This window comes from Vipera ursinii, assembly GCF_947247035.1.
Source record: "Vipera ursinii genome assembly, chromosome: Z".
NCBI classification, from domain to species: domain Eukaryota; kingdom Metazoa; phylum Chordata; class Lepidosauria; order Squamata; family Viperidae; genus Vipera; species Vipera ursinii.
Genome location: NC_139517.1, coordinates 74835989 through 74908077, shown reverse-complemented (window position 1 = coordinate 74908077; position 72089 = coordinate 74835989).

Here is a 72089-nt window from a genome sequence, read left to right as displayed (position 1 = left end):
CCAGGGTTCCCGTACCAGCCTAATAGGCCTTGACTGGTTCGAGGCCTTAGGAATAGCCTTAACCAGAGTCAACGCGACCCAGGCTGCAAGCCTTGAGGCCGTCTGCAATCAATTTGCAGACATCTTCGATGGCTCTCTTGGAACGTACACAGGGGCCCCTGTATCCCTAAAACTAAACCCCGAAGCACTACCTATAAGAATTAAGGCTAGGAGAGTCCCATTCGCACTCAAAAGTAAAATTGAGAGCAAACTGGATCGCCTAGTAAGCCTAGGGGTCCTAGAACCTGTGGAGGGCGGCACTTGGGAAACCCCTATCGTAAGCCCTGTCAAGCCCAATGGCCAAATAAGAATTTGTGCCGACTATAAGGCCACCCTGAACCGAGTGTTGAATTCGCACGCTTACCCAGTCCCAGCGGTGAAAGATGTCCTCACAGCCATACAATCCGGCACCATCTTCGCTAAACTGGATTTGGCACAAGCATATTTGCAACTACCTGTCACCCAAGAGACTGCAGACGCGCAGACGATAGTTACCAACCGCGGGGCTTTTAAAGTTAAATGCCTACAGTTCAGTATTTCGGCAGCCCCGGGAATCTTCCAAGAAATTATGGAAAAAACCCTTAAGAGAATCCCCAGGGTCTGCCCTTACTTCAATGACATATTAATTGCAGGCGAATCAGAAGCTGATTTGGCTGACAGACTGCAGGAAGTCCTAATTAGATTCAGGGTAGCCGGACTCAAATTGAAAAAAGAAAAATGCTCTATAGGGGTTCCTTCCACAGAATTCCTGGGATACAAGATAGACTCCCAAGGAATTCACCCTACAGACTCCAAAATCAAAGCTATTAAAGCCGCCCCCCACCCCCAAAAACAAACAGGAATTACAAGCCTTTTTAGGGTTGCTTAATTTTTATCATACCTTTTTACCGCATAAGGCTACCATAGCAGAACCCCTTCATAGACTTCTGGACAAGGGAAGCCCCTGGTCCTGGTCCCCCCAGCATGACACCAGTTTCCTAAAACCTAAAAGCCTACTCACGAACAAAGCCACTGTAACACTGTAGCGCTTCTGGGAAGAGCTTCCCCTGTGCATCGCTTGTGATGCTTCTCCTTATGGAATCGGGGCAGTTCTAAGTCACTTGACAGAGAACGGGGGGCAAAGGCCAATCGCATTTTACTCTAGAACTCTGTCCAAACCAGAGCACAATTACGCGCAAATAGACAGAGAAGCGTTAGCGATTGTGGCCGGCGTGAAAAAGTTTCACGACTACCTATATGGACGGAAATTTACAATCTATATGGACCACAAACCGCTATTAGGTATTTTTACGTCGGACAAGCTGACACCCCAAATTCTGTCACCTCGAACACTTCGATGGTCTACCTGTTTATCTGCTTATTCCTTCAATTTGATTCACAAGCCAGGTGAAGAAATGGGACATGCCGATGGGCTAAGTAGACTTCCCCTCCCCAACACAGACCCTGACCCTGCCCCAGCTGGCAACATCCTATCAATTCTAGAATTACCTGAATGTCCTCTATCCGCTAAGGAAATAGCCACCGCCACTGCCACAGACAAAATCACTAGCAGAATACTCACCTGGGTCACCTCTGGCTGGCAAACCAAATCCCCCGACCCTGAATTCCAGCCATACTTCTCAAGGAGACTAGAACTGTTGTCCCATAGGGGTTGCGTTCTATGGGGAAATAGAGTCATTGTCCCTGACATACACAGACCCAAGGTGCTACACACTCTGCACGAGGGACACCCGGGAACGGTAAAAATGAAGGCATTAGCCAGAAGCTATGTCTGGTGGCCTGGTATGGACAAGGATATAGAGACACATGTGGCAGGATGCTACCCCTGTCAAGTGACCAGACCAGCACACCCGCACACCCCAGTACATAAGTGGGAAGCAACCAACAATCCATGGTCCCAAGTACACTTAGTTTTCGCGGGACCCTTCCAAGGGCAGGTATTCCTAATTGCTGTAGATAGCCATTCCAAGTGGCTGGAGGTCGTGCCAGTCACTAGCATGACCACAACAGCAACAATCCAAGTACTTAGAGGACTTTTCACCACACACGGCCTTCCAGACGTATTAGTTTCAGATAACGGACCCCAGTTTACTTCCTGTGAATTTCAGACTTTCACAATGGAGAACTCTATTAGACACGTCACTTCGACTCCCTTCCACCCCTCGACGAATGGCTTAGCTGAGGTTATGGTTAAGACAACGAAAGATGCACTACAAAAAATCATCTCTGGAAATTGGCACCGCAGGTTGGCCCAATTTCTGCTGGCCCAGCACACCACCCCCTGCACAACAACAGGCAAGTCACCAGCAGAACTGCGTTGGGGAAGATGCCTGACTACAAGACTGGATAGACTGCACCCTGACAGGACATCGGCTGAACCAGAACAGCCCTTGCCTCAAAGAACCCTTCAGAAGGGGCAGCTCATCTGGGCAAGGAACTACGGGGAGGGGTACAAATGGACTCCAGGGGTTGTAATAGAACAAATGGGACCATTGTCATATACGGTGGACACTGACAACAATAACCGCTTGTGCCGCCACATCGACCAATTACGGCAGCGCTGTGCGCAAAACTTAGGGGGAAGGGACAGTAGGTCAATGTTAGGACCTAACATCACCCCCAGAACAAACGACAACCCCATAGCAGCACCCCCAAACACAACCAACAATGAACCCCCAGAACTGGACCCCACGCAAGTATCCGCACATCCAGATTCAAGGGGGACAGAAGCAAGTGCAGCAACACACACACACCCATCATTCCGAGAGAGCCAAGAAACCCCCAGCCTACTTAAAAGACTACGAATGGGGGCTCAAGAAATGACACAGGAAATGGGGTGATTAACCCGCCAGTTCAAAGGGGGGGGTAAGGGGTGTTATGTATTAATGTGTTATGGTTTGGAACGGTTCTATAGTTATGAGGTAAACCGGCCTGTATATATGGCAGCTTTGACAGCTGTCAAAGCTGCCGAGGCTCTTGCGCAGCCGCAGCAGTTTGACAGCTGTCAACTGTCAAACTGCGGAGACTGAGCAAGCGCGGCCAATGTAGCAGCTCCGGCTGTCTAAGCCAGCCGCTGCGGATTGGACCTCGCTAATCCGCGGGAAACTGGCAAGTTTCTGATTGGTTACCAGCGTGCCAGCTGGAGTATAAATGTCGGCGCAGAAAGCCTGTCAGCGCCTGGTTCCACACTACAATAAACAGGTCGTTACTTGAGCCAGCTGTCTCACCTATTCCTTGCTGAAGATAAAGCAGACTTTGTTTGCATCAAGGTGTTGTTTGATTATCTTTTCCAGAATCTTCCCAGGTATTGAGGTCAGGCTGATAGATCTGTAGTTTCCTGGATCTATTTTTTTCCCCTTTTTTGAAGATGGGAACTACATCAGCTCTCTTCCAGTCCTCTGGTAGTTCCCCAATGCTCCAGGATCTTTGAAAAATATAGTTCAGTGGTTCTGATATCACGTCTGCCAGTTCCTTGAGAACCTTGCGGTGTAATCCATCCGGTCCTGGTGATTTGAACTCGTCTAGGCTGGACAGAAGAGACTGGACAGCCATTTGTCTGAAATGGTATAGGGTTTCCTGCCTGAGCAGGGGGTTGGACTACTGTAGATGACCTCCAGGTCTCCTCCTCCTCCTCCTCCTCCTCCTCCTCCTCCTCCTCCTCCTCCTCCTCCTCCTCTTCTACTTCTTCTACTTCATCATCATCATCATCATTATTATTATTATTATTATTATTATTATTATTATTATTATTATTATTATTATTATTATTATTATTATTATTATTATTTGTTTCTAGCCTGGTACTAGCCAACATACGCTGGATCATGGAGAAAGCTAGAGAGTTCCAGAAAAACATCTACTTCTGCTTCATTGACTATGCTAAAGCCTTTGATTGTGTGGATCATAACAAACTGTGGCAAGTTCTTAAAGAGATGGGAGTACCAGAACATCTTGAGAAACCTATATGCGGGCCAAGAAGCAACAGTGAGAACTGTACACGGAACCATTGATTGGTTCCAAATTGGGAAAGGTGTCCGGCAAGGCTGTATACTGTCGCCTTGCCTATTTAACTTATATGCAGAGCACATCATGAGAAAGGCAGGGCTAGAGGAGTCAAAAGTTGGAATTAAGATTGCTGGAAGAAATATCAACAACCTAAGATATGCAGATGATACCACTCTAATGGCAGAAAGTGAAGAGGAACTGAAGAGTCTCTTGTTGCGAGTGAAGAAGGAGAGTGCAAAAGTTGGGTTGAAACTAAACATTAAGAAAACCAAGATCATGGCATCCGGCCCTCTCAATTCCTGGCAAATAGATGGGGAAGAAATGGAGGTAGTGACAGATTTTATTTTCCTGGGCTCCAAGATCACTGCAGATGGGGACTGTAGTCAAGAAATTAAAAGACGTTTGCTCCTCGGGAGGAAAGCCATGGCTAATCTAGACAGCACACTAAAAAGCAGAGACATCACCCTGTCAACAAAAGTACGTATAGTCAAGGCTATGGTCTTCCCAGTTGCAATGTATGGCAGTGAAAGCTGGACCATAAGAAAGGCTGAGCACCAAAGAATTGAAGCCTTTGAACTATGGTGCTGGAGAAGACTCCTGCGAGTCCCTTGGACTGCAAGGCGATCAAACCGGTCAGTCCTAGAGGAGATCAACGCTGACTGCTCTTTAGAAGGCCAGATCCTGAAGCTAAAACTCAAATACTTTGGCCACCTAATGAGGAGAAAGGACTCACTGGAGAAGAGCCTAATGCTGGGAAAGATTGAGGGCAAGAGAAGAAGGGGACGACAGAGAATGAGGTGGCTGGATGGAGTCACTGAAGCAGTAGGCGAGAGCTTAAATGGACTCCAGAAGATGGTAGAGGACAGGAAAGCCTGGAGGAACATTGTCCATAGGGTCGCGATGGGTCGGACACAACTTCGCAACTAACAACAACAAGCCTGGTACTGCTTTTTTTCAAAAGAAGGTTTTCAGATATGCTGGACCATTGCTCAGTTTAATGCAGACATCCACAAATACACATTACCTCAATAATTAAGAAATTACCTGAATTCTCCTAATTTTCAAAATCCTTTGAGAGTTTTTGCCTTCCCTTAGTGTTATAGTACTGTTTGTTATTTCAAAAACAAAAATGGCAACATTTTGTATAACAATAATATCCTCACTTAAAATCTTGGGTCCTTGTAGCACTCTAACACACCATCTCACAAAATTGTATGCAAGAAATCTTTGAAGAAGAAGTAATCATATAACATTTGGACTTCACAAAAATATTTATTTTAAAATAATTTTACAATTCATGAACACATTGGAGGCATTGCAGCTGGTCTAGTAAACATGAATGCTGTTGCCAGCTTTTCTAATAACACATTAGTTATTGTCAAGTAATTAAGTAGTTGCCATATATAAAATATATCCTTCTAAGAAAAATACATATCCAGATATCTAGGACTGACAACTCATAACATGATGATTTTCTCCCATTAAAAATGAAATGCTCCCTCATGCTGGAACAAGTATGTTGTTTCATAAGCAGCAGGGAATACATCATCTTTTCCAGGTCTTCTTTTATGTCTTTGGCAAATTGTCTGTACTCATCAATAGAAATTCTCACACACAGGGCCTCTCCATGTGCCATCAGCATCTGCTCTACCACAGCAGTATCCAGGTGTGAAATTGTAACAGCTTTTATTTGTTCTCTTTGTAAGCCATGGGCTAATAGGGAGAAGAAGGTGAAGCAAAATTATGGAAGAAATCATAGAGCAGAGTATGCCAAAAGGCATGGCTGGATGAAATTGTGATGGTTGGAGAGATAAAGGATCAGTGAGAAATAGGCAAAGATAATAGAAACCAAGGAAATGTACAATGCTTCCCTTATAATTAATGTTCCACCTCTCCTTCGGATAAAGCTTGATTAAAACCAAGGGCATTATGCCAAACTACACCAGCCAAAGATCAGGATTGCCAAACCATTTCCAGCTTGCTATGTAACTCCCCACAGAGATCTCTATATTGTTTGCAGGTTGAATTAACAGCTCCACATAAATGGATTTTCATGCAACTATTACATTCCTTAATGTTATATAAAGGAAGAAAATGGAACATTTTAATTCCCCACTGTCTACTGGTTTTGAAAATATTTGTATTCAAATTATTGTTTTATTCAACAACCAATCCAATAATGACACCCTTCAAAACAAAGTATTTGTTCAATGTCAAGGAAGTATTCAAAATAATGTTATATTATAACCACAAAAGTTTCAGGAAAAAAATCAGTTAAAGAGGAAATGCAGTATGAACAGGAAAAAAAACCCCTCCATTTATATTTTCATGCTTTATCATTGACTTACATAGCATATAAACAAGAAATATTTTTAGATATAATAGATGGGTGATCCAATAATATCAAATATATGGAAATATAAATCATATTGCATAACAAATTATTCACCAGAAATGTAGAGGTTTTTTACTAAATCCAGGGCAATATTGTTGTTGTTAGTTGCAAAGTCGTGTCTGATCCATCACAACCCCATGGACAACGTTGTTGTGATTCAGCGTCAGCCTGTAGTTACAGCAACTGGGTTGGATGATTCTGAAGAGGAGGAGGAGGAGGGGTTTGGAGAGCCTTTGGTGTCAGAAGGAGGCTCTGATGCATTGCAGGACTCTCAGCCTTGCCCCTGCCATCTTGTTCAGACTCAACCGTTTGAGCATGAAGAAGAAGAACACAATCCACAGCTGGCTCTGTTCAGGGACACTAGGAGCAGGAGGCAATCTAGCAAAGCAGAACAAAGGAAGGCAATGAAAAGCCTCGCCTTGGGACTGCTGATAAAAAGGGAAAGTGTGGGAGGTGCTGGTTGCTGAAGGCAACCGTTTGAAGATCTTCTGCTAGAGTCCTGGTCTGTTATTCTTGTTTAACTCTTGTTTAACCTTTGGGTTTAAGTCTTGTTTGAACTTTTCATTTCAATTTCTTTGAACTCTTTGGAAATAAATTTGGTTGGGTTTTTTCCAGCCTGTTGATTATAAAAAGAGGTTGACCCTGTTGACATTCAAACAGGGCCGGTCATAGGCTGGAACAGAACAAACATTCCTCCAGGCCTTCCTGTCCTCTACCATCTTCTGGAGTCCATTTAAGCTCATGCCTACTGCTTCAGTGACTCCATCCAGCCACCTCATTCTCTGTCATCCCTTTGTTCTATTGCCCTCAATCTTTCCCAGTATTAGGATCTTCTCCAGTGAGTCCTTCCTTCTCATTAGGTGGCCAACGTATTTGAGTTTCAACTTCAAGATTTGGCCTTCTAAAGAGCAGTCAGGGTTGATCTCCTCTAGGACTGATCGGTTTGATCACCTTGCAGTCCAAGGGACTCGCAGGAGTCTTCTCCAGCACCATAGTTCAAAGGCTTCAATTCTTTGGCATTCAGCCTTTATTATGGTCCAGCTTTCACAACCATACATTGCAACTGGAAAAACCATGGCCTTGACTATACATACTTTTGTTGGCAGTGTGATGTCTCTGCTTTTTAGTATGCTGTCTAGATTTGCCATAGCTTTCCTCCAAAGGAGCAAACGTCTTTTAATTTCTTGGCTGCAGTTCCCAATTTTGAACCAATCAGTGGTTCCATGTCCAGTTCTCACTGTTGCTTCTTGGACCACATATAGGTTTCTCAAGAGAGAAATAAGATGGTCTGGTACTCCCATCTCTTTAAGAACTTGCCACAGTTTGTTATGATCCACACAATCAAAGGCTTTAGCATAGTCAATGAAGCAGAAGTAGATGTTTTTCTGGAACTCCCTAGCTTTCTCCATGATCCAGCGTATGTTGGCAATTTGATCTCTAGTTCCTCTGCCTCTTTGAAATCCTGCCTGTACTACTGGAAGTTCTCGATCCACATACTGCTGGAGTCTAGCTTGTAGGATTATAAGCATAACTTTACTAGCATGAGAAATGAGTGCAATGGTGACCAATTCTATGCAGGGTCTAGTCCAGCTTATTCATAAATTTAAATACTCATACTTTAAATTTTAAAACAGTCATACCTAGCATTTATGATCATTTTAAGATAATAAAACAACAAGATTAAATCCATCAGAAAGTAGGACTATTTGAAAGCTGAATAAACAACAATTTAAAACAGCAGCAGACAATATAAAATTAGAATTCTAAATAAGCCCATTTGATTTAAATTGTTCTTATCATAAACTCCTTAAATGAAAGTACTAGTCGTTAGCCCTTTCCTTTTAGAATGATTTGGAGTGAACCTGCCAACTTGAAAGTTAGAGAAGGTCTTCTGAGATACTTACATTATGTGCAGTGCTTTTTTTGTAAAAGAAAAAGGTGCTGGAACTCACACATGTCATACAACCTGACTTGCCTAACCTACAAGGTTCCATCCAAAAAAGGTGCCGGAACTCCGTTCTGAGCGTTCTATGAGAAAAAAAGCCCTGATTATGTGACAGGATATACAGGGCAGTGTACAAGTACATACAGGGGGTTTACCAAGAACTGAGGGACTGTAAATATGCAGTCAGTGAAAGGGTCAAATAAAAATGGAGAGTAGGTGGGAGGAGTCTAAGTGTATGCAGTGCCTAAGGTTGAGCACATGGTACAGGTCTTAATCTCCCTACTAAAAATTCTTTCTCTTTTTTGAGTAAATAAATAAATGATCGTTTTCATATGAATTGTTAATCAACAAAGGGATCTGTCATGATTTTTGCCAAAAATTTTGCTCTGTTAGTACTGTGCAGATCTGCTCTGGGTGCACCTATTACTTTGGGTTGGACAGAAGAACCCTATTCCCAGGTTGCAGACTGGGTGGCTGAGCTATTCTATCTGAGTAATTGTACCATCTTACCAAGATGGCCCCAGTTAAACAGCAGATATCAATCCAGCACTGTTCATTTTGATTGATCCTGGGAACAGCAGAGGAAGCTTTGAATCCACTTCATTACAATCCTTATTTTTCATCTCCTGCATTTGGGCCAATCTTGGTTTTAATACAGGGAATCTTAAAAATTCACTAGGCAAAATAAAACTCCATAAGCATACATATAGACATACATACATGTACACCAACAAGGCTTGGGAAATGAAATACACATATATTTAAGTATTTAAGAACCCCTTTTCAATCTCCTTTTGTCTGCAAATGATAATTCAAAGCCATGAATGAAATCTTAATGTCCTGAGGGATGAAATCAGATGTTAAAGCTGAAAGTCTTCTCCCCCTGAACACAAAGAACACTCTTAATAAAATACCAAATTGAAATAATGTTAAAAAAATCACTTGTTTTCCAGTTCAGTACAAAGAGAGCACAGAAGAAAAAAGCATGCCAGTGCATTGTTCAGTATGAGAGAATATCAGTATGACAAAGTAATAGTGGTTTTATGTATTTGTTATAGTACACACACACACTTTAGAATGTTAATTTGGTAAGAAAGTTCAATTTCTTCCTCTTGTGCTAATTTTTTTTTATCCAGAAAAATATTGAAATAAAAGTTACAAATTTGTTAGGCACACACAGGAACCTGTTTGTACAGATATCTAGAGTAGAGTAGAGTAGAGTAGAGTAGAGTAGAGTAGAGTAGAGTAGAATAGAATAGAATAGAATAGAATAGAATAGAATAGAATAGAATAGAATAGAATAGAATAGAATAGAATAGAATAGAATAGAATAGAATAGAATAGAATAGAATAGAATAGAATAGAATAGTTCTTTATTGGCCAAGTGTGATTGGACACACAATGAATTTGTGTCTCGTACAGATGCTCTAAGTATACATACAAGCCAAAACGTGATAAATCATAAATCATAGGATACTATAATAAATTGTGAGATACAACCAACAAAATGAAAATCATAAAATAACAATAGGAGTAAGTAAAAGATTGACAATTGCAATGTCCCAGGGTCATGTGATCACATTTTGCAAACTGCAAATAAGCAAATAATCATGTTACTTAATAATCATGTTGCTAACTTAGCAACTACAACTGCAGTGATTCACTTAACAGCTGGGGCAAAAGATGTGATAAAATGGGGCAAAACTCATTTAGTAATTATCTTGCTTAGCAATGGAAATTTTGTATTCAATATGGATGTAAATTGAGGACTACTTGTATTTCTTAACTATCCATCGCCCTTCTTTGTGAGAAATTAACTTCCTAATTTTATTGTACATCATTTTAGTCAACTAATGTACATTACAATTTAAATTATAAATATTATAATATATACATGAATGCATAAAAACAGAAATGGGAAATACAGTATTGGATAATAAATGTTGCCTTTGATGGTGAACATTACTAGAGTCACAAGAATAAAAATAAAACTATGAATAATTTAGCTTCACACCAAGAAAGCAATTCTCAGAAGTTTGGATTCAATTGAGCTATAACCAGATGGTTTAGCTTGAGGGCTTTGACTATGAACCTTGCTGGAGGGAAGAGGTCTTTAATATTTGTGTTTGCTATGTTCATAAAGGGACGCGGTGGCTCAGTGGGTTAGGATGCTGAGCTTGTTGATCAGAAGATTGGCAGTTTGGCGGGTCGAATCCCGAGTGCCGCATAGCAGAGTGAGCACCTGTTACTCGTCCCAGCTTCTGCCAACCTAGCAGTTCGAAAGCATGTAAAAATGTAAGTAGAAAAATAGGGACCACTACGGTGGGAAGGTGTATTATATGTATATAGTTCATTTAATGTGTTAACGCAATTGGTTCGCAACATAAGGAAAAACGTTTGACAGCCGAACATGAGGTAAAGTGTTTGACAGCCGAACACGAGGGAGTTTTGACAGCTGTCAAAACTCCTGACTTACGCAGGCGCACTAGTTGACAGCTTTCAGCTGTCAAAGCAACACATGCCGCCAGCACGAGGAACCGAACTGTCAGGCATTCCGCGGAGCTGATTGGAGCAGAAGCAAAGCGGGAAAAAGACCGGCCGGCGATTGGACCAGACGACCGGCGCCAGACTATAAAAAGCCGAAAGGCTGATGTTATTGTTCGCTCTGTCTTAATAAATCTGTTGAAGTTACCAGCTGTCTTCGAGTGGTCTGTTCCAGCCACTTCACTGGCGACGAGGGTGGGATCCGCTTCCAGAGCTGAAGTCACGGCCAGGAAGAGTCCTCGGCCGGCAGAGCTAGTCACTGGGAGTTTTAACTCCCACAGCGAAGCGGACCACCGAGCCCTGACAGCATGGCAAATTTCGGACGAGTGAGGGAGTTCGATACTCGCCACCCCGAGCGATGGGAGTCGCATCTGGGGCAGGTAGAGGGGTTCCTCCTCGTCAGCAAAATAACAGATGACAGAGCCAAGGCAGCAGCACTTCTATACATCAGCGGTCCACCCGTCTACGATGCTGCTGTCGGACTATTCAGCCCCGTGCCAATCACAGAGGTTCCATATTCAGAACTCGTTGACCGGCTCAGCAAGCACTACATGCCGGCCCGCTCAGAACTGTACTGGCGGGTACAGTTCGCCCAGCGAAGACAGCGGCCGGATGAACCTGCAAACGACTTCATCGCGGGAGTCCGGCACGCTGCGCGGAGCTGCAACTTCCCCGACTTAGAAGACCGGATTCGGGACCAGGTGGTCATCGGGCTGAGAGACGAACGCCTCAAGAAAAAAATCACGTCAAAACCCGAGATGACACTCGCCCAGGTCTCCCGGGAGATTTTGGCGTATGAAGATAACCACAAGAAGCCCCCCAACTGAACAGCAATGGAACCCCAAAGCAGCGTCCATCAGGACGAAGCGTCTCTCAGCGACGAAGAGTCCATCGACCTAACAGACACCGATGCGATACAACGCCGAATGGAGAGAAGGCAAAATAGACGGAGTGACAACAACGACCGTCCCAACCCAAGAAACTTCACCTCAGCCCAAAGAGAACAACGAAACGCCTGTGCCAGCTGCGGAGGCAACCATGCCCGGGCAAATTGCCGTTTCCGGAGCGCTAAATGTCATAATTGTGGCAAGACCGGCCACATTAAACCCGTCTGCCGAGGCCGTCCCCGCGACAACCTGCATGAAGTGGAGGCTACCCCCCAGGTACGATCACCCACCGAGCCAGTAAGGGAAAGCCCTCAGAGGGGTTAGTGAAGACAGTGGAGGGGGTACACAGTTTGAGCCCTAAGGTAAAAATTAAAACTAAACTGCAGGGAGTCTATTGCGACATGGAGGTGGATTCAGGTTCTGCTGTAACCCTAATTTCGTCAAAGACGTATAGGGAAATCTGTAGGCGCAGTAAAAAAACAATACCGTTAGAAAGCCCACAAGTTCAATTAGCTGACTACCAGAAAACACCGATTCAACTCAAGGGCAAGGCTAAGGTCTGGGTGGAGTACAAAAAGTTCAAGGGACCTCTAGAAGTAATAGTCACCCAGGGGGATCGCACTAATCTAATAGGGTTAAACTGGTTTAGCCCCTTAGGAATTGCCCTTACAGGCGTCAACGCCATACAAACGTCAAACCTTGAGACCGTCTGCAGAAAGTATGCAGACGTCTTCGACGGTTCCTTAGGCAAATACACAGGCCCTCCCATCGCCCTTAATTTAAACCCCGCCATACAACCTATCAAAATCAGGGCCAGGCGGGTCCCCTTCGCCCTCAAACAAAAAATTGAGGACGAACTGGAACGCCTTGTCAAAGTAGGAGTTTTAGAACCTACTGACGGGGGCAGTTGGGAAACCCCCATCGTAACACCTGTGAAACCTAATGGCCAAATTAGAATATGCGCAGACTATAAGGGGACGCTAAACTTAGCACTCAATGCCCACTCTTACCCCATTCCAGCAGTAAGGGACGTCCTGGCTTCTATTCGCTCCGGCACCATTTTTGCGAAATTAGATCTCACGCAGGCGTATTTGCAATTGCCTGTGACCGATGACACCGCGGTCGCTCAGACAATTGTCACACACCGCGGAGCATTTAAAGTGACAAGACTACAATTTGGCATTTCGACCGCCCCAGGCATTTTCCAAAGCATTATGGAAAAAACATTAAAAGGAATCCCCGGAGTCTCCCCTTATTTCGACGATGTACTTATCGCCGGAGAAACAGAAGCCATTCTGGCTGACAGGCTGTCAGCTGTGCTAGAGCGATTCCGAACGGCCGGATTTAAACTAAAAAGAGAAAAGTGCTCTATAGGAGTTCCCTCTACGGAATTCCTCGGGTACAAGATCGATGCCCAGGGCATTCACCCTACAAATGACAAACTAAAAGCCATCCAAGCAGCCCCCAGCCCCAAAAACAAACAGGAACTTCAGGCGTTTTTGGGACTATTAAATTTTTACCACGCCTTCCTCCCCCACAAGGCTACAATTGCAGAGCCACTTCATAGGCTATTAGACAAGGGCAACCCCTGGACCTGGACAAGAGTGCATGAAAATAGTTTCCAGTCACTCAAGAGCATCATTTGTAAAAGCTCCACTATCACCCTATTCCAGGAGGACACCCCCGTCTGCATCGCTTGCGATGCGTCCCCATACGGGATAGGGGCAGTCTTGAGTCACCTGGACCAGGACGACACCCAAAGACCCATTGCATTTTATTCTCGAACTCTGACTAAAACAGAAAGAAATTACGCTCAAATTGACAGGGAGGCCCTGGCCATCGTCGCCGGGGTTAAAAAATTTCATGACTATCTGTATGGCAGACCTTTCACTATCTTCACAGACCACAAACCCCTATTAGGCATATTTACCTGGGACAAAACAACCCCACAAATATTGTCCCCTAGAATCCTACGCTGGTCAACCTTTCTATCAGCATACTCCTACAAATTGGTATACAAGCCAGGCAGGGAACTAGGGCATGCAGACTGCCTAAGCAGACTTCCCATACGTCGCCACGACCCAGACCCAGCCCCCGCGGGCAACATATTGGCTATCAATGAATTACCAGAATTTCCCCTCACAGCAAAAATCATTGCTGACAACACCGCTAGGGATACAACTCTCAGCAGGGTTCTGCAATGGGTCACGACAGGATGGCCACACAAATGCCCAGCAGAAACATTTCGCCCCTTTTTTTCCAGACAAGCAGAACTAACCTCTCATTTAGGCTGTCTACTATGGGGAAATAGAGTGGTGATACCACACACAAATATACAACAAACATTAAAAACCTTACACGAAGGGCACGCGGGGATGGTAAAAATGAAGCTACTTGCAAGGAGTTATGTATGGTGGCCAGGAATTGATAAGGACATAGAACAACATGTAGGGGGATGTTATACTTGCCAACTAACAAGAAGCGAACCACCCCATGCCCCAGTCCATAAATGGGAAACAACAAAAAACCCATGGTCCCGTATCCACCTAGATTTTGCGGGACCAATACGAGGGCAGAATTTCTTAATAATTGTTGATAGCTTTTCTAAATAGCTCGAGGTGATACCCCTAAATAAAATAACAACATACTCCACTATACAAGCACTTAGGAAAGTTTTCGCAATACATGGCCTCCCAGATGTCATAGTTTCCGATAACGGCCCACAATTCACCTCTCGTGAATTTCAGATGTTCGCTTCGAGGAACTGTATTAGACTGGTGACGTCCGCGCCCTTCCACCCATCGACTAATGGCATGGCAGAAATAATGGTGAGGTCAACAAAAGAGGCACTTCATAAATTCATAAAAGGGAACTGGCACCGACGCCTCAGCCAATTCCTCCTAGCCCAACACACCACACCCGGCACCACCACCGGAAAATCACCAGCTGAGCTTCGATGGGGCAGGAGGCTAATAACAAGATTAGACAGACTGCACCCAGATAGAACTCCTAATGACCAAGAACTTCCAACATCCGCACCACGAACCTTTTTCCCAGGCCAAACTATCTGGGCAAGAAATTACACCGGCAACCAAAAATGGATTCAAGGGGTCATAATAAAGCAAACCGGACCTGTCTCATACTTAATCCACTCTGACACACAAGGCCAACTACGGCGACACCTAGACCAAATACGAATCCGCAAGCCACAAAACACACCCCTACCATCTCAACAACCTCTTTTAACCCCCTTCATACCTAGTATTCTGCCATCCGAAGAGGCACAGCCACAACAACCGCAGGAGGAAGGAGAACTCGGAGATGAGGCTCCCCCACGACGGTCCAGCCGATCGAGAAAACCACCGACTTACTTACAGGACTATGAATGGGCAGGGAGCAACAAACAAACACACGGGGGTGGAAACGATCCAGGGGAAGGGTAAGGGGTGTATTATATGTATATAGTTCATTTAATGTGTTAACGCAATTGGTTCGCAACATAAGGAAAAACGTTTGACAGCCGAACATGAGGTAAAGTGTTTGACAGCCGAACACGAGGGAGTTTTGACAGCTGTCAAAACTCCCGACTTACGCGGGCGCACTAGTTGACAGCTTTCAGCTGTCAAAGCAACACATGCCGCCAGCACGAGGAACCGAACTGTCAGGCATTCCGCGGAGCTGATTGGAGCAGAAGCAAAGCGGGAAAAAGACCGGCCGGCGATTGGACCAGACGACCGGCGCCAGACTATAAAAAGCCGAAAGGCTCCTGTTATTGTTCGCTCTGTCTTAATAAATCTGTTGAAGTTACCAGCTGTCTTCGAGTGGTCTGTTCCAGCCACTTCAGAAGGTAACAGCGTTCCGTGCGCTTTTGGTGTCTAGTCATGCCGGCCACATGACCACAGAGATGTCCTCGGGCAAACACTGGCTCTTTGGCTTTGAAACGGAGATGAGCACCGGCCCCTAGAGTTGGAAACAACTAGCACGCATGTGCGGGGGAACCTTTACCTTTATCTTCATAAAGTGGACAGCCAACCCTCTTATATTTAGGAAGATCCCTAAATATAAGAGGGTTGACTGACCATGTTATTATTTCCTCACTCTGCTGCATGTTCACTGAGATTTTATATTCTAAAATGAACATCCTTTATAGCCTTCCTCAATCTTACCATACTAGAATTCAGACCCAGATGTCCAAAGAAATCAGAAAAGCATCAGACTGAGGATGGGGACTTGGAAAGCATAATTAGAAATCTGACTGTCTACAACAGATCTTGTTGGACAATATCCAAATTCATGTAAAAAGATCATATACCTGAAGAAAAATTCCAAATTATGTCATTCCATCCAACTATTGCTGGGGTACAGCTTCATAATCCTGAATGTTTGAAGAGCACCCAGATATAATTTGTTAATTGCCACCACAGTCTGAAAAGGAAATAACATGATTTTTCTAAAGCCAAACATTGGCTTTATGATGTTTTACATCAGACAGTTTACTTTTGACACAGAAATCACTGTTGGACACTTCTTAAAAATAGATGATTTCCCTTCCCTTAATTAAAACTAAATATTAAAATTAGGAACCAAATAGATAATTTCAACTCAATTATAATTATAATAGTTTCATTGCCATCTCTTACTCTCTGTAAGCTTCCATTGCTAATATAATTGCTAGCAGGGCTAACATTATGGCTTCTAGATTTCCTTTTTGTCTGTGTGCCTTTAAAGGTCATAAGTCTAACACAGCATTTATTATGCCATTTCTCTTGCAGCCGACAAATCTAATTTCAGTCCTAGCCATAGTCTCTGGAGAAAAGAGTTAATAAGGAGAGTCTGAATTGTATCTGAGGTAGGAGAAGAACCTGGCTTGAAATGTATGCTAGCAGAGCTCACATGAGAATGTTTTCTTGTTTTTAATTTTGAGACACATTAAATTTTATGATATCTTTATTTGTAGTTAAAAATAAAATTGCAATAAAGAAAAAGTTCATATTATTCTCCTGGTTATATAGGAGAGGAAGAGGAGAAGGATATTGGATTTCCACCATAATTTACTATCATCTCAAACATAAAAAGCAATTGCATCCAAATAGTTTTATAATATGAAAATTTTTGACAGATCTTTTTAAAATGCTTCAATTCAGTGTATTTAAATTGTCAGTTTTGTCTTTTAGGAGACTCCCTCACTACATCTGTGATTCCATAGTTTAACAATCTCTTTTCATGTTTAATATCTTTAAGAAATAATACCATGCGTTAAACAACAAATGACATCTTAAAAATATATAGGATTGCCATGCACTATTTATTTATTGCTTATTTATTCCAAACTGATATTTTAATCCATCTAGGCGCAGAGTCTTCTCAGTATGTGTGTTGATATAATCATAATTGACTCATTTGGGACTCATGTCTTTTTTCCACCTCCTTCTTCTTTGTGTGCTCACTGTTTCACAGGACAATTTGCTAAATCATAGCTGAGTATTTGTGGCTTCTCACAGAGCATGTGAACTCTGTAAATTTCATTAAGAAATACTACTAGAAAGGTCATATCATTCTCCATGCTATGATTGATTGGGATGAAATGTGCATCTGCAAAATCAGAGGACGAAAGTATTGCTAACTCAAAACTTTCCTAGGAGGAGACACAGATCAAGAGTCTGTGCAGTCCCAAGCTGGAGGGCAGAGGGGGAAAGAGGTTCATGATAATCACATCCTAGAAACACTTAGGATATATCTCATATTTTGACAATTATAGCTTTAGTTTGACAAGATTCAATCTATTAGGGGTAAGCAAATAAACTCAATTGGATAATCATTGTCTTGTTTCTGGGCTTGAGCTTGACGTTGGTTCACAAAACCTCATGCAGCGTCTGCAAGTGTAAGCATAACAAAAAGAAGGTATTTTGATTATTTTTTCTAATCTCAGTGGATGAGCAACTGGAAAATATGAGTTTCTCTAAGTAGAAAAGTGACCAGTACCTAGAAGACCATCATAACCCTAATGTATTTAACTGCACATGGATATAGATCATTTTAACAGTTTCTAATCCTGGATATTTACTTTTTTTTAGAGCTTGATGAAAACCATTTTGGTATAATCAAAGACAAGATTAACCAAAATATCTTCTGGGCAGTCAGCCAATATTTTCAACATTTACTTCTGACATCTTAGTAAAGCTAATCAGCTAAAACATAGTTATTTCTATTAAATTAAAGAGTCCCAGTATTCATTTTAATATTTTTAATTTTCCTACACATATCTTAGACCACTGATTTCAGTGGTCAAAAATTAAAAATTACACCGAAATAACATGTAGTGAGAAGAAAGCAGAGAAAGACTCAGGTACACATCCTTTTTCCCAGCTGATTAATCCTTGTGGCCATGTTAATGTCTCTGTCTAGTCCTTGAGTTGTCAGAAAAACATGCAAGCATAATTAGTTGCCTTTACAAATCTAATTTGCCCGGCCATGGATATGAAAGTGGATTTTACAACTTTACTAAAGGATAGTCTAAGAGCAACAATTGGTAAATTGTCCTGGTTTGATTTCTCCTTCTACTCATTGTTACAAGATGGGTGGGGGGGAGTATCACCAATTCATCTCCTTAAAATATGGTAGTGTAAACGCCTGGAATAGAAGTTTAGTAACCCCATTTTTGAACTACAAGGTGAAAATGGCAGAACTATTGTAGCTTACAAATAATTAGTAATGCTGGCATTTAGTGATACATTTGGCAATATACAAAAGTGACCCTTGAAGATATATTTCTGGAGCAACAGGCTGACTGAAAGTGACTCCACAGAAAGGAATGGAACAAGTAGCTAGTGAGTAGACTTATTGTTCAATAATTCATCTTCAGGCAAGGGTTTTCCCATAAGTGCTGCAGATAGCTACTGTTCATAAGGAAACCACAAGATTGTGGCTACAATGGGTTTATAGTTCTGGGAGATGAATCAATCTTCTCAAATTACAGTTGGCACCTTGAAAGGACTCTCACAAACTTCCTTTTCTAATCATTTTCAAAAATTGCTTATTAGCTGCTTTTCTGCTATTAGCAACTTTTCGGTTGACGGGTTTGACAGCACCAGTTGAGTCACCTTCAATTCTTAGTCAATGAAATTTTTAACCACAACCACTTAAAAAATTGGGGGAGGGGAATAAACAGCAAGATGGTGATTAAAACTTTGATTTTAGAAGATTACAAATAGACTAAGGATCCATATAAATTTCAATTAAAAATCTGGGAATTAATTGTAAAGAATCCTTCCTGTAATAATTTTTTGTTTGTTTTGAACTTTAAAAAAACATTGTACTATTTTACAAATTGAAACCTAGAGTGAACTAGGGAACTAAAGATTACAAATAAGGAAGAAGAAAACATAAACTCAGTTTACTAATATAGAATGAAGCAAAATATTTCAATGTTGAACCTATTGAAGAATATTTTAGAACCATGAACTCAAATGTTAATTTTAATAATGTCAACAGAGATATCATCTCTATGATGACATTTTGATTAAAAAATTTTATGGACAAGACAAATGACAAGCTACAAGAATGACATGAAAAAAATGTTACATTGGTCATAGACAATAAATCAGCTGATGTCTTAAAAGGGATATACAAATAATATATCAAGAAAAAGGCTTTAATAATTTTTCTATATTGGATTTATAAAGTTTTTATAAAGTTTTAAAGAATCTCCTGAGAAAGGAAAAAGTTTGATAGATTTATTTTAATGTTAGAAGTAAATGTTAGATTGTTAGGAATAAAAGTAAAGAATATAAAATTGGTTTATTTGATCAAGATTAAAAAGATGTGTTGTCTCTGGTAACCTTTAATAGTCTTGCTGGCATCTGATTAAAATGATTATCCTTTATGAATTTGTTTGTAGACAAGCAATAGTATATCGGAATAGTTATTAAACTTGTTTATACTTGTGATAAATGTAGAAAGTGATGTACATTCTTTATGTATTTTTATATTCAAATATATCATATTTATTATATTTATTCTTCTTCTTTTTCCTGCACTTTTTCCTTAGGAAAGAGGAAATCTCAGAACATCTCATTCTCATAAGAGACTTATATCAATGTGACAAAGCCATAGTCTGGAGGAATGTGGCACAACAAACAGGCTCTAGGTTGGGATCTTTGAAATAAGCAGCAACTCAGATTTTTGGATTATTACCAAAGTGTCATAAACTTAGCCAAAGGCTTAAACATTTTATTTCTTTTGTTTTCCACCAGAAATTAACCCACATAAAATATCTTGTCTGAATTAAAACATTAATTTTAAAATGCCCTACTCATTAAGCAATTTCTGCTAAAAAAAATAGAAGGCAAATAGTTATAAACCCAGCACAGAAACTGAAATATATTCTTCCAATACATCTGCCACATCCATGTATATGTTTGAGAAAGGAATCCCTTTGTACTTAACTGAATCCATGAAAGCACATGGTTGACTCATTTGCTGTGAGTCAATATATTCAAACATCTACATCACATATTTGAAATATCAGCCTAATATGTGAGAATGATTTCCTGACCACTTTGATTATACAATGATATAAAAATGACTATTAGATGTGCTAGATTTTTTTATGCAAAATGTATTGGATTGAGTAGGCATGATGATATGAATTCTAATATCCTTACATCTGGCCATAATATATGAATATAGTAGAATGCTTTTCCTATCTAATTTAAATGATTATTCATTTAAATGAATTGGTATTGTCTGTTTCCCATGAAGTTGTTGTTCTGCATGATTAAGTCATTTTTTCTCTTTTTCTCTCTCTCTCTCTCACATACACAAATTTATCCTCCCTAATTACTCTCTAGATTCCATTGATTTTCATAAAATACATGTTTTAAATTTACTTCTCAATTACTAAGTTTTTTTCTTCTGAAAAAAATTTTTCAGGAGAAATATTTCAAGTAAAATAAAAATATGTTTTACTCAGTGTACTTTAGTGTTTATTTTTTCAAATTTATTTTTCAAATTCACAAACCTGGAGTACTGCAGCCAATTTTGGTCACCATATCACAAAAAAGATGTTGAGTTTGGAAAAAATTCAGAGAAGAGCAACTAAGATTATGAAAGGCCCGGAGATTAAAAGATACAAATAACGGCTATGGGACTTGGGTTTGGCTAGTCTAAAGAAAAGAAGAAATAGGGGAGACATGATAGCAATATTCCAGTATTTGAGGGACTGCCACAAAGAAGAGGGGGTCACATTATTCACCAAAGGACCAGATGGAAGGATGAGAAACAATAGTTGGAAACTGATCAAACTGATCAAAGAGAGAAGCAACCTGGAATTAAGGAGAAATTTCTTGACAGTGAAGACAATTAGCTTGCCTCCAGAAATCATGGGCGCTCCATGATTAAGAAGAGACTAGACCCGTTGTGGCGAACATATGGCACGGGTGCCACAGGTGGCATGCAGAGCCCTCTCTGTGGGCACCCGCGCTGTCACCCCAGTCCTAGGCCTTCAGCTGGGTTTTATAAAACCTTTTTGCTTTAGGCCTCTGCTGTCGTGCAAAAAAAAAGGTTCAATCAATCAATTTCAACTTATTGCGGGGGGGGGAGTTCTCGCAAAGTTGGAATTGATTGATTTAACTTTGTAGTCTGCCAGTCTGCCATTACCACTGCAGCCATGCCCACCCAATGGGCCATGCCCACCCAATTGGCTACACTCACCCAAAGGACCATGCCCATCCAGCACCCAATGATACATAAGTGGGTTTTGGGTTGCAGTTTGGGCACTCGGTCTCTAAAAGGTTCACCATCACTGGACTAGACAGTCACTTATCTGAGATGGTATAGTTTCTCCTGCTTGAGCTGGAATAGAACACCTCCAAGGTACCTTCCAGCTTCTATTCTATTCTATTCTATTCTATTCTATTCTATTCTATTCTATTCTATTCTATTCTATTCTATTCTATTCTATTCTATTCTATTCTAATTAACTCTTCAAATTCTTAAGATTATATTCATGATATTATGTGATTGGGCTTTCCTCAAAAAGTTTTCATTGGGTGTAACTGTTATGGACAATTTGGGGCAGGGGGGCATTATTGAGAAGATGACAGCTTTAGATGCTTTTGAAAGATATGGATTTTCTAGATCCCTGTCACTCAGTTTCATACCACTGTATGCTAGTAAGATGGCATTGATTGAGCTTGTTGATAGCAGAGCCAAGAAAGGGATAATTCCACTCAAATGGTTCTGTTGGATCTCTTGGTGACTTTCAATGCTATTAATCATGGTATCCTTCTAGAACACCTGCAGTGATTCAGAGCAGATGTCAGGGTGTTCTAGTGCAGGGTTCCCCAACTTCTGGGCCACAGGCCATTACTAGTTTGGAAGTGGACTGTGTGAGTGTGGGCTAGTGCACAAACATAGCTCGGCTTGTGCAAGCAGAAGGTGGCGTCCACGTACAGCTCAACTAGCAGCAGACCGATGTGCTATCAAACACATGCCTGCCCACTGCTTGCATGGGCCAGTTCCCCTCTTCCCCCCCCCCCAGACTGCCATGCCATAAAGTTTGGGGAGCGCTGTTTTAGTGCTTCTTCTCCTTTCTTTATTGCCAGACCTAGTTGATGTTGTCAAGGGAGAAAGTTCAGGCCAGTGGTTCTTGAGATCAGAGATACCTCATCCTCACTTTATCCCTCCTGTTTAATATCTATGCTGGATAAAGTTATCTATCAGGAACAGATTGGTATCTACAGTCAAATTAAATTAACTCTTCTTAGTTTTTACCATATATCTTTCCATCATTCTACAGCATACCAAGAGTTAATCTTTCTCATCAGAAAAAGCTCCCGAGAAACTTCATGGTTTCTCTTGAGATTTACTTTCATTAAAAGGAACCCTGGAACCCGCAGTATTCCAAAGAAATAATTATACAAAATCAGAACATTTACATCCCTCAGTTTATTTTATCAGTAAAATAAATGCAAGAATTCCTCATTGCATACTATAAGGCTTTCATTAACATTGAATTATCTTTTAAAAGACCAAGTTTTTCATTATTGTAAATAAGACAAATAATTAAGAACAAAATTGAAAAAATTAATTTTCTTTAAAAATATATTTGAAAAAGAAAACTCCTAAACAATCTACAAATTAAAAAAAACAGGAAGTTCACCTGGGCAATAATATATACCCATAAGGAACTACACAACATACCTTATATTCTTAGAATTTGATACCATTGTTTTTACAATTTAGGGTACTCCAGGTCTTCATTTCAGACTTTGTCTGTATTATCCATTAAAAGTAACAGAATAACACTGAATTGTTGATTTGAGCTGTATAAAAGACTTTTCTCTAACACTCAACCTTTCTTAATGTCAGAGGTTGATAAGCACCAGGACCAAATTAAATTAAATTAACAAATAATTTAATTGTATATATTGCCATTTGGCTGTTCTGAATAAATTATATTCTTTCTGTAATTTTTATAATTTAAAAGTATCATTATTTACTAACTAATTAAGAGTAAGAGTAATTAACTATTTCCCTGCTGGGGAAAAATAATCCCTGCCTCCTCTAAAAAATAGAAAAAATACAATCTGTATAGCAATAAAACTGCACTCCTTCTGCAGTTTTCTCAATCCTGACAGCAAATCAGCGTCCTAGAATTCCCCACTCTGTAATTCAACATCCTTGTAAAATATATTTCTTCTCTATTATTTTCTCTTTCTCCTTGTAATCTTAAATCCAACTACTATTATTTTAATAAAGTTTAAGTTCCTTAAAGTTGTGTTCGTTCTTTTACATCACTGGCATGTCTAATATTAACCAGAATTAAGGTTATCATCATCATATATAGAAGCCATAGCTTTGATTCAGAAAATCTTAAGTATTGGTTCTTTCAAAAAAAAAAAATTAACACAGTCGCTTCATCAATATGTTTAAAAAGCTTAAGCAGAACGAATCCAGATATTACTTATAAACTATATATCAATCTAAAGGCCAAATTTATTTTTACTACATTTACTCTTTTCCATAAAAGGATATTTTCCATCCATCTCTTGGTATTCTGTTTCATCCATGTAATTTGAAATATTCCTTTCTATTAAACAAGGTATTTTCCTAGAAATAATTATTCCCAGGTATTTAATAGAATCAAGCCAATAAATAATTTTTTAATCTACCTCCATTGGGAGCCTTATTATCATATGGTATAATATTAGGCTTACTCTGCTTTATTGTATACTAGAATATTTACCAAATTCTTTAGAATTTCTACATATTTAAAGATAATTAATAAGCTGATGTTGAACTTAATTACGGCAGCAAGACTTTTAGTAGGTCAATATTGGAAGAAGGAGGAACTGCCGACTATAGAAGAATGGACTCTAAAAGTTTCTGACCTGGCGGAAATGGCAAAGATTTCGGCTTATTTGAAAGACCATTCGCAATGTTTTATTACGGAGTGGAAAAAGTGGAATGATTATAAGTGAAGAGAAACTAAAGAGCCTCTTGTTGCTGGTAAAGAAGGAGAGTGCAAAAGTGGACTTGAAACTAAACATTAAGAAAACCAAGATCATGGCATCTGGCCCTCTCAATTCCTGGCAAATAGATGGGGAAGAAATGGAGGTAGTGACAGATTTTATTTTCCTGGGCTCCAAGATCACTGCAGATGGGGACTGTAGCCAAGAAATTAAAAGATGCTTGCTCCTTGGGATGAAAGCCATGGCAAATCTAGACAGCACACTAAAAAGCAGAGACATCACCCTGTCAACAAAAGTACGTATAGTCAAGGCTATGGTCTTCCCAGTTGCAATGTATGGTAGTGAAAGCTGGACCATAAGAAAGGCTGAGCACCAAAGAATTGAAGCCTTTGAACTATGGTGCTGGAGAAGACTCCTGCGAGTCCCTTGGACTGCAAGGTGATCAAACCGGTCAGTCCTAGAGGAGATCAACCCTGACTGCTCTTTAGAAGGCCAGATCCTGAAGCTAAAACTCAAATACTTTGGCCACCTAATGAGAAGGAAGGACTCACTGGAGAAGAGCCTAATGCTGGGAAAGATTGAGGGCAATAGAAGAAGGGGATGACAGAGAATGAGGTGGCTGGATGGAGTCACTGAAGCAGTAGGCGTGAACTTAAATGGACTCCAGAAGATGGTAGAGGACAGGAAGGCCTGGAGGAACATTGTCCATAGGGTTGCGATGGGTCGGACACGACTTCGCAACTAACAACAACAACAAGGAATATCCTTGACATATACCCTCCTTGACTTTGATTACAGGAAAAGTAATCCTATTCGCAGTTACTGGAGCAGTGAGATTGAATAATGTTTTATCCCTGAAATAAATTCTGCATGAAATCCTGTTTTCAAAGCACTTACTGTATTCAGAAATATACAGTAAATATACTGTATACAGTAAATCAGAAAGTTGATTTTCACCATATCAAAAGCTTTTTCTATATCTAATGATGCTAAAATTGCTGTTTTATTTCTATCAGCACATAATGATAATAAATCTACTAATAATCTAATATTGTCAGAGGTTTGGCATCTGTTCATAAAACCAACATTAGTAATACTTACTGAAATCTTCTTGCAGAATAGCTGTTTTAAAAATTTGTTGTTGTTGTTGTTGTTAGCTGCGAAGTCGTGTCCGACCCATCGCGACCCTATGGACAACATTCCTCCAGGCCTTCCTGTCCTCTACCATCTTCTGGAGTCCATTTAAGCTCACGCCTACTGCTTCAGTGACTCCATCCAGCCACCTCATTCTCTGTCGTCCCCTTCTTCTATTGCCCTCGATCTTCCCCAGCATTAGGCTCTTCTCCAGGGAGTCCTTCCTTCTCATTAGGTGGCCAAAGTACTTGAGTTTTAGCTTCAGGATCTGGCCTTCTAAAGAGCAGTCAGGATTGATCTCCTCTAGGACTGACCGGTTTGATCGCCTTGCAGTCCAAGGGACTCGCAGGAGTCTTCTCCAGCACCACAGTTCAAAGGCCTCAATTCTTTGGCGCTCAGCCTTTCTTATGGTCCAACTTTCACTACCATACATTGCAACTGGAAAGACCATAGCCTTGACTATACGTACTTTTGTTGACAGGGTGATGTCTCTGCTTTTTAGTGTGCTGTCTAGATTTGCCATGGCTTTCCTCCCCAGGAGCAAGCGTCTTTTAATTTCTTGGCTACAGTCCCCATCTGCAGTGATCTTGGAGCCCAGGAAAATAAAATCTGTCACTACCTCCATTTCTTCCCCATCTATTTGCCAGGAATTGAGAGGGCCAGATGCCATGATCTTGGTTTTCTTAATGTTAAGTTTCAACCCAAGTTTTGCACTCTCCTTCTTCACCTGCAACAAGAGGCTCTTTAGTTCTTCTTCACTTTCTGCCATTAGAGTGGTATCATCTGCGTATCTTAGGTTGTTGATATTTCTTCCGGCAATCTTAATTCCAACTTTTGATTCATCTAGCCCTGCCTTTCTCATGATGTGCTCTGCATATAAGTTAAATAGGCAGGGCGACAGTATACAGCCTTGCCGGACTCCTTTCCCAATTTTGAACCAATCAGTGGTTCCGTGTCCAGTTCTCACTGTTGCTTCTTGACCCGCATATAGGTTTCTCAAGAGACCAATAAGATGGTCTGGTACTCCCATCTCTTTAAGAACTTGCCACAGTTTGTTATGATCCACACAATCAAAGGCTTTAGCATAGTCAATGAAGCAGAAGTAGATGTTTTTCTGGAACTCCCTAGCTTTCTCCATGATCCAGCGTATGTTGGCAATTTGATCTCTAGTTCCTCTGCCTCTTCGAAATCCTGCCTGCACTTCTGGTAGTTCTCGATCCACATACTGCTGAAGTCTAGCTTGTAGGATTTTAAGCATGACTTTACTAGCATGAGAAATGAGTGCAATGGTGCGATAGTTTGAACATTCTTTGGCACTGCCTTTCTTAGGAATTGGAATGTAAACTGATCTTTTCCAATCCTGTGGCCACTGTTGAGTTTTCCAAATTTGCTGGCAAATTGAGTGTAGCACTTTTACTGCATTGTCTTTTAAGATTTTGAATAGCTCAGCTGGAATACTGTCACCTCCACTAGCTTTGTTGTTGCTCAGCTTTTCTAAGGCCCACTTCACTTCACATTCTAGGATGTCTGGCTCGAGGTCAGTGACCACCTCATTGTGATTATCAGGGACGTTAAGCTCATTCTTGTATAGTTCTTCTGTGTAGTTTTGCCACCTCTTCTTAATCTCTTCTGCCTCTGTTAGGTCCCTGCCATTTTGGTCCTTTATCATGCCCATTTTTGCATGAAACGTTCCCTTCATTTCTCCAATTTTCTTGAAAAGATCTCTGGTCCTCCCTATTCTATTGTTTTCTTCTATTTCTTTGCACTGTTCATTTAAGAAGGCATTCTTATCTCTTCTAGCTATTCTCTGGAATTCTGCATTCAATTGGGTGTATCTTTCTTTTTCTCCCTTGCCTTTCGCTTCCCTCCTTTCCTCAGCTATTTGCAAAGCTTCCTCAGACAGCCATTTTGCTTTCTTGCATTTCTTTTTCTTTGGGATGGTTTTGGTTGCTACCTGTTGTACAATGTCACGAACCTCTGTCCATAGTTCTTCAGGCACTCTGTCTATCAGATCTAATTCCTTAAATCTATTTGTCACCTCTACTGTATATTCAACAGGGATATGATTTAATTCATACCTGACTGGCCTAGTGCTTTTCCCTACTTTCTTCAGTTTAAGCCTAAACTTTGCAAGGAGAAGCTCATGGTCTGAGCCACAGTCAGCTCCTGGTCTTGTTTTTACTGACTGTATAGAGCTTCTCCATCTTTGGCTGCAGAGCATATAGTCAATCTGATTTCTGTGTTGACCATCTGGTGATGTCCATGTGTAGAGCCGTCTCTTGTGTTGTTGGAAAAGAGTGTTTGCTATGACCATCGTATTCTCTTGACAGAATTCTATCAGCCTGTGCCCTGCTTCATTTTGCACTCCAAGGCCAAACTTGCCTGTTATTCCAGTTATCTTTTGGCTTCCTACTTTAGCATTCCAATCCCCCATGATGATAAGAACATCATTTTTTGGTGTTAGTTCTATAAGGTGCTTTAGTGCTTCATAGAACTGGTCAATTTCATCCTCTTCAGCACTGGTGGTTGGGGCATAGACTTGGACTACTGTGATATTGAATGGTTTGCCTTGGATTCGAACTGAGATCATTCTGTCATTTTGAGGATTGTATCCCAGTATTGCTTTTCCTACTCTTTTATTGACTATGAAGGCTACTCCATTTCTTCTGAAGGATTCTTGCCCACAGTAGTATACCTGATGGTCATCTGAATTAAATTCACCCATTCCTGTCCATTTTAGTTCGCTGATACCTAAGATGTCAATGTTCAGTCTTGTCATCTCTTCTTTGACCACGTCCAGTTTTCCTTGATTCATGGATCTTACATTCCAGGTTCCTATGGAGAAAAAATCTTTACAGCATCGGACTTTCCTTTCACCACCAGACACATCCACAGCTGAGCGTCCTTTCGGCTTTGGCCCAGTCGCTTCATTCTTTCTGGTGCTACTAGTACTAGCCCTCTGCTCTTCCCCAGTAGCATATTGGACGCCTTCCGACCTGAGGGGCTCATCTTCCAGCATCATATTGTTTTGCGTTTTGGTACTGTCCATAGGGTTTTCATGGCAAAGATACTGGAGTGGGTTACCATTTCCTTCTCCAGTAGATCACGTTTTGTCAGAACTCTCTGCTATGACCTGTCCGTCTTGGGTGAATTACGCAAGCCCCTTCGCCACGACAAGGCAGTAATCCATGAAGGGGTTTTAAAAATAACACTAACATTTAGCAAAGAAGTTAGGGGATAATGTTCATAGCATCCTTACAACACTCCAAATAACCATTATGTAAGTTTCATAGTATGAAACTATTCTTATTGTTTGTAAGAATTTTTACAAAGTGAAGAAAATAGAATTAAAACAGGATCCACCTCTGATGAGCTAAAATGGACAAAAGGTTCATAGACTAGTGAATGTACAGGAATACCTTCCAGTCACCCAGATATTCTTTCTTTAAATAAAAAACCATTTTTCTCAGAGGAAAGCCACAAGAAGTTTACGTATTTTCCAGTCATTTCTTGCCACTCCCCATGTTTCATACTAAAAAAAATGAGTCTCTCTCTAATCATACTTGATGACTTCACAGGCACATCCAATTTTCTTGCAATTGTTTTTTACAGGATATTTTCCCAATTTTCATTTCTGGGAGTTCTTAATGGGGAGATTGGGCTTTGAAGGCTAGTTATTGCCATCTAGTTGAGCAAGGGGCAGACATATAATGTCTTAGAAGTACATTGCTATGTTTATGAGGAATGGATTATTTAGCTTTTCAAGGATAATATCAGCTAGCATTGTCTGCAGACCAACTACTTTATTATGTCAGTTTTACCTTTAGAAGAAATGCAGCAATAGTTGCTTGAAATTATTTACATATCTTTATCACTTTCCATGAAAAGAAATGTTACTGGAGAGTTATTATAAAACTGTTATTCCAGATAGATTCATATATTTGTTACTGTTAGAGTTAAAATAAATATAAAAAGATAAATACTTCTACAGACAACTATAGTGTTTTCTGCTTCTTCCCGACAGAAATTAAAATCATCTTGCAATTTAAGACTGATATGTGTTTAAAAATACTGCAAGATTTACACTGCAAAAAAATAGGAATAAGAACTACAGTACAATTCAGAGAGAAGTAGAAAACGAAGAAAATAGGGGAAAAATTAAAAAAAATTAAGATTAAAGGGCTCATATATTCCAGCTAAGATTTCAATGGAGCAATAGATTTAAACTATCCTTAAAGGTTTTCCAGAGATATATACAGGTAGTCCTTGACTTAACAACCACAATCAAGATGGAATCTTGGTTGTTAAGAAAGCAGTCAATAAGCAAGGCATTGATATGACTTCACTTATCAATTCCAATCCTACTTGCTAAGTGATCATATGGTCATTAGGTGAAATATGGGCATGTCTGAAGGGATGGTGGAGGGCTAGGATGCCTGGACCTGCTTTCCACCCAATCAAGCCCCAAAGCCAAAGCCTGGTCCTCACCTTACAATACCCAGGAGGCCTTAGCCCATTACAAGGTCCAAGAGACTGGAATTTACTCCACTTACCTTTGTATTTTTCTGAAGTGATGACAAATGGTCCCTTCAGATAGTTGATACTTTTTTTTTTACAATCTCAGTTTCTTTTAGTAGTATAATGTAGTAAAGCAACACTTTTCATGACTTCAGGTTAAACTAAACTTTTTGGCAGAAAGACTGAGCAGAGTGAGCAACAACACAAAGCAGGCAATGTAATAGCACAGAGTAAATTGAGGCCAAATCATGCATGCAGGAGGAAATGGAATTTTCCAATTATTTACAGTTTCAAGGAAATTGCATTTTGTAGAGAATTGCCTTTTAAAAACTGATGAAGTTTATTCTTGAGTTTTATTGTGCTTCCTATCCTCCAAAATGGCAGGAAATGCCAGCCTCAGATCATTACTATCAATGGGGCAGAGAACAAGTAGAACTCCACAGAAAGATTTTTATATATAACAGGTTTTCCCCAATCAATAAGTAGGGTATATAGTTCATATGCAGTGGCATGTCAGCTACCAAAATTCTATGGCTATTGTAGAAACAAGCTTAGAAAGCTATTGAAATATCCTATGATAGTCCAAGGATTGGGCAAGAAAAGATTAGGCAAGAATAGAAAGACAACAAATATTTTTATGCATGGGTGACTAAGTTAACTATCCGCCCACCATCAGCTGATTAACTTATCTCTGTGCAGTAATAATATTGAATTGCAGATGACTTGGCCAATTATGTAATATCTATTTTTAAAATCCTATTAGACACTACAATGGAGAATGAGAAGGAGCAAAAAATCCTGTTCTATTCTGGATTAATTCAGTAAATAAAACAGCAGTAACAACAATAACCATATAGTGACAGTTGGGAAGGGTACCATAGCATACAGGTTATGCACTTTATCAATGTCATGGTGAGGCCATGGGGATAAAAAATAAATAAAGAAGCAGTGATTAGAGAGCTCCCATTTTTGTGGGGCGACTGTAAGACTTTGTCTGTTTGAAAGTGTTTCCATGACACAATATGGGATAGTCAATTTAGTCTTGAAGTTGATTTAGATTAATTTCCTCTGGGTTAGTTGTTAAGTTATTGATACATTATATCCAAACATCCCTTGATCAAGTTAAATGTATGATGCCAACAGAACCAATGTATTATTAGGATCATAATAATATTTTTATAAGAAGCAAAAGAAGTAAATTCAAGCCAAGCAATGAGTGTTTATAGCTACATTGAAATAGGTTGGACCAACATTTCATATTTTCTCTCAAGGATAATATTTCTTTGGACAAACATGTGAATCAACAGAATATATTGCCTTGTACTAAATGGAACAAAGTTACTGAGTATTACTGCCTCGATTAAACATGAGGAAGAAATATATCCTAAAATAAAATATTACCTCTAAAAGCACAAATTAATATTTCATTATGAAGAGCTTTCACTTTGAAATATTGTCTCATTTAGTTTTTGAGAGGAAGTTGTGTTCTGGAACTAGATTTAAACAGTTGTCACACATAGCTGAACAGTATTAGATGAAATAACACCGATATATCAGCTTCTACACTAAGAAAGTTTCAAATATGCATTTCATACAGTAGCATGGTTGCCACCCTCTGGACAGCAATTTACTTCTGGACAAAATGCTTTGAAATCAAATAGAAACTAGATTGTGTATAGACAGGTGAAGACACACAGTAGTAAACAGAATTTAAATTCAAATTTGTGTAGTTCAGATGGAAACCTCCATTCATAAAATTGAAGGATCTTTTTAGTTTTATTCAATTTTTATACCGCCCTTCTCCCGAAGGACTCAGGTTTGTGTACAGGGCAATAAATGTAAAAGAAAAATACAAAAGTTAAAAGACAATTAAATATTATGCCCAAATATAAACAATAATTAAAAGCCATATTAAAACCTCAACCCTAACCCATCAAACCAGGTCAGATTGATCGAATAAATAAGTTTTTATTAGGCATAAGATAGTAGAATAGGACAAGATATTCAGTTCAAATTCATCCTTAATCATGGAAATTTCACTAGATCTCTTATGGTTTGTCAATATGTCCTCTTTGGCCTAACCTAGCTCACCACCTAAGGGACCAGGAAAAAAAAAGTATATAAATCTAACTAATGAATGTAGAGTAGAGTAGAGTAGAGTAGAGTAGAGTAGAGTAGAGTAGAGTAAGGTAAAGGTAAAGGTAAAGGTTCCCCCGCACATGCGTGCTAGTCGTTTCCGACTCTAGGGGCCGGTGCTCATCTCCGTTTCATAGCCGAAGAGCCAGCGTTTGTCCGAGGACGTCTCCGTGGTCATGTGGCCGGCATGACTAGACGCCAAAGGCGCACGGAACGCTGTTACCTTCCCATCGTAGTGGTCCCTATTTTTCTACTTGCATTTTTTATGTGCTTTCGAACTGCTAGGTTGGCAGAAGCTGGGACGAGTAACAGGCGCTCACTCTGTTACGCGGCACTCGGGATTCGACCCGCCAAACTGCCGACCTTCTGATCGACAAGCTCAGCGTCCTAACCCACTGAGCCACCGCGTCCCTTAGAGTAGAGTAGAGTAGAGTAAATTAGTATTAGTATTGGTATTGGTATTAGTAAAGTATTAGTATATAAAATATAGTAATATACTCTTCAATGGTCTTGACTGTATTTCTGAACTGCCTCAGTGCCTTCACATTCTCCAATTAATTCCCAAAGGAATTTATGACAAATTTCCCCTTTTAGGCTATTTTGGAAAGATGCTTTCTATAATAAGGAAATCCTGCTTTTCAAATACTGTTGGTGAACTTTTTGTTTCCCCAGAGAAATTTCTATAATCACCCAGAGATGTCTACCCAGAAATGTTTAAGACTGCTTCTTTATGTCTGCTTCTAGATAAAAAGTAAGAAATAAATATTGCTTGCTTATTTATTTATATTTCATATTTCTTAACTGCCCGCCTCCCTCAAACATAATAGAGAAAAACTATGAAAACTATGAAAGTATGAAAGGAATCCTCGGCTTCACCAAGTGATTCACAATTTTCTTTTAATGAAGAGAGAAGAAAAAAGAGAGGCCCAGAGTAGCTTAGATGAGCTGAGTAGCTTTTCAAATTAAATAAATGAGGAAGAGTAAAAAGAAAAGGCATAGTAAGGAACTATTACTGAAAGAAAACTAAAATCTACTAAACATTATAGAATCAAAAGATTATAAAAAGGAAGTGATTAAAAGCTGGATTAATGCCTGGAAAACTCTTCATGGTTAATGTATATATGATATTGATAAAAAACATCAAAATTTAATTTCTGAATATTGGAATTTTTTAAAAAAGGCAAATAACAGTCATGGTGTGACAAAGACAGGATGTGCAAATAAATAATTAAAGTCAATATTGAACATATTTGAAATGATAGTAAATGTTATCTATGTAAAAACATAGACAAGTATATAGATCACTTCTTTTGTGGCTGTAGAAAACTTACCCAGACTTCCCTCTTCATCAAACCACCTTCTTGGAACTTGCAATCACCATAATGGTATTTTCATGGTTCTTAAACTCTTAGTTAGAAAATTATCACCCCCCCCAAAAAAATACCCAGATTTCTATACTAATTTGTTGAATAGATTATCATATTTTGAATTTCAAAGAAGTTTCCATAAAAATTATGTATTAATTCTTCCTAATTGTGGTCAATTATCAATTATCAGTTTAGAAAGTATTACAATTTTGAAGCTTCATTTTGTAATTCACCCTTAGTTCTAAAAAAAGATGCCCATCAGTTTAATAAAGAGAAAAGCAGTAGATCTCAAATAATCCCAGAAAGCAAAAATAACATAATTGATTTCAAAGTTCTTTTACCCCCACACGTGGATCTTCTGCAGCACTCTCGAATGAGCTCCACATTGCTTTGATTGCATGATATAATTCCTATTTAGCAAATGTGCCTAATTGTTTCTAGCTTAGCCATGCTGCAGTCAAAAATATTGAAAGTCCATTTTTCCAGCTGAAACTCTGAAATTCCATACAGCTGCATAGACTTGTTTTCCTCTGACTAAACTCCAACATTCTAAGATCTCTGACTCCCTGCAGAGATTGGGCTATGGTGCCTTTATACATTTATAGGATTTTACATTATTTTAAATTGTAAACATAAATTGGATAATACCATTATAGCTTTTTCCTACTGTAGAAGCTTCTGTGACTTTTATATATCTCCAAAAGAGGGCAACAGAGCAATAGACAGTGTCAAGTTTTATTCTCATCCATTTATCAGCTGGTGGGAGTGCAAGTTGGATCATGTAGAATTCTCAACATTTCAAGGTCAGCTGTCTTGATGATAATCACAAGCCACTTCCAATAATTCTGAAAATATAGGGGAGTGAACTGTGGTGATATTGGAAGGCAGACAGACTTAACTGTCATGCTTCTTTCTCAATATTGAAGCAATTCAAAAAAAATGGAGACAACATTGCAACCAGTCATCAGGCTATTCAACTATCATGGTACACTATCTATTAAAGGAAGAAAAAATGCAAAATGGGAAATAGCTCCACCTGAAGAAAGCAAAATGAAAGGTGTTCTGGGGGGAAAAAAACCTTCTTCTAGATTAAATTAAAGAAATTCCCACCTTCCTCACTGCTTTCTTCTCCCTAGCAGCAGTTAGTTGCTATTTTCACCACCTGCTAATTACTTAGAGCTGGCTGGTAGGAGGATTCAGCTTCACACATCAGCCTACACAGGTTGTCATTTTGTCAAGAATTACATCATTAACAAGCTGTCAATACACTGCCAACGGCTACATTTGGTTTGTGAAAGGAACGGGATCCCTGGTGTGGAGAGCTGGCAGTATGTTTCTGGATTTAAAAACAAAAAAAGCAGAAAAATAAGACAAGAGACATATGTCTTCCAGTCTGTTTCTTGGTGACAAACTGCAGTGAGGAGGAGGAGGAGGAGGAAGAGGAGGAGGAGGTAGGAGGAGGAGGAGATAAATATCTCTAGTGATTTCTTCCCTGAGTTAAGGGGTAACCAATTATTCCCATTAACACATAATTCTCAACTACCTTGTTCCTAACCTGTCATATAATGCAACTTTTAGAAGTGCATTAGATGCAAGGGCCAATGAAATATAAAGCAAAGCTGACTGTCATACTAAGGGTTTTAGATGAAGTACTTTCTTTCTAATTAATCTAATGAAATTAATCTGAATACTGAAAAGATTTGCTGTTTCATCTTTGTATAGCTGCTTTGAGAACAGACTGATGCTTGTGCTTAAGCTTTCAGGATGGGATAACATTCTGGTCTGTCCTTACAATTTCTCTCTTTCTACATGAATAATTTAGACTGATTTCATGTCCTACCAGGTAATATTGCCAGCTTAACAGTGCAGCTTTCACAGTGTAGGACTATTCTGATAAATAGTGCTTCTTTCAGGTAAAGTCTGTAGGCTTTAATAATTCCATTTTGTAGGCAATCAGAACGCAGTGTTCCTATTTGGTATTGAGATGTTCTCCTGTCTTCAAATCATCCTTCTTTTATTTATGCATCAATTTTTTTCCCAGCTTTCAGACAACAAAGTGATGGCACTGGGTAATTGCTTGCCTTCTTAAGATAACATAACCTTTATTATTTTTTTTACTGTGGGCACAATGGCACACATCAAAAATGAAATTTAATTGCCCATTCTCAAAGTGAAACACATACATGTTGTTGTTATTAGTTGCGAAGTCGTGTCCAACCCATCACGACCCCATGGACAACATTCCTCCAGGCCTTCCTGTCCTCTACCATCTTCTGGAGTCCAATTAAGCTCACACCTACTGCTTCAATGACTCCATCCAGCCACCTCATTCTCTGTTGTCCCCTTCTCTTCCCCTCAACCTTTCCCAGCATTACGCTCTTCTCCAGTGAGTCCTTTCTTCTCATTAGGTGGCCAAAGTATTTGAGTTTCAACTTCAGGATCTGGCCTTCTAAAGAGCAGTCAGGGTTGATCTCCTCTAGGACTGACCGGTTTGATTGCCTTGCAGTCCAAGGGACTTGCTGGAGTCTTCTCCAGCACCATAGTTCAAAGGACTCAATTCTTTGGTGCTCAGCCTCTCTTATGGTCCAACTTTCACAGCCATACATTGCAACTGCGAAGACCATAGCCTTGACTATACGCACTTCTGTTGGCAGGGTGATGTCTCTGCTTTTTAGTGTGCTGTCTAGATTTGCCATGGCTTTCCTCCCCAGGAGCAAGTGCCTTTTAATTTCTTGGTTGCAGTCCCCGTCTGCAGTGATCTTGGAGCCCAGGAAAATAAAATCTGTCACTACCTCCATTTCTTCCCCATCTATTTGCCAGGAATTGAGAGGGCCAGATGCCATTATCTTGGTTTTCTTAATGTTAAGTTTCAAGTCCACTTTTGCACTCTCCTTCTTTACCAGCAACAAGAGGCTCTTTAGTTCCTCTTCACTTCCTGCCATTAGAGTGGTATCGTCTGCATATCTTAGGTTGTTGATATTTCTTCCGGCAATCTTAATTCCAACTTTTGATTCATCTAGCCCTGCCTTTCTCATGATGTGCTCTGCATATAACTTAAACGGTCAGGGCAACAGTATAAAGCCTTGCTGGACTCCTTTCCCAATTTTGAACCAATCAGTGGTTCCTGTCCAGTTCTCACTGTTGCTTCTTGACCCAAATATAGATTTCTCAAGAGAGAAATAAGATGGTCTGGTACTCTCACCTCTTTAAGAACTTGCCACAAATTGTTGTGATCCACACAGTCAAAGGCTTTAGCATAGTCAATGAAGCAAAAGTAGATGTTTTTCTGGAACTCCCTAGCTTTCTCCATGATCCAGCATATGTTGACAATTTTGTCTCTAGTTCCTCTGCCTCTTTGAAATCCTGCCTGTACTTCTGGTAGTTCTCGATCCACATATGCTGGAGTCTAGCTTGTAGGATTTTAAGCATAACTTTACTAGCATGTGAAATGAGTGCAATGGTGCGATAGTTTGAACATTCTTTGGCACTGCCTTTCTTTGGAATTGGAATGTAAACTGATCTTTTCCAGTCCTGTGGCCACTGTTGAGTTTTCCAAATTTGCTGGCAAATTGAGTGTAGCACTTTTACTGCACTGTCTTTTAAGATTTTGAATAGACTCCAAACAGATAAAGAAATTATACAAATTGCTTTTGGAATATAAGCTGTTTGAAGAGCAAGTGAAGGATCCCATGTTGATTTGGGCTAACAATTTAGGACATAACATTGATTTAGGTACTTGGCAAACAATTTGGGACAGAAATAAAAGGATAACACTGGCCTCATCTTATAAAGAAAATTTATTTAAAATGTTTTATCGATGGCATCTTCCCCCAGCCCGTCTAGCAAAAATGTATACAACAGCATCTCCCAAATGTTGGAAGTGCTCTGAAGAGATAGGCACATATTTCCATACGTGGTGGTCTTGCAGTAAAACACAAAAATTTTGGAAAATGATTTGGATTTGGCTGAAAGAAATACTAAAACAAGATATTGAGTTTAGTCCAGAATTTTTCTTGTTGGGAATTACGAAAGAGAAATATCCTAAAGATGTGCTATATTTGATGATCCATATTATCACAGCAGCTAGAATGTCATTTGCGCAAAAATGGGAAAAGAATGAGATCCCAGGAGAAAAAGAGGTTATTAGGAAAATTTGGGATTGCGCAGAAATGGACAAACTAACTTTGGAACTAAAGAATAAAGATCAATCAGATTATTATAGAATTTGGAACAAATTGTATCTTTGGAGGGATAAAAAGAAAGGTCTCTATTAGGTTTTATAGACTAGCTCATTGTTTTAAATATTGTGTTATTTCACTGATTTGTAATTTAAGTGTATTTAAGTGTATTTTTGATGTACATATATACATGTATATATATATATTTGTACATTGTAGACAAGAAGGCTTGTCAGCCCGCTGGTACTGTGTCCAATGTTTTTAAACAATAAACTTAATAAAAATTAAAAAAAAAAGATTTTGAATAGCTCAGCTGGAATACCGTCACCTCCACTAGCTTTGTTGTTGCTCAGCTTTCCTAAGGCCCACTTCACTTCACATTCTAGGATGTCTGGCTCGAGGTCAGTGACCACCTCACTGTGGTTATTAGGGACATTAAGCTCATTTTTGTATAGTTCTGTGTAATTTTGCCACCTCTTCTTAATCTGTTCTGCCTCTGCTAGGTCCCTGCCATTTTGGTCCTTTATCATGCCCATTTTTGCATGAAACATTCCCTTTTGTCTCCAATTTTTTGAAGAGATCTCTGGTCCTCCCTATTCTATTGTTTTCTTCTATTTCTTTGCACTGTTCATTTTAGAAGGCATTCTTATCTCTTCTAGCTATTCTGTGGAATTCTGCATTCAATTGGGCGTATCTTTCTTTTTCTCCCTTGCCTTTCGCTTCCCTCCTTTCCTCAGTGATTTGCAAAGCTTCCTCAGACAGCCATTTTGCTTTCTTGCATTTCTTTTTCTTTGGGATGGTTTTAGTTGCTACCTCTTGTACAATGTTGCAAACCTCCATCCATAGTTCTTCAGGCACTCTAACACATACTTGACACACACCTAAACATACTTTATACAACATATGTACAGACCCACACCCCTAATATACATAACAAATAAATATTAAATACTGTCCATCTAACTTGTTCACATACTGATTTTAAATATATATCTCTGATATTTGAAATGGATACCAAACAATGTACAATAATGACAACAGATACAACTTTGTAAACAGATGTTTTATCCAGTACGGATGAATCAAGGGGGATCCCAAATGAATACCTATTTGAAAAATCCAAAGGAATCAGGATCTGTCAAATGATTTCTATCAATTTTCAACCATAGATGGCATTAATATATTTTTGTTTTATTTTTTTTAATTTGACTTTTTTAATTAGGGGTCCACTGAAAGATAATTGGAATTCTAGGGAAAAATGTTTTAGAAAACAAAAATGTTTTGGAAAAACATGTTTGATTTTTTCCCTCACATTTTTAGGGGTTCTCTGAGGCCTAAAATTTATTTCAAGATTCCTCCAAGATAAAACATTTGAGAAAGGCTACTTTAAATGAAATGCTCATAGTTCTTAAAGCTTGAAAAAATCTGAAGCTCAACAGCAGAGTACATGCAGACTTATAGAGAAAAATAAGAGCATATAGCTGACTTTCTCAGCAATCAGTAAGTCAAGTTAGGCCTGAATAGCACTTGGATGTAACACCAGGGAATTCTGAGCTGTAAGATAAGGACACAATTCTTCTGAATTCTTGTCAATAAAACTGCATGAATGTGTTATGTAGTTACTAGGAATCAGGCTCAGTTCAAAGGTTTACATGTACAAATGCAATTTCCATGGCAAAAGGTCTAGATCTGCAGAAGCCATTTTAGCATATGAATGAGGTAGCCACTGTGAGGTTTCAAAAATATTGAAAGCACAAAACAGACAGTATAAATAACAAAGACAAGAGCTATGGACAGAAAGAGAATAAAACATAATGAAATGTCTGTTACAAATGCTACATTATTACAATACTCTGTGGATGAGGAAAGGAAATTAAAGGATCTGGGCAGCTGCAACATGGAACCCCTTTGCAACAACAGGAAGAACTATTTCAAAAATAAGGCTATTGTAAATAGTAAATAATTACAATCATAATTTTCTCTGGTCAGTTCATACAAACAATAAATATGAAGTGTGGCGTGTTTTGAAGCATACAACAATAAGAACAGAAAAAAATCCTTTGGGGAACTGACCATCATAAACAGGACTTCAACTTGAGACAGGTGAGACATATCTTCCTGGCTCCTTTTTTTCCCCAGAAGCCATTTACAATATTTTACATGGAATTATTATTCTAATTTTGTTAAATACTCATCTGCATTTTGCCATACTTTATCTATACCAAAGCACTGCACTCAGTTGGCATCACACTGAAATCTGGCTTGCCCTGATACAGCACTGGTTCTGCCTGATAGCCTTGATCATAACCTTGCTTTGAATGAGAAATATACTGGGTTAAATCAGGTTCCATGTATTCATGCTACTGCTTGCTGGCGATTTCTGTTCTATGTCCAGCAGCTGCAATTTAAAACAACTGGTAATGGATGTTGGCATTGGCTTACCTAAAAACTAAACCAATGTCAACTAGAATAGATCAGACTTCCCCAATCTGGCATCATCCGTATGCATTGGATTTTAACTTCCAACTCAGCCAGAGTCTAGGACAACATATTCAGAGCACTCCAGATAGGGAGAAGCTAGAATAGAGCATATTAGGCTAAACAGCTAAATTGATAACATTTATCTGATTTGCTAAATTCAATGTATGAATAGTCAATTGATATTAAGTAATATTCAACTACTTAATATTTAACACTTTAATGCCACTTCTGTCAATGATTTTTTGCATGGTGAACCTATTCAATTCCACATGCTCAAAAAGCATCACCGAACCTGAATAGGATATCCATAACTACTGAATCTACATATTTATCAGGGAATATAACAGTGTAGCTCTCTCTATTTCAAACTGGCAATGGTTAAGTGAATCTCCAATATTCTCCAATTTCATATTTGCAAGAATATTGCCACATCATTCATCCCGTGAATGAATGAATGAATAACAGGATATGCTTTCTGCCTTTGAATTGTTCCTGCCAGGATCAATTTGAATGATGTGAGCTCTGTGTCTTTAAAAAGAAAATCATGTTTATAAAAATGCAATGAGAGTATTCTCAACCTAGCCCTCACCTCAGGAATGAGTTGTCTCTACTTTTAAGTCTTTGTAGTCAGCAAGGTTTAAGAGCTTGCAAATAAATTGCAAGAGTGAACCATTTAGAAAGTTAGCAATGAGTCTGATGAGATGTGAAAGTTACATAATTAACTTTGGCAAGAACCTAATTTTCTTTACCTCCTTGTTTACACAAAAAGCAAGGTTGTTGGGTTTTTTAATTTGAAGGAGTTAGCAATGAGGCTTTATTTGTACTTCACATATAAACATTGGATGTAAAAGATGTCTTCCTCACATACTTCACTGGAGCCAATAGTGATATTTTAAAAAGGAAGAAGAATACAAAATTAAACCTTTAATTTGGTTTAAAGAAAATTTCACTTGAAAGTCTTTAATACAAGTATGCAATGTTATTAACCCGGGGTCTATAGAAGAATGAGATTTTCACCCCAAAAATTGCAAGATTCATTTTATTTGCCTTCTGCTCTTTCAAACTTTAGAGTTCCTATTTATAAGCAAACAAATTTAATAACTCATTTTTAATAGGATTTGCAATACAATTACTTTTTTCACTTCTTGGGACTCAAGAACAAAAGGTTATTAATGAACTGCTTTATCTCTTGTTCTAAAAACATGTCATTTTCTTCAAAATTAATGCAAAATTAATCCTCATTCAAATTAAGGAAAGAAAAGGTTTTTTTAAAAAAAAAATCCTCCCATGAAAATTATGGTACATGTATCATTGATTCTGGTATATTCAGACCAGTTTGAGTTATGTTTTACAGAGAAAAGTCTTTTTACAATGTTGTCCAATTGAGTCCAAATTCAGCTTAATATTGGAAAATCATAAGAAAAATCAAAAGCCTTGGATTTATGCATCAGTAATTATCAAGAAAAATAATTATTTGTAAATGTACACTTAGTATGCACACATTATTTCTTCCTTCTGGTGTAAGGCACGTGGAACTCTAATGTGTATTTATTAAATAGAGGTATAAAACATTTTTGGAACCAAGTACTACTCTTGGACTTTAAATGAAGTACTCTTCAATGTCAAGCATATCTGGATTTGATACAACAATTAATACAACAAAAGAATGAATATTGTTTGATACAATAAATAATTTTTAATTTAAAGTAAATGTAATATGTACAATTGCTATAATTGTTCTCTTTCATCATATTGTTTTTGGAAACTCTTTTACAAGATTCTGAGGACTATATATAATATATCTATATATCTATATTTTGCAATGCACTTTTTAAAAATTGTGTAACACCAATTTAGAAAATTTCCCTAAAGATAAATAATTGGGGATGCTAGATATTACCATTGCCATTCTTCCACCCACCCAATCAATTCCACATTATAGAATTGCATAACATTTATATTTGCTAACATATATTAATATTCAAATTAGGAAATAATCACCACAATTTAAACAGAAATGCAGTTCAACTCATCACAGTGGGAAAGCCTGTGACTCAAGAAACCTATATTTCTGGCCTGTTTTCTATCTAAGCATTAAGAGGAGATAAGGAAAGCTGATGCTTCTCTTCTTTTTAAGACTTTAAGTTAGATATAGACTGGTCAGCAATCAAATAATTGGCCTTTCTGAGGTAAATATGGCAACCTTAGTTGAACACAAAGCTGTATAAATATATGTTCATCGTTTTTCAAACTTTTTTAAATAATGAAAAAATACAGTATGTTTCTATGTTGACTAGAGCAGAAATGCTGAAGCTGTAAGCTGAATCATACCACCAAATAAAATGTTTTCATATTTTTGCTAGTTGTAAAGAAAAAGTAGGGAGAAAAAATGATCAGAAATACATCTGATGCTACTTTCTAAATATAAGGTTATGAGGAGTTGTGTCCACTAAGGCAGCTCAACCCAATATTATGTCCAAAATGTATCTGTTCAACACAGGGGTTTTTTCTCCAGACTTACTTGGAGAAGCTAGTGATTAAACACTGTTTTGTTTTGTTAATTTCAACTATTTATAATTAGGTTAGGTATTTTATTTTATGAAAATAAAAACAAAGGTAATGAAACTGCTTTGCAGTCATATTTATTATATCACAAGACATTTATTTCAAAAGAGAATGTAATACCCATCCTATTTACTATTCCAGAATGTTTGCTCAAATACAGATGTTAGGTCTACAGCATTTCCCATTAACTGTATAATTGACCTATGGGACCTCAACATGCAGTATGCAAATATAATACATCCCATTTTATTTATGCATTTATTATTTTGATTTATGACTCTGGACAGCTTATAACCAGGCAAAAAACAGAATACAATACAAAACCATATAAAGATCATAAAACGTAATCCTCAGCCAAGATTTTTTTTTAAAAAAAACAGTCCATAACAATAAAAAAACCACTGAAGAGACTCTACTACACAACCAGCCCTGCAAAGCCCTGTCTTTTAGGGTAGGGATCAATGTAATCTCCAAACAGTAATATTCCAAGGGCAAATACTGCAACAGAAGAGCTTCTTAGGACCACCAGATGGCATTTTGTATAAATTTGACCCTGAGAAGTAAGTACTTGTGAATCTGTACTTTTGTTATTAGTTCCTTTTCATTAGAATCCCATTGCTAGTGGATCAGTTAAATGCTTCCTTTTGTTGCATCCAGTAAGTAAAGTTTTCTGTCTCCTCATTACCAAAAGAAAATCTTTCAGCAAGAAATCCTGAATAATCATCATTTTGGAGAGAAAATGAATTCCATTACTTTATAATTATCTATTTCAGAACTGTTCTAACATTTCCCAAAGCTCTCACTGTAAAAAAAAAATCAGTTGAATTTACTAGTATGAAAATGTATGCAAGTTTTATTTCCATTGAATATAATTAAAACATCTATAACTATAGTTCCAGGCATACAGCTTCACATGATTATGTTTATAATAATGCCATAGGCATCTGTCCACATACAGCAGCTTGTATGTCAGAGCTCTTATTTTCCTCCCACCACATAGACAAGTAATAATAAACTAAATTAGGGAAAATGAAGCAGCAAGATTACAGGTAAATGTGAATAAGGAAGCATAGTTTGTCATAATAATCCTTCACAAAAGAAAATGTTCTAAAGATAGAATAAATTAGCATTCAGGTATGTTAAGTGTTGTGTTAAGGTTCTAAGCACCAACCCAATACAATGCAAGACTCACAATAATAAGATTGTATTCTAAATCCTCAATTTTGTCTTACCTAGCTCATGGTTAGAAATCAGCCATCCTAGATCAGAGAATGAAAACTTAATACTCTCTAGATCAGACATGTCAAACACAAGGCCCGGGGGCCTGATCCGGCCCGTGAAGTGGTTTCATGCGGCCCGCGAAGCCATCCTGGAAACAGTGAGGGAACGGCCCCCACTGCCTTGGCCCTGGCCCAGAGACCCTCAGATCTGTCCCACTCCTGCCCAGGCCCCCATAGGCACCCTTGATGCCAACGATGTAGAGCTGGCCACGCCCACCCAGGCCACACCCACCCGGCCCCCTGAGGGCAACCGCAATGCTGATGCGGCCCTCAATGAAATTGAGTTTGACACCCCTGCTCTAGATGTTTGCGGCTACAATTCTAGTAATATCTTGCATTGGTACATTGGCTGGGTCTGACAGGAGTTGAATTCCAGTTCAGTGAAGATACCTTGTCATCTATGTCTTGTTTGATCTTTACAGATAATTATAGTTCTATCTTGTGATAATTTCCATTTAAAAAGGCTTAAGGTAAAGGTAAAGGTAAAGTTTCCCCCGCACATGCGTGCTAGTCGTTTCCAACTCTAGGGGCCGGTGTTCATCTCCGTTTCAAAGCCGAAGAGCCAGCACTTGTCCGAGGACGTCTCCATGGTCATGTGGCCGGCATGACTAGACGCCAAAGGCGCATGGAACGCTGTTACCTTCCCACCGTAGTGGTCCCTATTTTTCTACTTGCATTTTTACGTGCTTTCGAACTGCTAGGTTGGCAGAAGCTGGGACGAGTAACAGGCGCTCACTCTGTTACGCGGCACTCGGGATTCGATCCACCAAACTGCTGACCTTCTGATCGACAAGCTCAGCGTCCTAACCCACTGAGCCACTGTGTCCCTATTAAAAAGGCTTACAATATAGCAGTTCCCAGATTGTTTTACTTTGTTATATATAAAGGTAACTGAAATCTTGCTGCCAAGTTCAAACATTAGGTTAATTATCTATTTTAATAAATAAACTACATTTGTAGCCCAACACATCTAGGCTGGAGTGATGGTGGCTTACCATCAGTAAACATGATATCAAACCAGAAAAAGCAGAAATCTGTCCTCAACTTCTGGCAACTTCTAGCAATATCACTGACTTGGAAGACACAATATCAAAAATATGCATGCCCCCAAAATATGATATACACTCTGAAAAGAGCAAAGAATAATAAACAGAGGTGGAAAATATACCTCCCCCTGTCAGATGAAGATGTATAAAAGAAGCCTAATCCATTGATCAGGTAGTCCACTTCCAGTTCTTTCAAATCTCCTGGTTCATGTGTAACAAGCAGGAAAAAGCTGTCACCCTCTGATGCCCAAACTAACAACCTATTTAGATATAGCAGGATGAATGAAAGTTAGGTGATATTTTTCTGAAGGCAGATGGGACTGAAAAATTAGACGGTTTCACTCTACTCAAGCACTATGATATGAAATTTATGACAAAGAACTTATTTTTCTTCCTTTGGGTACGTATAATTTTTAAATGTTTATTTAGTGCCTATTATGCTTTGCACTGCCAAGTAGCAAGTACAAAAGAATATATAAAAAGTTGGACTTACTATTCCAGTTGGGTATTTAATGACTGGAATTGTCCAGGTGTTAACTGCCTTGATGGTATTTCCTCCACTGAGATTGAAGTTCAAGATCTTGTTCACTCTGATGAAATATTCATTTGTAACTTTATTTTTGACTTTAGTGTGTGCTTAATGTTGTCAGCACGAAGGATGCTCAGGTAATTGTAATGATCATTTTTATCCATATTCTTGATGTTATTTTCATAGGCATTTTGATTTCCTAAGTTTTCACTATTTTTCCCTGTTGATGATTAGGCTAGCACATTTGTCTAAACCTTGTTGCAATATCTTTGCTGTATAAACAGATAATTTTAAGTGGTGATTCTATTTCAGGTGGTGTTTTTCAATATAGCTTGATCATTCTAAGATGGCGGCGCCTGGAATGGCTGCGGCTGCATTGGCTCTTGAAGGCAAATAGTTTTGGGAGGGATAGTAAGGGCTATAGGTCACATGATCAGGAAGATTTTAATGTGTTTGAGCAACATGGTGGAACTAAGGTAACATACGACAATCTTTGCTGGTCTGGCGAGTTTCTAGTTGTTTTGGAACTGTTGGTGAGACCGTTAAAAGTCGTTGGCGCTGTTTGAATTTGTTCTGCCAGCAGCAAGATCTGACTGCTGGCCCAGTGATGGATTCTCTTGCAAATCAGGGCTGTTTCCAGAGGAGGCAGAGGAGAAGAGGACCTGGAGCGAAGGAACTGGATGAGGCTGTCGGCAGGCCCAGAGGAAGAGAGAGGCTTTTGGAGGAGTTGGTGGCGGCAGCGGCAGCGTGCTCCAGGGGCGAAAAGAAGGAAGGCCTCTTTAAGGAAAAGGTGGAAGAGTCAGGATCAGAAAAAGGAAAGAAGGCGAGGTTGTCGGAATACAAGCGAATTTGAGGGCTAATCCACATGGAGCCCCATTTCCATCTGTCCTGTTTGCCATCGTTCACTCCCTAGAGACTAAAATGGACAATGTGAAATTTGAGCGGGCCACGAACAAGGAGTATATATCGGAGGTGGTGACCCTTTGAGAGCTGTATGCAACGAAATTTCATTTTGATGTATGCCGATTGGTGTACATTAAAAGTGACAATAAAGTTATCATCATCATCATCACCCATTGAGCAGGTGAGAGGGCCTGGCAGAAGTTTGATAACCATTGCCTGTTTGTTTCAATAGTTTTGACAGATGAATCAGTGCAATGACAAACAACAGTGGTGAGAGTAAGTCTTTTTGAAATATTTTTCTCTTGACAATAACCTCTCCCAGTCTATCATCATTGATTAGCATCTGTGTCTTCCATTGAGCCATTGATCTTTATATAAAGGTGCTGATGTTTCTACTTACCCATTATTATTATTCACTCTTGTAGCAGCAAGTCAAATGCCCTTTTGTAATCAAACCAAGCTACTCTCAAGTTGGTTTTCCTTCTCTTGCAATTTTCCAAAAAAATTCTTGTCAGTAAGGACTTGATCTTTTGTTCCCTACTGTTTGGGCAATTTCCTTTCTGTTCAGGTAGAAAGATCTGGTTTTTAAATAGATTGCATCAGCTACCTCACCAACTAAAAATCTGAACGCTATTGGTAAACAGGTGCTGGATCTTTCATTATCAGGTTTAAGTTTTGCCAGATGTTAACCAATCTTCAATTTTGCCTTGTTGTAGTATGTTTTTAAACAGCTTGGCAACTAGTGGCTTTAAACCAATCAGATATTTCAACCAAAAACTATGCAACATATCTTTATCTGGTGTTAACTAATTCTTGGAGTTCCTTGCCCTTTTCTCCATCACTTCTGCTGTTACTACAAATTATTTCATTTCAGCTTCTTTTTACTCTTATCTGCCTCTTCTATCCAAGCTGCCTATTTTTTTTTTTGTTTTAGCCATCCCATATCTGTGCCCTGAAATGTTGTTTCTTCTTTCCCAGGTGTTAACTGGTTCAAACTATGATGAATTCATTTGTCTAAAATTTGAGATTTCATTATTTGAAGTGACAACAGACTTCATCTTTAAGGCCCTAAAATTTATTCCAAAGATTACTATAGCTATGAAATAAAGAGACATCTGCCATTTGGAGGAAACACTATGGCAGATCTAGACAAAGTATTAAATATATATAGTATCAAGATTACAGTTTTTTCAGATATAACATCTGAAGTCAGGACGTAGTAATTATTCAGAAAAGCTGGACAACATAAAAATATGCCTTTGAATTGAGGTATTGAGGGAAAGTTTTGTAAATAACTTGGTCTAATTCATTCCTATATAAAGTAAAATCAGATCATTCCTGGAAACGAATGAATCTGAAGTTTAAATATTTTAATGATGTTATGTGAAACCATGAGTCCTCATGCTTGGAAAAATTGAACAGGTCAACAATAAACAAGATGCCTGGATATATTGTTGATAACACCAGGAGGGAGCTAATAAGAATTCAGAGAAGCAATTAATGTTAGAAAAATCTTAGTATAATAATATCCACTAGTCATAAAATGTTGGAGTCAACTGAAGGATTGAAAAATAAACTATTTTATGTGATGATTTTGGAAGTTTCTCTGACAGTTTGCTCTCAAACTTTCTGCACACAATAAATATCTATTAACCAGTGGTGGGATTCAAATATGTGAACAACCGGTTCTCTGTATGGATGCTGCTTCTGGAAGTCCATTCTGGGCCTGGACAACAGAAAATTAGCTACCGGTTCTGCCAAACTGGTGCGAACTGGCTGAATCCCACCACTGCTTTTAACAAAAGAATGTCTAAATATATTGTAAAGAGTCACTCACCATGTTATTTGAAGAAAATAAGAACTTTTTCCAGACATCAGGGAGGGATGTTTATAAAGGGTTACATCAGGAATAACTCCAGTCAAAACATTTTGTGATTAGAAACTGTTTTGTATATTTATTCAGTCCTCTTGTTTTAATAGTAAAGCTGATAGGAATGCATTTTTACTTTCTTGGCAGAAAAATGGCACAAGAAACTCTATGAATAAGAATAGGATCAGCTATATTTCTCAAATTGCTATTTCCTAGGGGAAACAGGTTATATTTATTAGCATAGGTCAGATCATTTAAATATATGCAGATAGGAAATAGTTCATAGTTCATGCAACACAGCAAAAATAAATTAACCTAGATGAAAAGCAAAACAGTCCGATGAAAATGGGATGTCTTATTTGAAATATGATCAGGTGACAACCTCAAAGGTTGCTAGTTCCAGGTAATCTCTAGTTTAATATAAAGGGTCATCTGAAAACAGAAACTGGGCCCACCAGTTCAATGTCTGTAATTAATGGTCCATTAAATTAACAGCACCAATTTTCTTTATCAATTAACCCAGCTCATTAGTAAGGTAGGCATACCTGCTGTTAACTAACCTTGTTTGTTTACTATGCCAAGGAGAGCAGTTTTAAATAGCTATGGGGAGCTTTCCTAAGAAAAAATTATGATACAAACTAAGAAACAACTGCAAGATTTCTCCAAAATGTGTCAGGCTTTTCTTTAATTCTATAATGTATAGGATTTGGGTTTGGGGAATCTCTGACAACATTAAAAACAATATACAACTGCCTACAAGGCCACATACCAATGAAGGATTGGAAGTCATAGATTTTCTTTTAGTTTGACAATATTGCCAGTTGTAATATTTTTGTGCCTTCAACAATATTGCCAGGTGTAGTCATCTTTATATTTGATATTGCTGGTACTAAATATTAATATTTGTCACTGTCTTTCATGCATACATATTTAAAAGCCCTAACTGAATTAAATCAACTAAAAAGAGAGACTAGTTGTAAATAAAAAAGTGCATGCAGTCCATGACTTATGGCCATTTGTTCAGTGACCATTTGAAGGAAGGGACTTGTAAGCAAAGGTACAGTTGCTGCAGTACTCCTGGGATCATGTTAATAAAATACAGGAGCTTGGCAATCTGCCAGTCCTTACAACTGACCCCAGAGAAGTTGCAGCTGCCTCCATCTACCTATCTTCTTCTCTCAACACACCCTACTTGTCCTATGGAACTACTTCACACTTTCCTGAGTGTTCATAGGCCTTGGCCCTTTTCCCACTCTACTGGGTCTCACAATCTTGGGTCTTCTCCCCATGTCATACCTGATTCCACTTAACTTTTCGGAGGATTGCCTTTTCCAAGGACAAACAGTCATTGTATTATGTGGACTTCCTATAGTGAAGACATATGGTGCCATCCTGGAAGTAGTGAAATTCTTCCACAATGACATCTGCACATGATGGCATGAATCAGCCTCTGGCACTCTCAAAATGGCAGCCACCTGGGTGGCATTGTACACATGGCAGATTGGCCTCTTTTTGTGAAAGGAAATTTTTGGAGATTGCATTTTGGAAAGTGAAGCAACTGATCCATTACATTGTCTTCTTGTACGGTCAGAGACTGTGTGTTATTATCCTGAAAGCAAGTGCCATTTTGGGAGCAACCACAGTTTTTATATTGCAAGAACTGCAACCCACTTCTGGTATGGCACAACACCATTCTGTATAGGAAGGCTGCACATTGCATTGACTACTTTTCCTTGGGAAATATGTTCTTCAGAAAAGTTAAATGACCCAAGGCCTGGGGGAAAGGACAGGCCCACATGTGTGGGTTCCATACTGCTCAAGAGGGGCATTAGTGAGTGGAGGAAGCCACCCAGGCCACATGTGAAATGGGAAGGTGCTGTAGTATGGACCTGTGCTAGTCTTTCAGGGCCTCTCTCACCCCATGCTGCAGTTACCAAACCACACAGTTGCTTATTGATTACAATGGGGAAAGCTGTGATTGGGGTTGTAACTGAGGTAATCATGTGGGCAAACTGCTTAATTATCACCATGAGCATAATTGCAGGCTCAATTGTGGTTACAAGTCAAAGACTACCTGTAACTGTGGTAGGAAAATAAGATGCCATTTTCTTGAAACTATAGAACCACTCAGACGTTTTCTAAGAAAAAGAGACTAAAGCAAAGTACATACAATGTATAAAGCTTTTCTTCAACTTCATGATCTAATGACGAATGGTATAAGAATAAATAGGAAGAGTTATTGAAAGACAAAGTGAATTATTCACTGACAGCTCTCATTGTACAGCTCCATAAGAAAGGAGGAAGAAAATGAGAAAAATGAATCTAAATGTAACTACTAGTCACAATTGTTCTGCTCAACAATTTAATCAATGTTATCTTCACACAACATGTCATACATAAAAATAAAATGCCTTCCACACACTTGACATTTCATAGGATAATACAACTTTGTCAAAAATTCAGTGTCCTGGAACATGCTGTCATAGAAATGACAATTTCATATAAATTCTATGCCCCATTTTGGTGTTGGAGGGAACTTTTAATCAGGTTTGCCCACTTTTTATGTCTGTGTCTTTTTCTTTAAAAGGTGGTAGAATGTCTCCTAGCAAACAGAATGATGCTTAGGTTTTTTTTTAAAAAAAAATCACTTTGGTTATCAACTAGAATGGGAGAATATTTTGTTGTAATGAAAGGGTAGGATAGTTCCATTAGAAAAATTTTGAGAGGTTCAAAAATGGAAGCAGATTTTAGAATACCAGAAACCTTTGTAGTACTAAATCAAGTTATACTGAATCCACCTCAATAAATTTTCTGGGCAGGATTGGAGAACTACTAGCCCTAATGCACTGGATTTTTCTTTCCTAATAACTGTCTATAAAGGTAGGCCTCAACTTCTGTTTGTTCAGGGACTCCTTGTAATTATGACAGTGCCTATCAGCCTTAAAAGTGATCCAGACAAGAAGAACATTCAGGAGTACCAGGTCTATCTTCATTGTATGGTTATGTTAATAGAATCTTGCAAGTCTGAAAGTACATTTCTTATCCAACTTATCTTCCTAGCCTGCAGCTCTTCCACCAATCTTCTAATTTTCACATACTATTACATTTCTCTTTCCCGTCTCTAATTTCTGTTAATTTTGCTACTTACATAAGAAAAAAGAAAATTCATGTAACAAAGCAAAGAAACCCATGTATTTCTACAAAGAGTTGCATGGACTAGGACTCAGATGATGACTCTGAAAAAGAGGTTCCAGTAGAACTTTGGACCTTAGGAGATGCAAAACCAGAATTGCTTGAGGCTGATCAAACAAAGCACTACCTGAGAGCCTAAGATGAGCTTGAGCAGTCAAATGATGGTAAATGATTCCCACACTCAGCAAACAGAGGGAAGAGAAAGACAAAGACATTCTATGAGCCTCCTCACCAAGCAAGGGAGTAAATTTGGAGTAAATCTGACTGCAGCCTGATTTATGAGACATCCTTAATCCACAGTTATCATTGGAATCAAATAACTGATGTACAATATAAGTTCTATGATATTCTGCTAATGACATTCTGATCTCTGGAATAGTTGGCAAATGGACTTCAAATGGCAAACAAATAGACTGCTTTGACACTCCCTGTTTTGGAATTTAAAACTGATTTCAAAGTTGTGAAAAAGGTACAGTACTTGGGGGTTACTCTCAATGAGAAAAATTTTAAGCTTTACCAAAATAATTATGATAAAATATAGGAGATTAAATTGGATTTAAATAGATGGCAAAAATTGGCTTTGTCATTAATGGGAAGAATTTCAGTAATTAAAATGAATGTACTACCTAGCCTGTTATTTTTATTTCAGACTATACTAATATTAATTAGAGATTCCACTTTCAAAGAGTGACAGAAAGATATATCTAAATTTATTTCACAAAATAAAAAACTTAAAATTAAATATAAGCAAAATTAAATATAAGCAGCTACAAGATTCTAAAGATAGAAGAGGTCTGGGTTTGCTAGATCTGATGCTTGTTGTCTGCTATGGTTAAAAGATGGGATAAAAAGATGGGATAAAAAATTCAAGGCTGTTAGACCTCAAAGGTTGATATTTGGGTGGCATGCCTACCTGTGGTATAATGAAGTAAAAGTTAACCCTGGTTTTAAGATTCATGCTATTAGGCAATCACACATATATGGTGGAAGTATAAAAGAAGATTAGTTGATAAAGTGCCACTTTGGCTATCACCTCAGGAAGCACTACATTGAACAGAGTGCTTCAGATGGAATGTAAATGGATTACCTGTCAGGACTTACTGATATTTGAAAAAGATGGATTTAAGATAAAGACAAGGGAACAACTAGTAAGTGAAGGATTTGCTTGTGATTGGTTTAATTATTATAAAATTTTTGAAAGATTAAATTTTGATTTAAAAAATTGTTTTCACAATTGTTGCAAATATGTGAAAATATACTGGATAAACAATGACAATGAAAAATATTTAAGATACAAATATTAATGAAATCTGAATCTTTTCTTTTAGCTATGATGGACAAGCCAATTGAAAAACAATCTAGGCTGCTATTCCTTCACATAATGACACCTGCGAAGATTGTACTTGCCAAACACTGGAAAGAAAAAGAGATGCAAAACGTTGAGGAATGGATTTTGAAATTGACTGAACTAGCAGAAATAGCGAAAATAACTGCTTTGATTAGAGATAATGGACTAAACAGCTTTATAAGAGACTGGAAACGGTTTGTAGATTTTCTACATGCTAAATGTAATAACAGATGGTTAACAGAGGGATTTGAATATTAGTGTAATATCTAGCCCAATCTGTTGATTGCTTTTTGTTCTTTTTTCTTTTTTTGTATACTGTTTTTCTTTTTTTTTCTTTCAGCACCTAGCCAGGGTGGATTCTACATGTTACTTTTTCCTCTTTTTTTGTACACTACTTTTTTTCTTTTTTGTTGTTGTTTGGGTTGAATGTTTGCTTTTGTTTTGTTTCATTTTGTTTGTTTTACTCTTTTGTATTTTATTCTCTATGATAAAATAATAAATAAGAAAATAAAAAATAGAAACCTCTATAACCAAAATATAAGTGGGCTAATATTTTTAACTCCATAGTACAAAGAAGGATATCTGTAAAAATTCACTCTGATACACACACACACTGTTCAAGGTAAAAACTACAAATTTCTGATATAAAATCATGCAATCTCATCATCATCATCACTATGGCTCAGGTTCTGGGGCAGAGAGAAGGCTGAACACTTATTGGATATTTTTGTTGTTATTTGTTGTTTCTGGGGCCATTCATGATTCTTTTTGGTACTTTTTTACTTTCAATTGTAAGCTGTCCAGAGTTTTGTTAAGAGTCAGCTGGCATATAAATTTTATTAATTAATCATCATAAGCTATTAATACCCATGTTCCTTTAATACCCAAAATGTTCCTTGCCATAAAAGATATATGAAAAAGTAATAGACTAACAGAAAGGAAGTGGAGGCAAAAATAATACATTTTTAAATTAAAGATATTTAGAGTTTGTTATTGAAGACTTCTGCCAAAACTTCATGGAAAAGCTAATTTTGTGAACCAGTTTGGAAGAACTTTTCAAACAAATGACTGTGAGGAAAGAGCAGAATATTTGAACAGAGCAAAAACTCAACTGAAAGTTGTCAGTGACACAGTCAGAGAAGCAAACTCACAGAAAGATGATTCTGGAGAAGATAAATGAGGAAGAAGATATGCAGTGCTTCCAGCTGAATCTCAGACCAGACCAGAAATTTATCAGATCCACATAGGGGGTTCCCACTTGACAGTTTCACTGCTATACCTGGATAGATGGTTTAGGTCCTCAGAGTGAAGCAGTTAGAGCATACACAGGGCCAACAAAGGGATCTATCAAAATGATGACAAAATACATTTAATGGGGAATTAAAAACACAGACAAAGTATCAGCACCACTATGGCACCAATTAATGTTGGCAGCTAAATGCACCAGCATTATTTTAATTTAAAGCTAGAACATTTTTAGTCAATATAAAAATGACATGAAGGAAGAAGAAATAAAATAACTGTAATGTTTGGTACCTTTGTTTTTATTATGTTTGTAAACCACCCAAAGTTGCTTGGCAGTAAGGTGGGCAGCATATACATTTAATAAATAAATAAATCACTTTTCCAGAAAAGCTTTTGACTGTGAAGAATACAATAAGCTATAGGCTGCTTTGCATAATCTTGGTGTCCCAGCCCACCTGATTGGACTCATCAGTTCACACCACACTGATCAGGAGACAATAGTGAGAACACTTTATGGCAACACAGACTGGTTCAGGATCAGTAAGGGAGTTAGATAGGGATGTATTTTATTGTCTTTTTTGTTCAAGCCATATGTTGAAGTGGTCATTTGGAAATTAGATCTGGAACTGCCTGTTGGTAGAGTGAAGATAACATAAAATTTGGAAAACAGACAACTCCATGTCTCCCATTCAAGTTTTCACAGAAATCTCAAATAATTGCCTTTTATCTTTACAATTAGGGACGCAGTGGCTCAGTGGGTTAGGACGCTGAGCTTGTCGATCAGAAGGTCGGCAGTTTGGCGGGTCGAATCCCAAGTGCCGGGTAACTGAGTGAGCGCCTGTTACTCGTCCCAGCTTCTGTCAACCTAGCAGTTCGAAAGCACGTAAAAAAATGCAAGTAGAAAAATAGGGACCACTACGGTGGGAAGGTAACAGCATTCCATGCACCTTTGGCGGCTAGTCATGCCGGCCACATGACCACGGAGATGTTCTCGGACAAGCGCTGGCTCTTCGGCTTTGAAACAGAGATGAGCACCGACCCCTAGAGTCAGAAATGACTAGCACGCATGTGCGGGGGACCCTTTACCTTTACCTTATCTTTACAATTCTAGACTGGAGCTAATAACCACAGATTGAATCAAAGACAAAGCTGACTACGGAATAGAGCCAGTTTGTAGTCTTTATTCAAATGTTCATTTTAACACTTTCTTGTCAAATATTTAGTATGAAAATTGTTGATATATTAAGTTCTTGTTTCACCTAATATCAGTAGAAATACATCCTCTTTGATATCAACAGAATTTAGGAATATATAAAAATGTGAAGGATAGTACTGTCCACCTTTTCATTCATCATGCAGTGAAAGAGAACTTGGAAGAAAGAACATATAAAGATTTTTATTTACTTTAATGCATTCTGATGAATTGTCAGTCAGTTGGAATAAACTGGCCTGAAATAGGGGACTATTATCAGAAGAATATTTTTATTAAACAGCTTAATAATAACAATCAGAATGACGCTACTTTATACAATGTCTAACAGATTGCAAATTTGTGGTTAGTCAAGATCATCTATTGAGATCCAGAAAACTTATTGCTGAGAGCCAGGCTCAAATGCATCTTTTGTCCTACTATAGCCATTGTATCCCCACAAGTTACTCTCAAATGTTTTTCCAGAGTTGGCAAGTTGCACCTACTGTATTAGCAGTCAGCTGTTAATTTAGCACACAGATCATGAATAATCACAGGTCATTGGCTGTTGCTCAGAACAATTTGCAATAATCAGTCAGCATGGAGTGTAACTAGATAGACTGCAAGAAAAAATGTTGGCTCAATAAATAATAAAAAGGGGAAATGAGCTTTGATTCTACGTTATTCGTAGAGTACATGGTATCAATGCATTTGCAGTTTAAGGAATGAATGAATGAATGAATGAATGAATGAATGAATGAATGAATGAATGAATGATCCATTTTAAAGTTAGAATTTTCACACTATATATCCATGCTAATAATTCACTGTAACCTAGCATTTATACAACTTTCCACACTGATATATCCACATCCTATTTTTTCATAAGTGCAATAATCTTTGGATAAAAAGAAAGAAATCTGATGCTTTATCTTGATCTCATATACAGTACATCCACATATCACACTATTGGCTGAGTTTGAAGTGCCACCTCATATTTACTGCTTCTAAGCCAGGGGTCCCCAACCCCTGGTCCATGGACCAGTACCGATCCGCAGCATGCCAGCAACTGGGCCGTGCAAACAAGCAAAGCCACATCCACAGGATGCAGGCAGCACACAAAACCACACCCTCTTTGATCTGTGGAAAAACCTCTCTCCACAGAACCAGTCCCTGGTGCCCAAAAGGTTGGGGACCTCTGTTCTAAGCCATAAGTCATTCATGTAGAAAGCAAGGAAGGAAAAGACACAACATGGAAAGAAAAGCAATGACAGTAATGAGGTCAAGTTACTCTAGTGATCTGGCATCTTGCTAACAATTCTCAGAGGCTAAACAATTGTGGGAAATGTTCTAAAAAGGTTACCTATAGCTAATATGTTCCATATTTCAACCAAGTTAAGCAATAAATTTTATCATTTGGGGTAACAAAAGGGATTCTGAAAGTCCCAGTTATTAATTTCATAGCATTTTGTTTATTCTTAGCTATTACTGTGTATAATATTCTTTTTCAATCTTGGAAGCAACCTTGTCTCTTGATAGAGTTTGTCCTTTTCCATTTGGCCAGTGATGTTTCCTCCAACATGATATGTGCCATTAGTGATTGATTTTATTGGGATCTATGTTTATTTACTAGCATCAAAGAATGTCATCCAAAATCTACACCTGGGACTGCGACTTGCAAGATCAGTTAATTGCTTTACATGGATTCATCACGGCCAGCATAAATATAGAAACAAAGAAGGTGATATGTCTAGGTTACATGTATTTGGCAAAGAAGTTATTTCTTTTTTTTTCTTTTTTTTAAATCTCAGCAACCAAATACTGATTTGGAAAGTAAAATGTGATTGTACATTGTAGGAGAGAATGTTTGAAAATGCTTCAGTTGGAAATAAGCAAACTATCACTCTATTAACAAAGCAAAGAGGCTTATTCACACATTCAACTATTTTGCCTATTGTTATGACCTCTCTAAGTTGGTAATTATAATAGTAATTACAACTGTAATAATTGTGATATACCAGCCAACTGCATCATTGACATTACATTATAATCAAACTACAACCACCATGAACTGTTATTCTAGTGCAGAGAACACGCTAGGAGCACTCTGGTTATAATGCTGAGCTACCTTGAGTCTGATTGCTGCTGTAATTGAACCCAGCCCCCTTTATTGCTGCTCCTTCTCTTTCCTTCCTAATTTTCCAGCATTGAAGATTTCTCAAGGGAGATGGAATTTTGTGAAATGTACATTTGTGCCTCAAATTCTAAATTGATTTGTTCTTTGTTCCATTTACTTATTGGCTATTTATTTTTCCCCAACAATAATGGTTGATCTAATGGTTAAGGCACCAGACTAGAAAGCCACAGACCATGAATTTAAGGCCACCTTAGCCATAAAAGCCAAATGGGTGACCTTGGCCCAGTCATTCTCTCTCGGCCCAATTCACCTCACAGGGTTGTTGTGGGGAAAACAGAAAGAGGAAGGTGCATTGGATATGTTTGCTGCCTTGAGTTATTTGTAAATAAAAAAATAAAGATAAGATATGAATAAATAAAAAATGTTAAATAGTTTTTATTTCATTATTTTATTTGCTAGGATTGCAGTTAGACATTAATTCAATAAGAGTTAAAAAAATGGTAAAGGAGTCCCTGTGGATTTTACTCCGCTAGTCATTGCTGACTCGAGGGGGCAGTGCTCATCTCCATTTCAAGGCCATTGAGCAGACATTTCCATGATTATGTGGCCAACATGACATCATGGAGCAGTTACCTTCTTGCCAGTGGTACCTATTTATCTACTTGCATTTGCATGTTTTTGAACTGCTAGTAAGAGTAAGAATACAGTAAGAGTATAGCCATTGAAACAGATGTTCCCTAGTGGTGCCTTTCTTCAAAAGCATTGAGGACCATATTTACTTAGCTTCAGCTATACCACTGATCATGATCAAGATCATGGCATCCGGCCCTCTCAATTCCTGGCAAATAGATAGGGAAGAAATAGAGGTAGTGACAGATTTTATTTTTCTGGGCTCCAAGATCACTGCAGACGGGGACTGTAGCCAAGAAATTAAAAGACGCTTGCTCCTGGGGAGGAAAGCCATGGCAAATCTAGACAGCACACTAAAAAGCAGAGACATCACCCTGCCAACAAAACTGCATATAGTCAAGGCTATGGTCTTCCCAGTTGTATGGGTATGGCTGTGAAAGTTGGACCATAAGAAAGGTTGAGCGCCAAAGAATTGAAGCCTTTGAACTATGGTGCTGGAGAAGACTCCTGCAAGTCCCTTGGACTGCAAGGCAATCAAACCAGTCAGTCCTAGAGGAGATCAACCCTTTAGAAGGTCAGATCCTGAAGTTGAAACTCAAATACTTTGGCCACCTAATGAGAAGGAAGGACTCACTGGAGAAGAGCCTAATGCTGGGAAAGGTTGAAGGGAAGAGAAGAAGGGGACAACAGAGAATGAGGTGGCTGGATGGAGTCACTGAAGCAGTAGGCGTGAACCTAAATGGACTCCAGAAGATGGTAGAGGATAGGAAGGCCTGGAGGAACTTTGTCTATAGGGTCGCGATGGGTCGGACACAACTTCGCAACTAACAACAACAATACCACTGCAGTTCTGACCAATGCCAGGGCCAAACATTCCACACTGTTAGGAGACTCTGCAGCTAAACTGATCCTGCTTTACAAGTATTCAACATGTACCAGTAATTTAATGGCCTTGGTAAAATAATGGGAAAATAATCGAAAAGAAGAAAAATCAAAAGATTAAAATCACATCTAAATGAAATAATTTAGATTGCCATCATAATATATAAAGATTATTGGTATTTAAGAGCCTATTTTTTGCATCCGCCCCTCTTTCCCTTATTATATTTCATTTATGTAACTGTACCAGTTTTGTTCCTTTTTCTTTTTTTATGAAATAACACTAATAGTAATAAAATAAAATAAAACAAATAAACAAAAAGGAAGACTCACTTGTACTGATTTTTCTTAAGGCAGGGAAATCTGGTTACCGGACCTAAACTATAAAACCTCTTAAGACAATAAATGACAGAGATTCTTTGTTGCCCTCCAGTGGCTATCTCGATCTTACAGCCCAAAGATGGCTGAATTCACATGTCATCTCTAATTATAATGTGCTTTCTTTTGATTTATTTTAATTCAATTTAGTGTATTATTTAAATTCAGTTACTAGTTTGGAAACCATAATTTTAACATATTACGTGAACCCAGCTGTTTAGTGAGTCATGTTTAAGTTAATTGTGGCATAGAATAGTGTACGAACCCAACCCAGCACAAGCTTTTGAAGAGAAAAGTCCCATAGCAGGAATTATTCCTTTTCAGGACATAGGAATCCCTGTTATGGCCTTTAATATCCTCTGGGAATTTTGAGAATAATGCCAACACATCTGGGTAATATCAAATGGGTGAGGATCAGTATATGACCAGCTTTTTCCAGAGTCATTTTTCATGTAGCCAACTTTATCTGACCTCTCCATTTCTGGTGACTAGAAAAGATCAGCAGGAAACCCAACACCAAGTGCAAATTATTTGCATTGACCCAATTACTTGCAAGCTTATATTTGAATCTGGAAATACATATGCTTTTTCCTGAAGGAGCAGATGTTTTAGACTTAAACACACATTAGGTGATAAAGTGAGACTTATTTCACACCTAGTGAACCCTTCCTCTCTGCTTGGAGCAATCTTTAAACTACTGATCACTGTTATTTCTATTATGGGTTTATTGGTGCAGATTTAGTAATGGGTCTTGGAGTACTACAATTAAAAGCAGAGGCTTCAAAGTCATAATATGAATTCTCTATACTGAAAATTTTTCCACAGACCATTGAATACATTTACATCATAATTGCTCTTCATTATGGGTAATTGTTCCTTGATATATTGCTGGATATAACTTACTTTGATAGAACCCTCTCTGAAAACAAATGCTAGCAACTTTCATTTTATAAATTGGGCCTAGCATGGAAGGCCATGCAGCAAGAACAAAGGTCCCTGCCTCTACTCCCCTCTTATAAATTGAAATTTAGGCAAAGAAGAAAGGTCCAAGGAATAAAACAGGTTCTGCAAAGATTGGAAACTGGATAAGTAGAAAATCAGGGAAGAACAGCAGGAGGAGAAGGAGGAAGAGACAGGCCTGCATAAAACACTATTTATTAACAACAGCTTGATGGAACCAACACTTGTTTCTAATAGGGCAAAACACTTCATCAGTTTATATTAGCAGTTTGCAAACTATGTGTGGAGGAAAAATTGGATTCATTAGAAGTTGACTGGACACTTGCCCATAAGTAAGTCCATAAAAGCAGCAGAAATACTTCATGAATGATCTTTAGCCTGAAAATATCCAATGTCAAACATAGCTAATTGTGTGTGTAAATAAATAGATAAATGAATGAATGAATGAATTTAATGTATAGCCTGAATTTGAATAGATGTTACCTAGTAACCCAACTGAGCTATGAAAATGTGCAAAGCTTGTAATATCAGCCAAGTACTGTATGCATTCTGAACTGTTTTTATAAACCTCCAAACTCCTCTTCAACAATAAAAGAAAAGTAATCAAGAAATATACTATACGCTAGGTAGAATAAACATGAAGTCCTTGAAAAAGTATTCAAATATCATGAAGTATCTACAAAGTTAACAATTTTGGAAGCCGTGATACTCCTTGTGGCACACTGTGGAAGTCAAAGTTGGCCTTTGAAGAAGCAAGGTAGGAAGACATTGACACTTTTGAACTTTGGTGTTACAGAAAACCTCACTCTCTGGAATATTATGGTAAAGAAAAAGGCAAGGAAATTCAGAATTGTTCAGTACCAGGTGAAGATGCACTGGATGGTTTTTGGTTGAAATATCTGGCTGTTCTACACTGCCAATCAGTTTAATAATTTTCTTTAAAAGGAAGTGAAATTAAAGATATATAGCAAAATCAACCTCATAATGAAAGAGCCAACAAAATGGGTAGCACCAGGCAACTGCAGACCAATTATATGCCTAACAACATTTTTCAAAATGCTAATTGCATGCTAGCTGATGCAATCCAAAGGCATCTAGTTGAAAATAAATTCTTTCCACATGAGCAGGAAGGAAACCATCTAAATAGCAGAGGAACAAAAAATCAGCTGCTAATATACAATGATTCTAGAAAAATGCAAGAGAAGGAAAGAATATGAATGTAGCTTGGATTGATTACATGAACATATTTGATTCTCTGCCACGATTGGATAATCAAGTTCCTAGAAATAGGAAAGATCAGTTAATACACTAGAAGCTCTGTACAAAGATCGATGGCACAATGGAAGACACCGTTGCTGGACACCTCAATCCACATCTTAGGAAATAAGAACTCTTGGATGCAAGTTTAGTCCAAAAGGAAAATGTTTACTAGGAAGGAATCGATTGTGGGAATACAAGACGGAATCTGACAAAGGTTACATTTCAATCCTATATAAACCATTCCCATTTCAGCCCCTCCCCTCATCCATTTGGTCAGGCTGTCATCAGTTGCTAGGTGTCAGGTCCTTCCATGGGAAAGGGAACTCTCCTTGGTTTTATGGTTATTGCTTTCCTTTTCAGTTGTAAATGAAAACACAAACCAGATCTGTCTGTCCCCCTCCCTTCCCCCGTTAAAACATCCCCTGTTGTTTGAAAATCGCTTTAGTAACCATCCTCTCCCCCCCCTCGGAGAGATGGCAGAATCCCCAGTAATAGCACGTTGTTCTACCTATACAATTATGAAATGTGATATAAATGGATTCTGACAGGTTAATATCAAGAAAGAAATTTTTCAAGGAGACTCACAATCACTATTACTTTTTGTCATTGTACTGATTCCTCTCTTAACAATACTGAACAAATCAGGCCATAGCTACCATGTTTCCCTGAAAGTAAGGCCTAGCCCCAAAATAAGCCCTAGCTTGATTTTTGGGAGTGGGCCTAATATAAGCCCTACCCCAAAAATGAACCCTAGTTTGGGGTCGAGGAACACACTTAGAAATCAAGCTAGGGTGGGGATGGGGGGTATGGATTCCTCATCATGTGCCCTGCACCCATTTACCTGGCAGCTAGGTGTCTTCTGCAGCCAGCCCTGTAATTTTCAGTCACAGGCCTTTCCGGAAGGTCACTGCAGCCAAGAACTGAGCTATAGATTCAATCCATAGCTCAGTTCTGCAAGACCTCTGCAGCCGAGGACCAAGCTATTGAATCCATAGCTCAGTACTCAGCTGCAAAGGCCTGACTGCAGGCAAGAATGCAGGCCAGAATGTAGCTGCAGAATGAAGCTGCTCCTTCGGCCGCAGAAGTGGATTCCAAAACATTTGGAGCATTACTTGCACACCGCTGTGGTTCTGATAAAATCACCAACAAAAAAAGCAGATTTGTTTGGAACAGCTTAGATTCTGCTATGATATCTCTAACACCATCAAACAATAATATCTACCTATTCCAGATCCTTAGGAAGGAATGGATAAGTGGATAAAAATGCTAAGTCCAGTATAATATCTGACTGACATTGCAACCAACCATAGTAGTAATACATAAGTAACCTCTTTCAGTAAAAGGGAATATTAAGATTGAGATCTCAGTAGGTTTGTGAAGAGATCTAACAGATAATACCAGGGTCATATTTTGAACTATATGGTCAATCAGAACATAATTTACTCCCTTGTTTGTGCACCTAATTAACATGAAACACAGTTCTTGAATCTGAAAATTAGAGTTATATACAAAGTTATATACATTCTAGCTATAATCATCAAAAAAAAGTTCTGACCAGCTGTCACAAGACTCTAGTAACAGTTCTATGCACAGGAAAATTGATGCACTTTGCATACTTTTGCATGGTAAATCTGCTAAATGTTTATAAAGAAAATAGCTATATAACAGAGAAGAGACAAGACAGATGTTTATTTTTATCAGATTTTCTTCCTCCTTCCTCAGTAGAGAGAATCTGGCCACATACATTAGATCCAAGGATAGAACTCAGGGGGATGACCTCATTTCAGCAAACTGTGTCTGTGCTGTTTTATAAAACAGCAGAAATGTAAACAAGTTGTGAACAGCTTTCACATCTCATTTAGGTAACAGATGAGGCATGAAATGCATTTCACAAGCACAAGTACTAGACTGGTTCAGCTTCAGCTTCTGGTAGTGAAGGATTGTTTCTTCTCCTTAGTGTTCTGGATTAGTTTTAAATGTAGTTATTGCTAGAAGTGGGAACAGAAGCATTATCTAGGATTGGCATATTGACTATTTTAATATGTTCTTCCAAAATACACTGAGAAGAATAAAGGATGTTAAGTTTCCAGTAGCAGACTAATATAACATCTTTCTTTACTTTCTTCCTTTGAAAGACTTCACTCCATCCTGAGCAGCCCTGGTGGGACAGTGGTTAGAATGCAGTATTGCAGGCTAACTCTGCACATAGTCTGGAGTTCGAGCCTAATGGGCTCAATCTTCAATCCTTCCAACATTGGTAAAATGAGGACCCAGATTGTTGAGGGCAATATACTGATATTGTAAACTGTCCAGAGAGTTTTATAAGCACTATGGAGTGGTATATAAATCTATGTGCTATTGCTATTGTACAGAGATCTCCAGAAAACCATGAACTCTGTCACCAGGCTCAGCTCATGGAGAGGGAGGTATACAAACTGTTATGTATTGGGCTTAATTGTAACACCACGTTGTAAGCTGGAGCTAGCTTACAGCTCCCAGCAACTCAGACAACCCTGTCTCCAGTGCTGCTATTGGCTGCCCCTAGGTGGCAATGGGTTGCTTTAAACCTATTGGCTGCCGCCTAGGGGCCAGGCTATAAATTGCTGCAGGCTGCAGCTCAGTTCCTCAGTTCAGATTCTGCAAGCAAATAAACATGACCATTGCTGAACTCACTCACTTCGTCTTCATTCCTGCACAACGAACTGACTACACAACACTGGCGATGAAGGTGGGATCCTGCTTCTCCTAAGGAGATGAAAGTCACAAGGGGAGAGGCAGCGCACACCTGGAGGGAAAGGCATTTTCCCCCCCTACGGTCGGCTAGCCAGACACACTAGCAACCACGTGCTCAGTGAATCAGTCACTGGGCATCGGAGAAGCAGGATCAGAAGGCGCAGGAACCAGCCACGAAGACCAGAAGAATGCCCAAGGTCGGCAGGCTGAGAGAGTTCGACATCAAGCGACCAGAAGGATGGCCATCATACCTGTCCCAGGTTGAAAACTACCTCCGGGCAAACCATGTTGCAGTAAATGGACTGAAGGCTGCCACACTGCTCTGTGTGTGCGGCCCAGCAACATTCGATCTGGCTGAAAACCTGTTCGCACCAACGCCACTAGAATCAGTCTCCTACGCTGATCTAAAGAAGAAGCTTGGAGAACATTTCCAACCAAAGATGTCAGTGATTGCCTGGTGCTACACCTTCGAACAACGAATACAGCAGCCCAGTGAGACCACGTCAGAGTACATCTCGGCCTTGAGGCAGGCCACATGCCTGTGTAAATTTTCTGACATCGAAGAGCGACTTTGAGACTGGCTCGTCTGCAGCCTACGAAATCAAGAGCTGCAGCAAAAACTTTTTGCTAGAGCTAACTTGTCTTTCACTGAAGCCCAGGATGAAGTCATGGCAGATGAAGCCGCCGGGGAAGCCGTCTGACTCCTTGCAAGGCAGATCTCTTACCTAGATGTCCAGGTTGTGGCAGCCACCACCAACACGCAGACTGCAGATTCCGGTCAGCCACATTCTGGGCCTGCGGCAAAACTGGCCACATCGCAGCAGTATGCAGAGCTTGCCAAAATGACTGGCCATCGAAGCACCAGTCGGAAGATCTGACCAGGAGAGGTACCGGGGCCCAGGGGCCATTTAGTGTGGGGTTTTGTGCAAGCCGCAGAAGTGTATGCTGCACCAGGGCCCGATGCCCCCTCAGACCCAAATTTAAACTTCAGGTAGAGCTACAAGACATCCCCTGTAAAATGGAGTTGGACACAGGCTCAGCTGTTTCCATCATTTCTCTGGATAAATTTAATTTCGTATGCAGTTGCAGTAGAAAATGGGCCAAGCTAAGGCCCTCCAACATGATTTTAACAGATTTCCAAAATGCGAAAGTCACAGTCAAGGGTGAAGCTACCTTGGCCGTTAAATTTAAGGGACTTTTTGGGCACCTGGATGTCATAGTAGTAGGGGGCCAGAGAACAAGTCTAATTGGACTCAATTGGTTTGATGCATTAGGCATCTAAGTAACCGGTATCAACCAGACACAAGCCATGAATCTAACTTCAGTTTGCAAGGACTTTGCAGATGTATTTGATTCAGCCCTAGGAACATACACAGGCCCGTCTATATCATTCAAGCTAGACCCCAACATGGTCCCCATTAGGATTAAGCCTCGAAGGGTTCCCTTTTCCCTCAAACATAAAACTGACACAGAAATAGACAAGCTTGTAGAACAGGGTGTTTTGCAACCAGTTGATGGTGGAGAGTGGGAAACTCCTATAGTAACTCCACTTAAGGCCAACGGAGAAATTAGAATATGTGCAGATTACAAACGTACAATTAACAAAGCCCTTAAGCAACACGCATACCCTGTCCAAGTGGTGAACCACATCTTGGCATCTTTGCAAGGGGGCACCATTTTTGCAAAATTAGATTTGGCACAGGCCTATCAGCAACTGCCGGTTGATGAGACCACAGCTGCTGCTTAGATGATCGTGACTCACAGGGGGACTTTTAAAGTGAAGCGTTTACAATTTGGGGTTAGTGTTGCACCAGGTATTTTTCAGGGAATCATGGAACGCAAGCTTAAAGGAATTCAAGGTGTTTGCCCTTATTTTGATGATGTGCTTATTGCAGGGGAAACCACAGAGGTGTTAGCCAGCAGGCTCAGAGCCGTCCTACAGAGGCTGTATGAAGCGGGCCTCAAATTAAAAAAGAGTAAATGCAGTATTTGGGTTTCTTCAACTGAATTTTTGGGATTTCGCATTGATGCTAATGGGATTCACCCAGCTGAGTCCAAAGTGAAGGCCATTCAAATGGCACCTAGCCCTAAATCAAAAAGAGAGCTACAAGCATTCTTGGGCCTCCTCAACTTCTACCATGCATTTCTGCCTAACAAGGCCGCATTGGCAGAGCCACTTCACAGGCTCTTAGATAAAAAAGCTTCATGGAAATGGACCAGCACTCACGAGAAAAGCTTCCAAGACCTAAAGGCACTTTTGTCAGTTAAATCTACTGTCACTCATTTTAGAGAGTCTAAACCAGTCTGTTTAGCATGTGATGCATCCCCTTATGGGGTGGGGCAGTCTTGAGTCATTTAGAGAAGAATGGAACACAAGTTCCTATTGCATTTTATTCAAGGACACTGTCCTCTGCTGAGTGTAACTATGCTCAAATTGACAAAGAGGCCTTAGACATTGTAGCTAGAATTTAAAAATTCCATGACTATTTATATGGCAGGGACTTCATGGTCTTCACAGACCACAAACCACTACTGGGACTCTTTACAACAGACAAACAAACACCCCACATACTTTCCCCAAGAATGTTGAGATGGTCTATTTTTCTATCAGCCTACACGTTTAAACTGGTTCACAAACCGGGCAAAGAAATGGGCCATGCTGATGGCCTAAGCAGACTCCCACTGCCACTAATTGAACCAGATCTGGCCCCAGCGGCCAGAATCCTGTCCATTCAGGATTTTCCAGAATTTCCCTTCCACACAGGGGACATAGCTGCAGAAACAGCTACTGATAAAACACTTAGTAGAGTGCTTTCATGGGTGCACACAGGGTGGTTAGATAAAAGCCCAGGCTCTAAATTCCAGAGTTATTTTGTTAGAAGACATGAGCTATCAGCTCACAAGGGTTGTATCCTATGGGGAAACAGGGTCATAGTTCCCACTTTACTGAGAGATAGAGTTTTATAGTCACTACATGAAGGCCATCCAGGTATTGTCCAAATGAAAGCATTAACAAGAAGCTACCTTTGGTGGCCAGGTTTGGACAAGGCCATCGAGGCACAGGTGCATGGATGTTATACATGCCAGCAATCAAGGCCTGAAATGCCACATGCTCCAGTTCACAGGAGGGAGGAAACGCACACTCCCTGGTCTAGAATTCACATAGACTTCACTGGGCCCTTTCAGGGACAGCTCTTCCTCATAGTGGTAGACAGCCATTCTAAATGGCGTGAAGTAATCCCAGTTGCAAACATGACTACTGCTAGGACCATCCAGGTGCTGAGAAAACTCTTTGCCACACAAGGGCTGCCAGATGTCTTAGTTTCAGACAATGGAGCTCAATTCACTGCTGCTGAATTTTCAGGCTTTCCTAAGAGCAAACCTCATCAGACACGCAACATCTGCCCCCTTTCATCCGTTCAGTAACGGTCAAGCTGAACATATGGTAAGGACCACAAAGGAGTCACTTAAACGCCTAGTAACTGGAGACTGGCATCACAGACTGGCAGATTTTTTACTTTGCCAGCATTCCATGCCCTGCACTGCCACTGGGAAGAGCCCTGCAGAACTACGATGGGGGAGGCGCTTGATCAGGAAACTGGACAGGCTGCATCCAGATAGAGTGGCAGCAGAAGCCTCTCGACCAAAACCCCCGACGGGGCTGCAAGTGGGTGATGGGGTGTGGGCTAGAAACTATGGGCATGGGAATCTGTGGGTTCCTGGAACAATCGCTAAATCATCTGGTCCCCTTTCTTATGAAGTGGGGCTGGAGGGAGAGCAAGTTGTCAGATGCCACATTGACCAACTCAGAAAGCGGTTTCCAGAATGGCCACTAAGCGAGGACTGCATCATAAGTCCCTCCCAAGGTCCCCAAACTGGCAACCAAGTCAGCCCATGCATAGACGCTGAAGACTCACAGCACAAGCAGTGAGGAGTTGGCCATAGAGGAGGGGAGTCCAGAAGTGCAACCCCCTGATGGAGCAAACCAACCTGACTTTCACAACCGCTGTGCCAACTCTGCTGGACAGTCTGACTCTGGGGTGGACCAACCTGGAAAGGCCAGCCAGAGAGCACCAAATCATTCTGGCTCAAGTGCATCAAAGGACATTGGTCTGCCCAGCCCGGTGGGTAAGCTGGTAGACCAGAAAGTGACTGAACCCCTGAGGCGTTCCACAAGGGCACGCAATCTTCCTGCTTATTTAGCAGATTATATAGTAAAATAAAGGAACTATAATGTTGTATGTACTTGTGATAATTGTTGACTATGAGACTGTACTGAAACAATGATGGAGCTATAATGTTGTTAACTGTCTTATTGTATTGTTAATGGAAACCTATTCATACTATCCCCTTCATGGATTACTGCCTTGTCGTGGCGAAGGGGCTTGCGTAATTCAATGAAGCTATGAGCTATGCCGTGCAGGGCCACCCAAGACGGAAAGGTCATAGCAGAGAGTTCTGACAAAACGTGATCCACTGGAGAAGGAAATGGCAAACCACTCCAGTATCTTTGCCATGAAAACCCTATGGACAGTACCAAAAGGCAAAGTGATATGACGCTGGAAGATGAGCCCCTCAGGTCGGAAGGCATCCAATATGCTACTGGGGAAGAGCAGAGGGCTAGTACTAGTAGCGCCAGAAAGAATGAAGCGACTGGGCCAAAGCCGAAAGGACGCTCAGCTGTGGATATGTCTGGTGGTGAAAGGAAAGTCTGATGCTGTAAAGATTTTTTCTCCATAGGAACCTGGAATGTAAGATCCATGAATCAAGGAAAGCTGGACGTGGTCAAACAAGAGAGGACAAGACTAAACATCGACATCTTAGGTATCAGCGAACTAAAATGGACAGGAATGGGTGAATTTAATTCAGATGACCATCAGGTATACTACTGCGGGCAAGAATCCCTCAGAAGAAATGGAGTAGCCTTAATAGTCAATAAAAAAGTAGGAAAAGCAATACTGGGATACAATCCTCAAAATGACAGAATGATCTCAGTTCGAATCCAAGGCAAACCATTCAATATCACAGTAGCCCAAGTCTATGCCCCAACCACCGGTGCTGAAGAGGATGAAATTGACCGGTTCTATGAAGCCCTACAGCACCTTATAGAACTAACACCCAAAAATGATGTCCTTATCATCATGGGGGATTGGAATGCTAAAGTAGGAAGCCAAAAGATAACGGGAATAACAGGCAAGTTTGGCCTTGGAGTACAAAATGAAGCAGGGCACAGGCTGATAGAATTTTGTCAAGAGAATACTATGGTGATAGCAAACACTCTTTTCCAACAACCCAAGAGACGGCTCTACACATGGACATCACCAGACGGTCAACACAGAAATCAGATTGACTATATGCTCTGCAGCCAAAGATGGAGAAGCTCTATACAGTCAGTAAAAACAAGACCAGGAGCTGACTGTGGATCAGACCATGAGCTTCTTGTTGCAAAGTTTAGGCTTAAATTAAAGAAAGTAGGGAAAAGCGCTAGGCCAGTCAGGTATGAATTAAATCATATCCCTGTTGAATATACAGTAGAGGTGACAAATAGATTTAAGGAATTAGATCTGATAGACAGAGTGCCTGAAGAACTATGGACAGAGGTTCGCAACATTGTACAACAGGTAGCAACCAAAACCATCCCAAAGAAAAAGAAATGCAAGAAAGCAAAATGGCTGTCTGAGAAAGCTTTGCAGATAGCTGAGGAAAGGAGGGAAGCGAAACGCAAGGGAGAAAAAGAAAGATACGCCCAATTAAATGCAGAATTCCAAAGAATAGCTAGAAGAGATAAGAATGCCTTCTTAAATGAACAATGCAAAGAAATAGAAGAAAACAATAGAATAGGGAGGACCAGAGATCTTTTCAAGAAAATTGGAGAGATGAAAGGAACGTTTCATGCAAAAATGGGCATGATAAAGGACCAAAATGGCAGGGACCTAACAGAGGCAGAAGAGATTAAGAACAGGTGGCAAAATTACACAGAAGAACTATACAAGAATGAGCTTAATGTCCCTGATAATCATAATGAGGTGGTCACTGACCTTGAGCCAGACATCCTAGAATGTGAAGTGAAGTGGGCCTTAGAAAAGCTGAGCAACAACAAAGCTAGTGGAGGTGACAGTATTCCAGCTGAGCTATTCAAAATCTTAAAAGATGATGCAGTAAAAGTGCTACACTCAATTTGCCAGCAAATTTGGAAAACTCAACAGTGGCCACAGGATTGGAAAAGATCAGTTTACATTCCAATTCCAAAGAAAGGCAGTGCCAAAGAATGTTCAAACTATCGCACCATTGCACTCATTTCTCATGCTAGTAAAGTTATGCTTAAAATCCTACAAGCTAGACTCCAGCAGTATGTGGATCGAGAACTACCAGAAGTACAGGCAGGATTTCGAAGAGGCAGAGGAACTAGAGATCAAATTGCTAACATACGCTGGATCATGGAGAAAGCTAGAGAGTTCCAGAAAAACATCTACTTCTGCTTCATTGACTATGCTAAAGCCTTTGATTGTGTGGATCATAACAAACTCTGGCAAGTCCTTAAAGAGATGGGCATACCAGACCATCTTATTTGTCTCTTGAGAAACCTATATGCGGGCCAAGAAGCAACAGTGAGAACTGGACACGGAACCACTGACTGGTTCAAAATTGGGAAAGGAGTCCGGCAAGGCTGTATACTGTCGCCTTGCCTATTTAACTTATATGCAGAGCACATCATGAGAAATGCAGGGCTAGATGAATCAAAAGTTGGAATTAAGATTGCCGGAAGAAACATCAACAACCTAAGATATGCAGATGATACCACTCTAATGGCAGAAAGTGAAGAAGAACTAAAGAGCCTCGTGTTGTGGGTGAAGAAGGAGAGTGCAAAAGTTGGGTTGAAACTTAACATTAAGAAAACCAAGATCATGGCATCCGGCCCTCTCAATTCCTGGCAAATAGATGGGGAGGAAATGGAGGTAGTGACAGATTTTATTTTCCTGGGCTCCAAGATCACTGCAGATGGGGACTGTAGCCAAGAAATTAAAAGACGCTTGCTCCTTGGGAGGAAAGCCATGGCAAATCTAGACAGCACACTAAAAAGCAGAGACATCACCCTGTCAACAAAAGTGCGTATAGTCAAGGCTATGGTCTTCCCAGTTGCAATGTATGGCAGTGAAAGCTGGACCATAAGAAAGGCTGAGCGCCAAAGAATTGAAGCCTTTGAACTATGGTGCTGGAGAAGACTCCTGCGAGTCCCTTGGACTGCAAGGCGATCAAACCGGTCAGTCCTAGAGGAGATCAACCCTGACTGCTCTTTAGAAGGCCAGATCCTGAAGCTAAAACTCAAATACTTTGGCCACCTAATGAGAAGGAAGGACTCACTGGAGAAGAGCCTAATGCTGGGAAAGATTGAGGGCAAGAGAAGAAGGGGACGACAGAGAATGAGGTGGCTGGATGGAGTCATTGAAGCAGTAGGCGTGAGCTTAGATGGACTCCAGAAGATGGTAGAGGACAGGAAGGCCTGGAGGAACATTGTCCATAGGGTCGCGATGGGTCGGACACGACTTCGCAACTAACAACAACATTCATACTATTGTTAAATCTGGTAATTTGTTGTTTTCACGCTTATTGTTGCTATGGTGTTTGTTCATTCTAAGAGGGGAGGGGTGTTATGTATGGGGCTTAATTGTAACACCACATGGTAAGCTGGAGCTAGCTAACAGCTCCCAGCAACTCAGACACCCCATCTCTAATGCTGCTATTGGCTGCCCCTGGGTGGCAATGGGTTGCTTTAAACCAGACATGTCAAACACAAGGCCCGGGGGCCAGATCCGGCCCACGAAGTAGTTTCATGCGGCCCGCG